Genomic DNA, 69,413 nt, shown 5'->3' on the forward strand with positions numbered 1-69,413 from the left:
GCACAAGAGGCAGCATTGTCGAGATTAGCCAAAGGAACTAATCCAAAAGCCACATCAATCCCTGCAAAATGCATAGAAATACTACTGTGCTTCCCATGTTCTGGAGCAAGCATGCACAAACCGATTGCTCATCCATCCCAAGGCACAACAGCTAGCTGCTTAAAAAGAACCAAACTGGGAAACATTCATGCATCGGTAGATCCCAAACATGCAACAAAACATATAAAAAGCACCAAGAAACGCCCAACCTTGCATAAGCCAAAGCCAGAGAGAAGCTTCCCCCATGCATGAATACAAAAGAAAATTTATCCAAGCAAGGCACATTGTGATCTACGTGGTACTAGCTACTTATATATATAGTAGTATTAGTACTCAAGGGATTAACTTAATCAACTAAATAACACTAGTAATCACATGCTGCATGTCAAAGGGGGTAAATAATTGAGGAAAATTCAACTCTCATCATTTGAGGAAGCTGCTACACTTAAATTATCTTCTCTTTGCATTGCATTAAGGTGGCTAATTAATCAACTCGAAAGGTTCATCGACAAATTAAAGTAGCACTACTAGCTCTAGCTAACAACATTATGCTCGATCGATCGCGCATTAGTGTTCATCGATCAACGACTGAAATGGGTAGTAATAATCGAAACTCTTCTCTTCTTCTTGTCTTGGTTTTGTTTGCTGATCACGACGACGACTTAGCTCATGCTCATAATCTTAATTTGGCAGGAAATGAAACCATGAAGGAATTAAGCTAGGATAGGAATTCAAGAAGCTAGCTAGCTAGGTTCTAGGGTTATGAGGGAAGAACTGGGTGCCTGCGGCGAAGGCGCCGATCGGCGTCGGGTAGGGGTCCATCAGCACCGCCGCGGACGTCGCTGCCGTGGCTGCCGCCTCGCTGCTCCCGGCCGGCGACGACCCTTCCCTCCCCTGCGTCAGCTGGTGGTACTCCGCCGAGGACGGCGGCAGCTGGCCCACAGCCGCGTCGTCGGCCGGGCCGTGGTCACGCAGGATGCCCTTGAACGTGTGCCCGCCGATGCTCACCGCCGTCTGGTACGCGAGCTCCGCGTCCGGCTCGTCCACCGCTCCGATCCTCACGCACCGGAACACCGCCTCCACGCTCAGCTCCGGCGGGAACCTCCCGCCGCTGCAGTCGCCTAGAACCACATCATCATCATTTGGTAAGATCGATCGGCGCGCCATGCCATGTGCGGGAGCGCGCGCAATAGCGTGACCGTGGTGTAATGGAGTTATGGAGTGCGTAGCACAAGTAAGGAGTGAGGAGTGACGTACCTGAGGAGGTGGTGGTGGCGAGCATGGCGGAGGTGGCAGATGGCAAGCGGCCGAGGGAGCGGACGAGCTCGCGTGGCCGCTTGCTGGCGGCCGCAGCGGCAGCGGCGGCGCTGGCGCTGTTGTTGTTGGCCGCGCCGCGGAAGAGCGCGGCGAGCTGCTGCTGGCGCTCGCGGCGCTTGGCGGCGGGGACCCAGGTGCTCTTCACGTGGGTGGGGCAGCTGAACCCGCGGCTGCGGCAGCAGGTGCGGCACCGCATGTGGGTGCAGTCCTTCTTGGCGTTGTTGCCGCAGTCCTGACAGCTCGTCCCCGCCCTGCCGCCGCCGGCGCCCCCGCCGCCGGGGCCACCTATCCCGCCGCCTCCATCATGGGACGAGAACCCCAGCACGACGCCCGTGGCCACGCCGGAGGAGAAGAACTGCGATGTGTGCGGCACGGCCGCCGCCGCCTGCTGGTGTGGGTGCCATAGCTGGAACCCTATCCCCCCGCCCCCGCCGCCGCTGCCTGCCGTTTCGGCGGCCGCGGCGGCTGCCCCGCGAGCGTACAGGAACAGGCTGTCGGCACCGATCTGGTGGTCGCCGCCTCTCCCTCCTCCTCCGCCTCCGCCTCCGCCTCTCAGAGAGAACCCAGCCATGCCAGGCAGCAACCACCACCCATCAAGATGAGCGAGTGCAACACAAAGAAGCCTTCTCAGCCCCTCCTCTCTCCTAGCTCCTGCAGCAAAGAACAAGTAGAGATCTTGGGATTAAAAAAAAGCTGCAGATTCAACAGCAACAGAACAAGGCAACAAAGCATGGAGTTGTGTGCATGTAGGTTAGATGAGCTGCATACATAGGTTGACATAGCTCACTAGTGGATAGATAGATCATAGATCTGTAGTGAGAAGCACATAGACATAGAGAGAGATTTGTGTAACCATACATAGGAGAGGATAGGCATATGCATGTTGTAGGAGTAGTGAGAGAAACTTGTGTGACTCCACTCTACTAGCTCCTCCTCATCACTCATGCATCAATACTACCACTACTAGTACTACTCACCTTGCCTTTGCTGAAAATAGGTAGCCTGCCTCTAATCCTCCTCTTCTTGGTTAATTCCTTTCCTCTCTTGGCCTCTTGGGTCTAATTAGGCTCTCTTTCTTTCTCTCACTAGAAGGAGGAGGAGCTTAGCAGCTGAGGTAGAGATAGAGAACAAGCAAGATGCTTTTTGAGGTGGTGAGGAGGCGAAGTGTGAGGCTATATAAAGAAGAGGAAGAAGAATAGAAGGGAGGAGAGAGATGCGAGAGAGGAGTGAGTGCAGGGGAGAAATTCGAGGGCGCCTGCAAACGCCGCCATGGATGCGGCTCGGACCTTAATTTCTATTTATTGCTCACACACCTCACCACCCCCCTATCTCTCTCTTCGTTCCCTTGCGTGCTCCCTTTTCTGTCTACCCAACCAGATGAGAGAACTAGGGGTGCAAGAGAGGAAAAAAGAAGAAATAGAGAGAGAGGGGGATGAGAGAGAATGTTCTTTTCTTTCTTTCTTTTGGACAGTTTGTTTTGCTTTGCTTTTGCCTTGCTTTTACATTTTGTACCTTGCCTTGTTGCATTATTACCAGAGCTAGCTGCGCCTGCCTTGTCAATAACAGCATGACTCCATGGCGACAGAGGACAGGGAGGAATTTTTACTGACAGGAGAATACCTTTGCAGTGCGGTCGTCGTCTTCCCCCGACTCGCATGCACTGCACTTGGTAGTTGGTAAAATAATTTCTTTCTGTTATCTCTGTGTATTATTCTATTATTTGATGTCGGTGTCCAATGGATAAATACAAACCATGCACGGCAATTGTTCTAGAAAATATTAGAATAATTTTATTAAATATATAAAGAGAAAATAGACGTTGTTTATGATTATTGTGAAGAACAGAACATGCATGTCTTTTTTATTTGAAAAAAAAATATAATTGTAAATTATATGTTAGCTACCGGAAGTACAAGAACAACACTACATATATAGGTAGCTCCACTTAGCTAGGCATGGTCAAAAGTAACGTACTATGCATGCATGGAGCCTACCAGCTGCAACAATATAATTCGTGCATAAACTTAAATCTTGCTTAATAATAGAGCATTAAGTAGCTAATATTGTGTCCATAGATATTGTTATACTGAATGTGTTAGTCAGAAACAACAGTTTTACTAAATGTATAGATGCATACAAGAGAAAGTAATGTTGTAGATGCAAAGAAGTGTTAATTAAGAAACTAGTTCTTTCTATTTTTATTGCGAGGAGAGTTTTATCTTTTTCAGTATATGTTAATATAGAAATTGATTAATAATATATACTTAAAGTCAAAAAAATGTAGCTTTATTATGGTAATTGTGAGTACCAGCAAACAGTATAATATTCAGAAAGATATTCCTACATCTCTACTAGCAATGTGAACAAAATCTTTTGGGACAAACATTGCATGCTGGTACAGTAGTACCTTGGAGACAAGATATGTTGCACGCACTCTAAAAACCTGTTGGGAGTTCATCCCGCCGGTGCCATCACCAGAAAGCTGAATTTGCAGGTGAGCAGTGAAAAAGGGAAACGGGACGGCCGGGAACAGCTACTCTTGCCAGTGCCCGTAGCTGAGCGAGTTTAAAACCCCGAGGGAAAGCGTAGGGTGGGACCATCCTGGCCGTCTAGGCGCGAGCGGACGGCGCATGCCTCGCCACGTGGCGGGAATCCAGGACGTGTGTCGGGCTCCGTGAAAGCCGCCGTTGCCCTGTGGGGCCCGCCGTCTCTCTTCAACCCGTTCTCGAACGCCATCAGGGAGGCAGTGTACATTAAAAACATACAAACTAAGAGCATCTCCAACCGAGCTCTTTTCTCACCCCTATCCTATATTTGAGGAAAAAACGATGAAAAACAGTCTTCAACCGACCCCCTATTCGACCCCCTTTATTTGAGGAACCCTCAAATCTCATCCCTCACCCTCTACATCTAGGGACTCCTCATCCAACCCCTCATTTGGGAGAGAGGGGAGAGAGAGAGGGAGAGAGGGGAGAGAGAGAGAGGGAGAGAGGGGAGAGAGTTACCAAATATTAATAAAATAGAGGTGATTCGAATATAGGGGGTCAAATATGAGGGGTCGGTTGGAACGTGTTGAGAAATAGGGGATGAAATCTGGATGAGGAGTCCCTAAATAAGAGGAATAGGGGGTCAAATATGAGTAGTCGGTTGGAGATGCTCTAATACTCTCTCTGATTTTAAATATAGATTATTTTAGACTTATGCATAAAGATTAAAAAAGTAGATTGAATGATCTTGTTGCTCCTTATTTATTCTGTATTGGAAAAAATAACACATTTATTTATGAGAGTGATACTATTTATTAAACAAAGGTAAGAAGGGAACAAAATAGAAAAAAGTGCATAAAAGTTTGAGAATGACTTATATTTAGAGAATAGTTGAGAAAGCTAAAACGATCTATATTTGCAATCAGAGGGAGTACAATTTAACGACGGATCATATATTAATCTATCACTTCTCATATCGGTAACGAGTTTACTTGTGATCAGATCATAAATAACGGATCTCTTTGTACTAGTCATAAGTAATAGGTTATGCTATGATCCATCAATTATGATCTATCATATGTGATAAGTCTTCCTGCATCAATTATAAGTAACAGGTCAAAAGACTACTCGTTATTTATGACTTAGATCTGTTATAAGATCTGGTCAACTACTGTGCGCAGCCAATGGTAATCAATAATACTGCGTGCACAGTTCTGATGATTTTCTGGCAATTTTCTCCGATTTTGCTAAAGATTCTATAATATTTTATTCATTTGAAGTTCGAATTGGTGCTAAGTCTTTGAAGATTTACATTTCTCTCTTTTCTACTCCTCTAACTCCTGTTTGGTAGATTTGTCGTGCTTTGAGTTATAATCGGTCATTTTATATTTTTATCTAAAATCTTAGTACAAGTGAGTTGTATTTATGTTAGATTTAATACTAGGTTTTGCCGATCTATCACGAGATGTAACTGATCCAGTATAATTGTATGAAATTTTTAATCGCATGCTTAATAAATGTTTTTACATTGTCGATGATGGACAGAAGTTGGATGTATCCTAAGACCCAGACTTATCTAAAGTACCTGAGCGGGGTGAAATATTTTATGAGTTCTGCTTTGGTGGATAAGAAAGATCATGATGAAACATCAATGTATTGTCCATCAAGTTTTCAAAACCAGACATTGTCCATACACACTTGATCATATGTGGATTTAAAGAGAAGTATACATGTTGTAACAAACATGGCGAGGAATGCATTAACGAGTGAGAGAGAATTTACACATGCTAATATGGATCATGATCTCAGGGACGAGAACATTTTAGGTTTCAATGATAATGATCTTAAAGATTTTGTGGAGAATGTGGATCAGATGGTGCGGGATGTCGAGCGGCGATGAGTATAACAATGGTGAGTTTGCTAAATTTTAGGAATTTATGTGGGACTGACAAGAGTTTTGAAGTATTGCTGGATCTGCTAAGGGACATGCTACCAGTGGGGAACTTGGTTTCCGAGGGCGTCTACAACGCGAAGAAGATAATTGGTCTTTTAGGGCTGGAAATAGAAAAAAAATACATGTATGTAAGCAGTATTGTATTTTATTTTATGGAGAGTATGCAATGTTGGATCAATGCCCCGTTTGTGGAACCCATCGATATAAACATAGAAATGATGGTGCTGACAGAGATGTAGGCAAGAAAAGTAAAGGGTCTCCTAAGAAGATGGTGCGGTATTTTCCTGTAATTCTCCATCTGAAACGTTTGTTTGCCAGCAGTAAGGAGGCCCAATTGGTATGTTGGCATAAAGAGGGCCGTAAGAATGATACAATGATACGGTACCCGGTGGATTCCACTTAGTGACGAATCATTGATTCCACATTTGGTTAGTTAGCTGAAGAATTGAGAAATATAAGGTTTGCTATCCACAGATGACATGAATTCATTCGGTAACATGAGTACCTCTCATAGTACCTAGTCTATTGTATTGTCGATTTATAACTTTCCACCCTAACTTTGTAACAAGCGAAAATACATTATATTGTCGATCTTGATATTAGGACCGAAACAACTTAGCAACGATATCAATGTGTACCTCAGGCCTTTAGTCAACGATCTTAAGAAAATCTGGTCAGAAGGCGTCGAGATTTAGGATCAGTACAATCAAGAGTATTTTACCTTGCACACTATATTGTTTGTCACCATCAATAATCTGCCAGCACATCGTAACTTGTTAGATCAGAGCAAAAGAAAAGGTGAAGCTTGCCCCTATAGCTTAGATGACACATGCAGTTTGAGTTTGACCAACTCAAAGAAAATAGTGCACATACGGCATCGATGTTTCCTTCCCAACAAGCACTCGTACTGAAACATGGACAAATAGTTCGATGGCACAAGATAAAAAGCGTTACCTCTAAGGTATTTCAGTGGGGAAGATGTTCACAATCAGATTAAGAATATCAATATTGTTCTTAGCAATAAAAAATGATCCTCCAAGAATGATGAACAATTAGGAATGTGCAACAAGAAATCAGTACTATTCGAGCTAGAGTATTAGGAAAAATTAGATGTTTGCCACTCTATCGACAACATGTATGTAAAGAAGAATATCTGCGAGAATCTGATCAATACATTGCTCCAAATGAAGGGAAGAAGAAAGAATGCATGAGCTGACCTTCAAGAAATGGGCTTAAGGTTGGAGCTCCATGCATATGGTACAGACAAAGAAAAACATCTACCCTAGCAGTTATCATTCTATCCAAGAAGGAGAAAAAAGAATTCTACGAGTTCTTGCATAGTGTGAAAGTTTCCTCCGATTACTCGTCTAACATCGTAGGACTTGTTTCGACGCATGAGCTGAAAATGAATTTCGCTATGATGAAGTCCCACGATTGCCATGTGATGATGACGTCACTGCTTGTGGTAGCTATTAGAAATATCATCCTAATTAAGGTTCGCAAGGCTATCCTAAGCTAGTGCTTTTTCTTCAATGAAATTAAACAAAAGGTGCTCGATCCGACTCGCTGTAGGAGCTAGAAAAAAGGTACTTTGAGACTATTTAATCTTGAGGTGTATTTTCCACCCTCACTTTTCAATATCATGGTACATCTCACTGCTCACCTTGTGAAGGAGATACACCACCTTGGCCCCGTGTTCCCGCATCACATGTTTCCATACGAGATATATATGAGAGTTCTCAAATCGTATGAAAGGAACCGAGCCTTTCCTGAGGGATGCATCATGCGGGGTTATGCGGTAGAGGAGACATTGGAGTGGTCCGTTGACTACATTGACCCAAATAAACCAATTGACATGCTTAAGTCTCGCCATGAGAGGAGGCTCGCGGGTGTAGGGGTTCTGGAGAAGATGGCTACAACTCAGGATCCCAAGGCATATGACCAAGCTCATTTCTTTGTGCTGCAACAAATGAGCGAAGTGTACCCATATGTCGATAAACACAAGCAGATGCTACATGAAGAGAATCCTGGACAAACCGAAGCTTGGGTTTCGAGGCAACATTTGCGAAGGTTCACAACTTGGTTCCGAGATCGAATCAGACAATCGAGTACTCTTACAAGTGCTCTAATAAAAAAAACTGCATCGGGCCCTATATATATATTAAATTTGTAATATTAATGATGAATTTGTAATATTAATATCAAATTTAAATTTTAGGTTTCAAGTTATTTGAATTTGTAATATTAATGTCAAATTTATGAATTTAAATTAAGTGTAGAATTCTACATAACAATTTATGAATTTAAATCTGGAAGATTTATATCAAAATGATAGGTGACGGGTGGTAATATTCACTCGTCATTTATTACACGTGATATGTGATGGGTGATACTGTTCACCCGTCACCTATGACTTTTTTCACCGGTCACTGATTATAGATCATAGGTGACAGGTGATACCTATGACTTATTATAAGTGACGGATGGTGATAATAGGTGACAGGTTATAGTATTCATCTATTACCTATGACCTTATAGTATATATTGGTTGAGTCCCCGCCCTCCTCCGTGTCGTTTTATCTAAGTCCTAAGTCCTAGCCCTAATTTTCCTGACCCGCCTTCAAGCCCAGGAGTTCGCCTCCGTCGTCACTGTCTCATCAGACCAGGAGCCTGTCGATGTCCCAGAGGAGGAGGAGGTCTCTCGTGCTGATGTCGGCCCCGTCGATGAACAAGCCACCGTCTCGTCGGACCAGGAGCCCGGCGCCGTCGCTTTCCTACGTGTGCGCCGCAGTCGACCTCGCCGCCGAGCCGAGCCGTTTGTCACAGTGATTCTTCTTCGCTGTGTGATGCCTAGCCTAGCTGTTGTAGCCTATGCTCCGATCGAGCCGTAATATGTTCTTCTCAGTGTGATGCCCGAATGATCCATTGTAGCCGATGCTCTGGCCGAGCCATGGTCTATTCTTCTCTATGTTTGTAGATGTTCTTCTATGTGTTTGTAGCTAGTTCTCCATCACAAATTGGTAGTGCTCCCACAGATGTGTTGTAGCGAAAATGACCCTATTAGGTTATGATTATAATTTTGGTGATTAATGACAACATATTCAATGAGACTAATATATTTGTCAAGAATATATGTTAGTAGGTTTTATGGATGCAATACATGAATAAGCCACCACAATCGGGATAAAGTTTGGTTAAATTGGAGCAGTCCTAGGAGATTTGTTCTCACCTGATGGTCCAATATGCTGAAGGCTATAAAAACTGGAGTATTCTCAGCATAGGAGAAAGAAGACACCATATAGTCCAGTGTTATGACCCGTGTACTCACCGGAGTGTTTCTGCTCATAAGGCAAATTGGAACAACCCACCGTATGGTGCAGTGATCAACGGAAGATATATACTGGAGCAATTCTTGCAGAGAGGGTTGCAAGTGCTAAAGAGCGATGATTAGTTGATCGGATGGTATGGTGTTTAGCTTGTGCACACCTGATGATCTCACTAGAGCATTCCTACCAGAGAGGATGCAACTGTTGAAGAAGAAGGATGAAATCACCGGATAGTCTGGTGATCATAGAGATAGTTGCACCGGAGTATTTTCAAGTAAAAGAAGAGAATGTTTAAATCACTGGATGGTTCGGTGTGAATGGAATGTACACCAGATGAATGCATAGAAGCATTTTACATATCGAGGTTGCAAAGGAGCATTTTAATAGCTTAAGCATGACGGCGAAATGACCCAGTCCTTAAACGGCTAGGGCATGTATCTTCTAGTAATGAATACCACAGAGGTAACTCAAACCCCCAAGAGCATCCTTATCTAGAGTACTACTCCACATACCCTAACCAAAATAGTACAGTTTTCCCCCATTTTTAAATATTTCCCATCATATCCCACATGACATCAAAGATTTCATAACTATCACAGAACTCACAACTATCAAGGATTCATAGTATATGAGTTAACATTGATAACAATAAATCGTCATCTCCGAAAAGATGCATTTCAAAGTGACGTCTCCGAGGTGACGTATTCCACCCTAAGCATGCTAGATATTAAGGCGTTGTCCATCGTTAATATATATAACAATAGGTAATGCTATGGTGAAATGTATTCTGGATGATATATTTAAGGCATGACAAGTGTTTGATAGGATTAACTATTACTAGCAGTTTGTAAAAGTGCATTATATAGTACATGCGATAATAAGTCTAGTTTTAGTTGATCATGTAGATTATTTGAAAACATAGGTTCAATATGATCAAGAAAAATAGGACTTGCCTTCTTTGAAGTTCTTTTCTAAACCTTGGTCATAATTAGGATCTTTCTCGCTCCCGATGCTTCCTGCGCAGTGCTCGCAAAACTTAGGTGGCTCTGCAATTGCGACTACGATCATAAAAGAGCTATACTAGAGAAGAATCAATAACACCAAATGTAAAGGCAAATGAGTGCTAATAGATAGCACACTGCGATAGATGGGTAGATCTCGAATTTAGCTGAATTTCGGTGAAAGAATGAAAAAATCAGAGCCAAAACGGAGAAGTTATGACTCCCGAAAGATTTAATGTAAAACTAAATCAGAAAAAATATGAAATGACATTATTTATTAGTGGGACCCACATGAACAGTACCGGGTCTGCATGAATGGCTCGAATTGGTGGTCCGGGCTTGGATTGCATAGTATTGGGCTCGCTCGGGTTGGGCTGTTTGGTTTGTGGGTTGTTGAAGCTGCACTGACCCACTAGGGCGAGGCCCATGGTGGTCGGGCTGGCCTGGCAGACCAGCGATGCGCGCGCCGAGCAGTGGCCTGCGACCGGTCTATGCATGCGCAGGCGCGTGGATGCGCTGGGTGCCAAATGGGTGTATGGTGGAGCTGCACCGGCGAGCTCATCAGAACCGCGCTCCCACCGGAATCCCACGATGAGAAGCTAGGGTTGGTTATCTATGCGCGATGGGGAACTCGGCTAGGGGCTCATCGACGGTGGGCCAGGACTGGGGCAGCACCAGACAGCAGCCGGAGGAGATGCCAGTGGCACAAGAAAATTGGGCAGCACCTTCCCTGCACTAGGAGGGAACAACCTGCAAGGAAAACAGGGCCTTGCGCCCCTGGGCTTCACGGCATGATGGCCGGACCCACATAGAGGAACAAGCATGCCAGCGGTGAGCCTTTTCACGACGGCAGAGCAAAACCCACGAGCTATACGCAGCCACGTGAAAGGAAGGCACTAGGGCAGCTGCATGCTACCTAGGAGGTGGCCCTAGGGGACTGGGGTGCTCACCACGCTCGAAAACGATAAGGACCTAGACAGCGGTCGATGGAGCGACGGTGTAGTGGTGGTGGAATAGCTCAGCTTTGGCGCGGGCGGCCTCCCGTTGGGCTCCTGGTGGACGGGTGGCGACACAGGGACATTGGCAGACTCCTTGTGCTCCTCAGCAGCACGTGGGGCAGGTCGGTAACGACAGAGCTACAACGTAGACGAATGGAGCGGTGGCGGTGAAATAGGGAAAAAGGGGGAATGAGAGAGGATGACTACCATATTTGTAGCCTTACTGCTTGGCTTGAGGTGGTGCTAGACTCGTGTCATCCTGCGGTCATTGGCGAGCAGCATGACAATGAGGTGGCGAGGTGGAGCCCACCTTAATTTATGCGGCATGGCTGCACTACGCCAAGGAAGTCACACAACGTCAGGCTCTCGGGTTGCGAGAGAGAGAGAGAGAGAGAGAGAGAGAGAGAGAGAGAGAGAGAGAGAGAGAGAGAGAGAGAGAGAGCGGAGAGAGGGAGAAATAGCGGGAGAGTGCGGTTGGATGGGCGAGAGAGGGCAAGTGGCTCGCGCCGGCCGTTGCGGTGGCAAGGGACAGCGTGGCGCGGTGTCGTGATGGAGGGGGAGGAAGGCGACGCGGGCGAGCAGGGTTGTGCACGTGGGTAGGCTGGGCTGGTGATGCGCGCGAGCTAGCTGAGCACGAAAGAAGGAGGGGGAAGAAGGCTGGGCTGGCTGGGCCACACGAGGGAGAAGGAGAGGGGAAGAAGGCTGGGCTGGCTGGGCCACACGAGGGAGAAGGAGAGGGGAAGAAGGCTAGACTGATTGTGCCGCGCGAGGGAGAAGGAGAGGGGAATTTGGCCCAATGAGAAGAAAAGGGAAAAGAAAAAAGAAAAGGAGAAAAGTTTTGGGATGAATATAAAAGAGAGTTTTTGAATTTGGATTTGAGTTAGGTTTTGTGCACAAATTCAAATGGGGACATTTGAATTGTGATTTGGATTTGGATCTTGAGATTTTGAATATGATTTGAATCAAAAGACTTGAATTCAATTTGGACTTGAACTGAATAAAATCTAAGAATAGTTTTGAAATTGAGAGACATTCCGTTTCAAAACTCCACTCAAAGAACCATAAAATCAATAAACCAATGCATATGCACCAATTCAATAGAGGGATTATTTTGGAAATAATTAGCGCATTTTGGAATACCTAGCCAATTCAATATATTTGAATATGTACTTTTCATTGATTTTAGTTGGTTTAATTAATAAAAAAATTAATTTGAAGTGAATTTTGCTATAAATTAGTATGCAAAACTCAAGATGTTACACTTTTTACGCGTCACTTATGTCTTAACATAAGTGACGAGTAACTAGGTTACCCATCACTTATGTATTCTCTCTAGCACATTGGTTGCAGATATAAGTGACGGGTTAGTACATAGGAGACACTTATTGATGATGGGCCACGATTACGATCTATGACCTATAACCTTATTGGCAATGGGTTCTTACCCGTCATTTATAAATAGTCATTAATAACATTTTTTAGTAATGGATGCGGGACTAGTCTCTCATGATGGTTACCGCCGTCATCCATGGCCTTTTTTCATGTAGTTGTAGCAGCAGTAGGGTGAGGAATAAACAACAGCTTAATGACGGGTATTTAACTATTTACTATTTTTATCAGGTGAGTGACAACAGATTTATCACTATAGCCTAATGTAAGTGACTCAAGTGGTCTCATATATTAGTAAGAGATTGAATTAGTACACAATAAAAATGAAAAAATAGTTAAATAATTTGATTCCCTTGTGTTGTGTTATGGCCATGGCGTTTGAAATTGGTGTCTTGTCGTCGCCATATGCTCTTGGCTTTCTGAAGCTCTGCAGCAGCAGCTGCTGCTGCATGGCATTGACACCACTTGGTCTAGAACCTGTCAGTGCCTCGATCATGAATTCATGATCTCCTTTGCCTTAAAAAGATTGCTGATCATCATGTAAAGCGCACACCAGGCCCTGGAGTGCAGGGATCCTCTGCACCAGGGAAGAGGAAGATCAACTATATGCTCGTATAATTAAGTGTCCCTGCTCTTGATACATGGTCTAAATTCTGTTTAAATTTATGATCAGAGGCATCTCTCGTAGCGGAGATCCTTTAATAGAAGCGATCGCGGTAAATGTAGAGAATTATTTGTGAGTGCCAACCAAGTGTTTAATTTGTCCTAAGTTGGGAGGCTAAATAATGCATATACATATACATATACATATACATATATACATATATATATAAATTATGTATTGTTTTACTAAGTACAATTAACGTGAATTCGACAACAGAGAGATGATTGAAATTGAGTACATATTAGAGGCATGTACGACACATGAGGCCCCAAAATGCTCAAAAGGAGATATAAATAAAAAAGGCGATCTCTGTAAGTAAAAATGATCAAATCAAAGTATGTTACGGGACACGGGTGTGGGAGTCAGAGTCTAAATCAGGTGCGGATGTTCGACTCGGCAAATTCGAGAATATATGATTCAATGATTCTTCTAATATATTATTATTAATAATAAATATATGTATGACACAAAGATCTGCCTCTATTTTAATACACTGGAAAGAGATAAAATCGTAGATTCATAGTTCTGATTTAATTCACAAGATTTATTAAGGCTAAAAAGAGAAAAAAAATAGAAAAGAATAAATGTTGAAATGGACTGCCAGTTGTTGGCCCCTTTCTTCTCCGGCCCAGCTTTATCTCCATTACTCTAACTCCTCCACTCCCCCCCCCCCCCCCCGTTCGCCGCCTCCTGTTCTCTCCTGTCGTTGTCTCCTCCTCCTCCTCTCCCCCGTGGCTCAAATATCTGATATGAACGGTGGCCGGCGAAATGGGATAGGAGGCGTGCGGCGGCCCACTGCTACACGCCGACATGATTTCTTTGATGCTACAAGTCCGTCTCCTCCTCCTCTTCCAATCTTGGACACGACCGCACGTGTCACACCGCATTCGACATAGCGATATGCGTCGACATGGCAAAAAAAATTGAACATGCGTGTCCATGAAACACTGACACCTTGAACTACACATCCTATATATTGTTGTTTCGCGTGGAAGTAACTAAGTAGTCATTGAGACTGACAACACGACTACTATATACTGTATATGTACTTTCTTGAATTGAGGTTCACAACTATATTATTTCTAAATGTGTTCGTAATACATTTACATTCTGTGACAAGACAACAAGCCATATGACAATGATAGCTAGCAAAAACATGCATGGGCCTCCACTCCGGATGTTCCAGCTGCTCCGTGCACTTCTCCTACTCCATCGGATCCTACATGTATATATCCATGCACGACCATTCGTAGCCACCTTTGTTGGTTAAGCTACCTAGAGGAACATAGTCTGATTAGCTTAGGTCTTTGGTCTTTACCTAGTGGGTCCCTATCATCTGTTGCTCGATCCATGTAGACAGTGTGTTTCATGATGCACCATGGACCATGGATTGTGATAACCAGCTCAACTCAAGTACTTCCAATAATCGACGAGCTAGCTCTAGTACTTACTGTTCTGGAAGCCAACAGCCAGCAGTGACTAAATTGAGTCTGTGTAATTGTGGATGATGTTGCTCTGCAAAAGGAGTGGGGTAGCAAACTAGCTTAGATGCATGCAACTCGATCGAGATCGATCGATAGCTACGGAGATTGCTGGTTTGATCTATCGACTCAAGTGTCCATATCAACTGATCGACATTTGTATTGTTGCAAATAACACCAATGAGCCCGTTTCGGTCTGATGACAATAACAGGTAGACCAACCAACCGGCCGTGGGTTATATGGATGATCTATGATTCGGTGTAAAAAGAAAAGAAAAAAAAAAGAATTTGTGCGGTTGCATGTGTGGACAAGGTATCGAGTCGAAGGGAGTTGATTCAAACAGTGGCAAAGTTCAGAAAGTCCAAATAACGTAGCTAGTGGCATGTACCGAAAGATCAATCCTACATGTAGGATTTGACACCACGAACAAGTGATCACTAGAGAAGCGCAGTCTGGGTGACATACTAAGACTTAATTAGGGATGACCAGGCTAGTAAATTTACTGATTGATCGAGTTTGATCTAGATTAAAAGCTGGGTAAATCTCAATAATATTCAATTAAAAGATTACCTGAAATGAATGGATGAGATCAAGTGAATTCCACTTACTCCACAAAGAACTAAAAAAAACAACAGGCAGCTTCCATTCTCTCCAGGTCCCATTTTCTCTCCTGTTCAACACTGGAGCGGTTTGTCCGAACCAGGCCAGAATAGAATATCAATGCATATATTCTCTTCCTGCCATTGAGTGAATCATATCATTGCGCTGCAGGTACATGTGTGGGTCCAACTTGACACTAAATTATTTGGGTGAAATTTATCCACATACATATATAGGTTGCATATTTTTATACATCGAGTAAGTTTTAAGCGTGTTACATTTGGTTTGTAGAGTTATCCTTTATATGCATGACCTCCATGTTAAATAATATCACCTAATTAATAAGAATGGCTTCCAAGTAACAATATCATGTATCATAATATGCAATATATAGAGCACGTAAATCTTTACTTGGTAATGTAAAACTACAAGAACTAAAAGGTCTTCATGTGTGTTATTAAAAATTGCATCAGCACTTCGGTTTTGATCAACAAAAATGGAATGATGTTTTCCAACATATTAATTGGAAAGTGACTAATTGGTCGTGCAACTGCTCCTTGCTTAAAACTAGGTCAAAATAAAGAGAACCAACTTTCTTAATACATATGGTTAATCATGATTTAATCATTATTTTGATTAATTGTATCATGTTCTTTTTTATACAAACTTTAATATTTTTTGTTTGCTCATGAGAGAACCATGCATGATCACAGTATAATGATAGTATTTTGTGCATAAGAAAACCATGAAATTTGCAATTAAGCAAACCCCTATATGAAGATCTGTGCCGGCCATTGACCCTTGTAATTTGGAGCATAACATAAATTCTTTTGTGCTAGCTGCATACAAGATATACTCAGTCAAAGTCATAAACTCTTACCTTTTTGGTTATTCATTCAATATAGTGACGCGTGTGATTTTCTAAATCCTTGCATTTGACTGAAAAGTATAACTGCATTTGGAGTACCTTTTATTTTTAGATTCACTTTGTATTGGGTCAAAGAATAATTCAGTTTTCCACAAGAGAGCACCAATTAAAGGCCCCTGTGATAAGAAACTTGCCTAACTTTTTGCCTTAGTGCACATATGAACAGTGTGCTCTACATGCAACAAACAGGCGTTGTGGGTCATTCAGCCAAGGCAAAAGGAGAAGAGAATATATGTGCCAACTGATATGTGTGTTACTTTTTGTGATGGTAATTGCAAATGCGCAGTCTATTTTCCTCCTGCTTATACGATGAGCTATTTTCATGTGATATTATTCGTCGGACTTTCACCTGTATATGCAGCTAGTTGGCCACTTCAATGTGGACTTCCTGTCTAATTCCTTTTTTCTAAAAAATAGTATTATTCATTCTCCATCCAAGAATGCATATTCAAATATACCAATTGCCTTTTCTTGTTGTACAGTTTTTAAAGGAAATTAAAACACACAGCCCCGTGACGCGAACTACTACTTCATTATATTGCCCTAAAAGAAAAAGAAAAAAGTGTAATAAATGTGCCGACCGAGATGATGAAAACTCCCACACAAAAGAGTGAAAGAATGACCTGCACATAGAAGATCCTACCTCTGAAGAAAGAAAGTACTGAGCCGATTTCTCTCTTTTTATTTTGGATATTCTCCATTGGCGTTGTTTGGGAGAAGGGATTAAAAGGGGCCTAAAATTTGACGTTGACAGTGATGTGGGGTGAGGAGCCCCTCCCAATAATTGAGTAGCCTGGTTGCTGGGCTTTGCTCTCGAGCCCTGTGCAATACACGAGTTGACCCTTCTTTTACTCCCTTTCACTCATTTCAGTCCCTTTCTGTCCCCATCCACAACACCACACGAATGTGCGTTGTATGTATGCGTATGTATGTGCAAAGACATGCATGGCTATGCATTGCATACATGCACCCCCAGTGAGGGGAGAGAAAGAGAAAGAGAAAGGAAAGGCAGAGAGAGAGAGAGAGAGAGAGAGAGAATGCGATGACATAATGCCCAAATCCCTATGCTTAACTAACTCATTCGCTTTGGAGTTTCGGGGTCGTCGTCGCAAACCTGCAGAGGAGGCCGGGGGTGCTGCATGCCTAGAGAGGTGTGCCATTAGGTTTCTGAATGACACACCCCGGCCGGCTTCCTCTGGATTGGATGCTGCAGGTCCCAAAAATCGACACCAGTTCTTGTTCCTGACCAAATAAATGCCAGGGACAATATATATAATTGTGAAATGTTACACAACTAACAAAAATAAAAATGGAAGTAGCATTTGTTTCAACATATACAGTTGAATTGATGCCTAACGCCATCACCTCCATGAATATCCTAGGTACTAGAAATTAAAGCTGCTCATTGATCTGGTGATGTATAAAGCTGCTAATTTGCGCTAACTGTAACTAACACTGGAAAAGCTGCTCTCTCTGGAGCAGTCTGGGCTCAAAGGATGGCCACGTACGAGATGATGATCTGAATTACTACCAACATATCGCGTCACGTGCGAGTGAAGCTGACAACACTTGTGCCAGTGAATCTGCATCTGCAAAAGAGAATTCTGCAAAAAAAAAAAAAGTAAGATAAGAGAAGAAATTAAACAAAACCAACGAGAAAACCTCTGTTGCATGGCATGCAATTATAGACATGCTTAATATTCCTCCATCATGCAGTATAAGTGAGGTGATGGCCCCCACCCCTTGTTCTCTAGCTAGCTTCTTCAACTGTAGCGGTTGCATGCAGGGAATTCTTCACTGACTAGAAGCTTATCTACAAGCAGTAATTGTGTTAATGTACCGTTAAGACCAAAGTTTAATTCCCAGCTGCGACAAATTCATATCTAGTATATAGCCTCTACTACTATCTTAATCCATCAGAATTTTCTAGTACATATATAGATATTCATTTTTTTATCGTTTATTTTTTGAATGGTGAACTTGTACCTTCTGATTCCATAAATTGTCTATTGTAGGATAAGTTCAAATTTAACCTTAATTTTTTAAAGAAAACTTCCTATATATACTCCATGAGTTAGCTATACATGCCCATTGCAAGTTAAACTCCTGGCCACCCCCAGGGGGAGAGGAGAAATCATATATACACTCCATGAGTTAGCTATACATGCCCACTGCAAGTTAAACTCCTGGACACCCCCAGGAGGAGAGGAGAAATTGAGAGAGAGAGAGAGAGAGAGAGAGAGAGAGAGAGAGAGAGAGAGAGAGAGAGAAGCAAAAGGCCATGCCGGCTTTTGTTCCAGCTAGCGCTGGGTCGCTCGCGTGTCCAGGTGAGCGTGGTATGTGGCATCGTACGGGTTGCACTATATCCTAGCAGTACCTTTTTTTTTCATTTCTGTTTCCCCAGACCGGCCGGCAGCTGCAGCTGAGGAGCGGCGAGGGGCGGAGCCGATGGGTACGGCAGCAGGTAGCAGCTGAGCTGTAAGCAAACGCCCCGCAACTTGTCGCAGCAGCTTGACAAGAAAGCGCAATAGAAGGCCGAGTTGATGGCCGCTGGGCCAACCATCACATGCATGCTCGCTTGCTTGCTTGCATGCTGCTGCCCCGCCCCCTCCATCTCTCTCTAGTCTCTCGCGTCGATCACCTCGACACTCGCTTCACCTCTCAACTCACACAGCTGCATGCATGAGCACCTCCCTAGCTACTTCCCTCTCCTGCTTTTACTCGTATCTCTCTCTAGCTACGAGTGCGCGCATACGCCGAATAATGCTAAAAAATTTCGTCGTCGTAAATAAGTACTCTTCCTTCAAGAAATTGTCACGAAATGCATAATAACTAGAGAATAGATTTTATTTTCTATACAAGATCTGAGGTGTACATACAAGCACATCAGTGGCAGATGCAAAGAGCCAGATAGAGAGGGCTTCTCTCCCTCTTCTTCTTTCTCTTCCTCTCTTCATCCCTAGCGAAAAAAATGTTGGGGGTTCAGGGGAGCTTCCACTGACTGCGAATCAGTAGGAGAGGGCTGGAGCCCCCCCCCCCCCCTGCCCTGATGCACATCAGACCCTATCGATAATAAGAGTATGAGTATGGTTCTTCCACATGTACATGCGAGCTACACGGCCAGACCAACACCTTCCATTGTGCATGGAGATTAATGCAAACTTCCGAAATTCAAAGCAACCAACCGATATGTTCATTGTAATGTACTACTCCTACATCATATGTGTAGTGTACGATAGAATATTTTAATTCTGCATCTAAATATAATCTAGTGGAGCATACTGTATTTTCCAAGCAGGGCAAACAAAAGAAACAAAAACTTGTTTGTTCAGCTGCCCCTTTTGATTTGCAGCAAGCTTACCTCCAATGGTCCTGCAGATGAACAGGGTAGCCTCCGTAGCTTCTTGTGATCACTGAAAGATATGCTCCAGAAACGTATAAAATATTTGGTGGCCGCTCATCCGTAGGTTGCAGTGCATCATCATCCGCCCCCTACTCATCTATTCTATTCTACAAATCAAAACAAAAAAAATCAAAAAGAAATTGTGGGTGTGTTTGCAGCAGCACCAGCAGCGCATTCACCCTTTAGTGAAGCAATAGTAGCATCCGCACATGTCTCAAGATCACTAGGCAGTATATTTATATATCAGCCTCCTCCCAGTAGTAGTACAGGCCACTAGAGACACAAACACCTGCTGTGCTGGCCTAAAAAGGGTCGTTAGGGGTCCCTTTCCAAATGGTGGTGATCATGTGATGTTTAGTGTAGTAGTAGTGCTTAGAATATGCCCTAATTGCACGTCTCCATGCTTGCTGCTCCTGAGGAAAGCATTACCTTAGTTGCCATCATCTTGCCACCCCCTTGCTTGTTTGCTTGCTTCTTGGATGAACGAATTCCATGCTTATATGACAGCAGAGAGCTTCACTTGTTTATTTGGTGAACCTATCAGAAGCTTCAGGTACAGCACAGGAAGATGTCTATGCTCTGTGCGAGAAATGTAGCCGCAGCACAAGCATATCCATAAAGCTGGAGCCCGGGCCCCTTCGGTGTTGGCATTCAAATCGTCTGACTAAACATACTGTTGCAAGACATTTTGACCAAATTATCAGTGCTGGCAGAAGCAAGATAACACTACTGTTACAACAAGCTCAAGAACTCTGCATCCATCAGACTTGAACACCAGGTACGCAGCATAATAAGGGTGATCCAAGATTCAGAATAAGTTAAGCGAGTACCGCAACACTGTAGCGGCAGCGGTTGAGAGAGGAGACCTCGAAGCCTCGTCCTCACTGACGGAGCAAACAACTCCTGATGAACAGTGCGACGCGAGCTGCACATCCCATGCGGGCATGTGCCGTGTTCGCCCGGCCGCACAGTCCGGGCCATCCATGTGTCGACTCCACGAACACCGAGTCAATCAACAGGTACAACACGCATGAATGCGTGATGCAGCCCCAGGGGGACAAGATCATGCGCACGTGCACACGCCGAGAGGCGCCCTGTAGCTGCTGCCCCCGGGACAGCCGGGCCCTGCAGGTCCTTCATCCAGTCCATGCTCATGGTCTCAGCTTTGAATCATACAGTTACAGTTTCTGAATTATTTCAGGGAGGAAGTTCTCCATTCGACCATTCCCAATTATTTGCGGCGTATCGGAGTCGTTTTCATCTGCAAGGAAGCAACATCCAGTGGGAATATTGAAGATGATTAGATGTCTTAGCAGCAGAAAGGTTTAGGGGTAAAAACAGAACGTGGGGATGGCTCCATAATTCTGACGATAAGGGAACTTGGTGATCAGCACATATGAACCATCTCACTTACAGTTTTTCGCATTGGAAACAAGGTCCACTTGTTGTGTTGACGTTGTTAAACAACTCTATGAGTTACAGAGTTCCAACTGTGGAATGTAGCCGCTAAATCTATATCCAACCACTAATTGTACCATGTTTGGTTCTCTCTAAGGAAGGAAACCAGGGGGGAGCGATCCCTTCTATATGACGAAACTATAGCCCATGAGCATTTAGCGAGATTACTGTGAAGCGAGAAAATATTCAAAAGGAAATGACCAACCGAAAGTTGATAAAGGATTAGACACCCAAAATATTGTGCAACCCAAAAGTAGTACATGGTAATACAGAGAGAACAATAGCATCTATCAATTAATTGCAATATGTACATAGCTAAAAGAGATAAGATTTATAATGAAGCACAAGACACTGCAACATAATTGCAACAAGGACGATGGCACCATAAATCCGTAATGTTTACCACATGTTCTTAATAAGAAGTATTGTGAATGTCCATGTCGCGTACCTAATGGAAATACTGCAGAACAATAACAGGGTCGGCTTACCATTTCTGGAGTTTCCATGTCTTGCTCCACCTCCTGGATGGAAAAGTAGGCTGTTATTCAGTGAACAAGGCAACCAGCAAAATCAATATATAAGTAGTTCATGAAGGAAACTTACCGGCAGGAGCGTAAAACAGATCCTGGAGTATTGTTTGTGCCTCTAACCAACCAGTGTATAGATCAGTCTTGAAAATGTCCTAAACAATTCTTTTGATGAAGAAGGTCAACGGAAGTGCCAAATCACAAAATACACACGGCAGTTATTAGTCGCACTGTCTCTCAGATAGAACAACGAGACATGCTGAAAGACTGCCATATCACACTTAGATTTAACTAGAAAAGAACATGAACAGGTTCATGGCTTCATGCAACTAGGTCTCTGTTTTTTTTCATGGAATAAATCAAGGAACCTGTTCCCAGACCCATCAGAAACCTACCTCCAAAAGATTGAGGATATTAGCCTCTAGTAAAGTTATAGCTTTCCGAGGGAATCCAATAGACACACCAGCATACAAAAAACCGCCAAAAAGAGGGTAAGAAACCTGGACAGACCCCTGAAAGAGAGGTTGCAATTAGACAGATAAGTGACAATAAAACCAAGAGATGGCGCTTTCATTTTCTTGGCAGATTCTGATGTTGATTTGTGCACTGATTACACGTTGGACTGCTGTAATGTTTGAGGGCAAAATAAAATCATGCTTTTGGGTTCATAACGGTACCTACTACCCAGCTTTGCCCTACTAAACTTAGTGCACATCTTCACCAAATCATGGATCTAGCCAAAAAAAAATTCGGGAATACAGATCTAGCCACTTATCATTGAGGTCTGCCATATATTATCTCAAACTTTCCGTGTTGATTACTTTGATGCATCTTGTCAGTTAAATTCTTACCTGCTCAACCAAACCATCGCCTTCAGGCACATTATTTGCAAGACCGTGACACTGCATTCACACCCAAGTGAACACACTGGGCAAAAGCTAAGACGTGAATGTGGTGGTTAATTTGGACCCATTTTCTTAGAAAGTAGTGGTATACAGTATACACAGTTTACCTAGCTTGTTAAATTGAGGAGATTAAACTAGGAAAACAAACAAAAAAAAGGGAATGGCTTGTGTGGAACACTTATGCAGCACGTACTTTCCTACATATATGCTGTCAAGTACTAGTAAGAAATGTATAAGATCTTGACATGAAAACAGTCAATGACTATCAATCTACTCCCTCCGGTCCAAATAAGTGTCGTATTGGACATCGACACGGTCCCCAAAATACATTTTTGGCTACTACTTTTTGTTGTAATATATTGATAAAACATAGCAAAAATATACTATTATAAAAGTACTTTTTGAAACAAATCTAGCCGTGTCATTTTCAAGTATTCAAACTCAATATATAAAAAGTATTTTGTAGCCAAAGTTTGAAACAATTGACTGCGCAACCCAAAACGACACTTATTTTGGACTGGAGGGAGTAGTATATGAATAAATTAGCATCATCTAAAGAGATCAATTACGTAATAATTCTGGCTGAAAGTCTTGAATACTTGATCAATTTGCAGATCTTTTGGGCATATCTTGATTCTTGAAGCACACCTTCCATTTACAAGCGAGCAAACCTCTTATCAGGAGTTAGTTTGTAGTGCTCATGGCAAACATGAATATCTTACTATTTGACACATAAGCTTCTCCGGTGGTTATCATTCGAAAAATATCTACTGGTTCAAAAATCATATGGATAGATGTGTCGAAGATTAGTTCCCGATAATATGTCCGTAAATTGATTGGATACCTTCGAGTGCAGGGATTAATCACGAGACGAGACACACGATATATACAGGTTCGGGTCTCCAATTTGAGTAATACCCTACGTCCTGGGGGGTGTTGCTGTTGTATATTGATGATCTCAAGTACAAGTAATATGGCTAAGACTATTATAAGGAGTAGATCGGATCTAATCTAACCTAGAGCTGAAGTTGCTGAATAGCTCCTCTGTTGTGGTCTTGATGCTTCTCTCTCTCCCCCCTCACCTTTCCGCCTTATATAAGGGTGAGATACTGACTACTATCTAGTCGTAGTCGATAGGGAGTTGTCTTTCTTGACGTCCAAGTAGATATATCTGTTTTGAATACTGATCGTTCTGAATTGGGTAATCAATCTAAACCTTCCTAGTATGTACTTTCTTGATTCCGGGTGTATCAGATACCGCTGATTCGATTCCGTGATATCTGGAGCTGTGTTGTACATATTCTGTCTGTGTATGATATACTCCTTATGCTCATATACCTCGTAGTTAGATATTCAACAGTAGCCCCTAACTCTACCTAGGAGGAGAGGTTTCCATAAGCGCTCATTCGAGTACCACCAAGTTTAAGATTGATCGAGTAACGTGGATCAGACTTATAGTCGAAAGAATTGAGTATGGACGGATCCTTCCTCGAGTATCGAGTGAAAGCTCAGTCGGGTCAAGCGCCCTGTGGCTAACCGCACTCGAGACTTGAAGAAAAAGATTAAAGAACTCAACTGATCGACACCCGACTCTGAGTAGAGTTAAAAAACCTTTCGAGCAGAGATTTGCACGTTGTCATCTTTCCTCTTTTCGCGCCGGTCGAAGCGTTGTAAAAATGGGAGTGATCGAAGAGACGGTAATTTTTGGTTATTTACCCGTATGACTCGGACTTATAGCAGTCATTCCTCGTCATTGCCACCAGTCTTCCTGCACAAGCCCCTCGGCTTTCTCCGCCCCAGTACGCACCACTGCAAAAAGAAGTTTAGATCCATGGATCCCAGTTCTTCTTCGAAGATCCTGACTTCCTCCTCGTCGGAGAAGCAATCAGACGCAGCAGCCACTGGCGCCTCGCCCGATCAGTACGATGAAGCGCGGTTCATGATCGAGGCTTGGACACCCTCGGCGATGTAAGAGTCTCGGCTGGCGGAACTTGAAGCGGAAGGAGTGGTGCCGCCACGCAACCTGGTTGAATGGAGGACGACATCTGGTGAGAGATTCCCTTCCTGCAAGATCGAGCACAAGATTGTAGTTTTCGAGTCTTTCTTCCGTTACGGATTTAACATCCCTCCTTCCAAATTTCTTCTCAATATGCTCGATCGATATCAAATTGAACTTCACCATCTGAACCCCAACTCCGTCACCATGCTGAGTGTTTTTGTCCATCTTTGTGATGCTTTCCTTGGCATCGAGCCGAGTTTAAATCTTTTTCAGTACTTTTATAAACTGAAGAGGATTACAGAGAATAAATGTGTCGAAGGGTGTGGTTTCCAATTGAGGAGTGGAATGAAAAATCCCTATATGTTGGTTCCGCTAACCTCCTCTTGGTCGAATGGTTGAAAAAAACTTTGATTTTACGTCTCTAATCCCGACCCAAATAGTTTTTTTTTAGTGTATAGAGATCTTTTCCCTATCCAAAATCTATCTTGGACACATGAGCATCGAGAATCCAAACACACCACCTACTACACCAACAGAATTGTCATGCTGAGGCAATTTGGCCTAATTGGGTGGCATGTGGCTAGATATTTTATTAGCAAGAGATTGAGTCTCTTGAAGGCGCGAACAGTGGGGATGAGGATGCCTCTAAGGACGCGACCGGATGTAAGGCTTAATTAGCACTTCGCCCCTTTTCTTTTTGCTATGACCTTCGAGCTTTGTCGAATAACCTTTCTTCTCTTTTTTAGACCTGCCTGCACAGGGTATCACTGCCCGGTTGAACAAGCTCTTCTCTTTCGAGGCATCGGAATGTGGCATTCTGCCTTATTCCTTAGCGAATCCTCGACCAGATGTAAGGATTTTCTTAATGGAAAAGTAGGATCGGTTATTGCCGAGTAGCTCCTCTGTTAGGTCTAGATGCTTGCTTCTCTCTCCTCCCTCACCTTTCTGCCTTATATAGGGGTGAGGTACCGACTCATATCCAACCGTAGTCAATAGGGAGTTATCTTCCTTGACGTCTAGATAGATAGATCTATTTTGAATACTGATCGTTCTGAGTTGGATAACCAATCTAAACCTTACTAGTATATACTTCCTTGATTCTGGGTGTATCAAGTACCGCTGATTCGGTTTCTTAATATCTGGAGTTATGTTGTACATACTCTGTCTGTGTATGATATACTCCTTATACGTATATACCTCTAGTTAGATATTCGACAAGATGCAATCCTTGGTTGTAATATGCAATCAATCATATCTCCATTTATTACTATTGGCAACAAAAATCTGCAAGAGCGAAGCTGAAAATTGGACCTTTCTAATATCATGCCTACTTCAAATCTCAAACAGAGGTATAAACTTTTCGATAAAGCTTCATGGCTGCATGCATAACATAGCAACAGTATCATCAATATTTCCCACAAGAACGAGCACAAGATAACAACACAAAAACTGAAGATAGATTTATCGTGGCAGCAAATTGTACTATTCAACTAGCCAAAAAGATTCCCAACAAGAAAAAGGCTGATGACCTAATACAACGTTAATGACAACGCACCATTCATGAATTCATCTGGCCAGCAGAATGCAAGTGTTAAGCAGAATCTTCAGTCCTCACCGTAGACTAATTCATCATCTGATGACTTGTCAGGCATCAGTGAAAACCATTAACTTGTGCACTTGCACACGGTTGAACGAACCCACACACGGTATTGTTGCTCTATAACCTATATTCTCCAATAATCGATTCACAGCGTAGCGCACAGCAGCACAAGACAATTCAAAAGCCTATCCAGATCAATACCAGCAATATAACCCCGTGTTACCACACTAACGAGCAGGGCGAGGCAGGAGCTGGCGGAGGGCATATATACCTCGGCGGCTGCTGCCGCGACGGCTGGAGCTGGGACGCCCTTCCTTCCTCTACGGAGACCCATTTGGACTCTCCGGCAAATCCGGGCTGCAAGGAGCCCGTGCGGCCGCGCCGGCGGTTCGGAGTTGGGGACGAGGGTGGCAAATTGCAGGGAGGCACCTCCCGGATCGTGTAATTGAGCTGCAGGCGGCAGAGGAGTGGACGACGGTGAAATGGACTGGGCTGAAATTGGGTGGGTTGGGCCGTGGACTTGATATGCCTTCAAAATGGGCTGGACCGTGATCACAATTAACTCTTCCAGCCTAAAATTTTGGGGCACAGCACACACGATCTTTTTTTTATTTTAACTAGTTAAATGTCTGTGCTGATAACCCAAACATATTTAAAATAATATAACGATGATGCAGATAACCAAAACATATTTAAAATAATATAACGATATTCTTTTTCTTTTATCTGAATTCACATAAGTATAAAAATAAGTTTGATAGTTAAATGTCCGTGCATTGCAATAAGAATCGAAAATTTTCACGAGATAATACAGATGACTGAAATATATTCTAAAACAACATAATATATCCTTGTACACAAATATGTTGATAGTTAAATACCCATTCATTGCAACAGGAATCGAAAATTTTCACGAGATAATACAGATGACTATGCTTTTGTTCTTTTTATCATGAATTCACATGAGTACAAAAGTCTGTATGAGATTTTAATGCTGCTTTCCTTTTTGAATGTATGGTCAATTTGTTGCTGTTATGTTACTAAAGCAACACAAAAACATCTAGCAACCCCTCAAACAAACCTATCTCAAAACTGAATAGCACTCGAATATGAGGTTTTCACAACTTGGTGCATATTATAAATATATTAGCAGCAAACTACGTCTCCACTACATATTTCAGCGAGTTATTTTTGAATTCACTAACTGACTTCTATTGTAACAACAGATGAGCATCAATTGGCGTTCTCTCTACACCCACCTAAAATCAAGCAGCATGTCTAATTCATTGCAGTATTCCTCATTTCAGTTAAACACAATCCCCTATCCACAATGCAATCAATCATTGATCATGAGCTAAAATGCAATCACTTCTCCCATGTAGAAACTAGCAAAGGGATGGCAGTACCCGAGATCACCTTGGCTGACGCATCCTCAAACCGGAACACAGAGGCCCAGAGCGTGTCCATGCAGGATGCCAAGATTGCCTCCTAGGCGCACGCCTCGAGCAGTCATAGCCCGACGGTGGCCATCAGCGGCACCTCTGTCTCCGCAGTGGCGCCCCCGACCCTCTCCCTCCTGAACTCCATCAGCGGCCGCAAAGACTCCCCTGCGCACGCCGACTCGATAGCGAAGGATGAGAGCTCTGAGGAGACACACATCACGGCCGAGCGTGCCAGATCCGGGCGCCCATCGGGCCCGCAGCAAAGACGTGAGCCCAGGTGCCGGTGTTGCTACCGTCTATGATGATGGAGAAATGCGCAACGGAGGTTAGGGGTGATGTGGCGTCAGGGAGACGAGGTGGACGAGCGCGGAGACGACGAGGACGGCGATCACGGTGTCGAGGCAGAGGTCGCAGAGGTTGTGGCGGCGGCGGCAGTGTGAGGAAGGGTGTGAGGAACCGTTCAAACAATATTCTAATTAACCATTAAGTCGATCATTTACTTAATCACAAATTTAACCATTAACCAGAATACTATTCCGGTAATCCCAGCACGTGTTTTGTGCCCAAGATCAAAACACATACCTTACCAACATAAGCAATCACAACCAAACTTAATAAAGAGCGAGTAATTAAATCATATTACAAATTCTTAAGCAATTACAAATTTAATAATTTACAACAAAAGAGATCTAAGAGGATACTAAAACTGATCAACTCTTAGCCAAAAGAGAAACTACACAGTAGAAACAAAAGCTATAGACCACAAAAGGTGGGTGAAATCATATACCCTCAGGCTTCACCTTAAAAGCGCGACCACCGAGTAGTTGCCTACTCATGCCTGTCACCCTCGGCAGGTATGAAGTAGCCAAAGACCAACTTCTCCTCAAAGGTACTCGCAACCCTTAATCCATAATAGACACTTATAAATAGCCTGACTCCAAAGATCATGCATTTAGATATTAGCAAGAAAAGACCATATGGTTAAGTAAATTTCATACGCGAAAGCAAATTTAATATAAATATGTGTGAGCATCAATATTAGACCAAAGTAACAAACTAGCTCATAAATATCAACTGAACATAATATAAAGGAATCATAGGAATAAAATCTTTAAAGCACCATCTCAACCCATCAATCCACATTCGTAACTATATGACTACTGCAAATAGACAGAAGCATGCTCATGATCGAAAGCTTGGCATTTCAAAATGTGTTTACACCTTCCAAGGGGTACTCCTTTACCTACACGACTTGAGGCCCATACGGCTTGCATGACCACACATGTCCATACAAGGGGGTACTCATGTCAACTTTTTCCAATAAGCCCTGACCGTTTGATCATGTACCGATAGGTGCGGGGGTCATCCAGAACTATTCCCGAAGCAAACTGGATACTCCAACCTACCTCATACCCCACACCATTGACCCGCACGCCAAAAAACCACAGCTACAAAAGTAATCGGCTTATCGTTCCCATATACGACATGTAGTAATCACGGAGAGTGCTAAAGTCAACTGCAATAACGATCGATATTTAAACGATGCAAGTGGTCTACGGTTTCCGGGTTCCTCTCCTGACCTACCCAGGGGAACTCCACATCCGAGCAGGAGAAACACCCCTAACACCGTCCACATCTCGACTCATCCTCACCACTCATCCAACAAAAACCATCAACCCATCATTGTGATCACAGTGTAAGTAATTAGGTCTATGCTCGCGAACGATGAAACATTTCATCGCTCGACTTCTACCGAAGAACCTAAGTATAGCTAAGCAATTCGATTAGCCTTTGAATTAGACATCATCAAGTTAAAGCCCGGCTAAGGATATGGAATTCCAATACTCAAGACGGGGAAAGTAATGCATCAATATAGGTTCTACTCATACCAAACCTAACAACAACTTGAACTTATGCATAACATACATAAAAGCATATTTATCAATTCATATCATACGAGATCCAAATTATTGGGATAAGTATGCTTAGATGATTGCCTTTCTACTCAGGTGACCGCCTAATATTACCTGCGCAAAACTCGCAGAATTGCAGTAGATCGACGTCACCTTAAACCACGGTCGCGACAGGCTTCGGTCTTCGTTCACTAAAGAAAAATATGTGCAATGATGAGCATGAATGAAATGCACAATGTATGCTACAACATGCATAACAACAAACTAAAGGTGTAAGACATACGGAGGAATAACGAAACTTGCGATCTAAACAACGTCGGAAAAGTAATAGGAGGCCGGAGACTTCGGGTTGAACTCGGAGACCCCGGGTTCTGAAACCTTCAGGCTATCCACCGGATTGGGGTCTCGGTTAGCCATTTTTAGATTAACCCGGAACCTCCGGGTGAGTCCGGATACTGCAGGTCAGGCCAAACATTCTAGGTGAGGCTCTAAGTGGGGCTCTCTGCTAACTCCAAAACGAATCTATCTGGACTCTCCTGGTTTAACCTGGACTCTCCGAGTTCTACCCGAGTTGAGTTCTAAAGTGTTTTTACTCGGTTGATTCCACTCGCATGTTAAATCTATGACACAAACATGTATATGCACTACACAAAGGGTTCTAGACTTCAATTACACACTAACTCCGCATGAATTTTGAATACAATTTGATGGGGTTTTCACTGGGCTACCCGGAGTATCTGGGTTGATCCGTTGTAGCCGGGTTGTCCGGAGAGGTTTCTTCGAGTGGGAAAACTTGATCGATTTGATTTGCGAACCTCTCCAAGCCAAAGAAAAATATGTTTGAGATAGTTCATAGAGTCTAGAACTCACTTACCAACCTAGCAACACGATTCCTAACTCAAATCTCACCCAAATCCTTATTTTAGCTCCAAAGCTCAAGAATTAGAAAACTCACAACTTTAGCTCCAAACTCAAAATCGACTAACCAAATCATGCATTCTTACCATGGGAAGCCTAAGGGACTTACCCACGGTGCTTGTGGAGGTTGGTGACCGTCGGGGGATGGAGGAAACGCTCGAAAAGAGGAAGAAAGCCGATGATCCTCATTCTTCAACCAAGAACACTAAAACGAGTCAAAATCGGCTCGAATCTTCCAAAAAAATGAAAATTAATTGGATGGATGGGTAGCTTATGAGCTCATGATCGCGTGAGTACCACATGCATACCTCAAATCCTTCTCTTGAGGTTGGATTTTGGGGAGAGGGAGAGAGTGCTTGAGAAAGGGAGGGAGAGAGGAAGCTCTTAGCTCCTTGGACCGGTTGGGAGCACGTGAGTGAGAGAGAGAGGGGGTGGGTGGGGCAACTGCTGCCCATGAGGGAGAGAGATGGGTGGTTGGCCCACTCCAGTGGGGCTCACGTGTTAGAGAAATAAGATATTTCCAATACGATTTCTATTTTTCTCTCTCGAATTACCTTCTCACATCCGATTGAGTTTAAACGAATTGCACTCGTGTTCCAAGTAAATTGCTCCAAAATTAATCATAACCCTAATGACGTATAATTAGACTCAATTACGTGATTACGGTTTCAGATCTGGCAGGGGGGGTTTTTCAGGACCCTGATCTCGAGTTCCCCTGTGCCTCCTGTATCAGTTCCTAGATCATGTAGTTGATGTAAGGAACCATCTAAATAGTATTTTAGTTAATCATTAAATTGATTATTAACTTACTCGTGGTCTAACCGCCAGATGTGCAGCCACGTCGGCCTACCACGTGAACTTACCATGGTCTGACTGGGAGTATTGGCAGTCTGACCGTCAGAGCACAGAGGCTCGACTTAAGTGAATCGATCACTCTCTCTTGCTCTCTCTCTCACACTCACTCCCTCACTTTCTTCCCCACTACACCTGAGAGAGAGAAGGAGAGCTCCACCTCGATGTCCACGACGATCGAAGATCGATGGTGGAAACCTCCCCAAGCTTATGAAGGACTTTCCTGAGCTCCTCCCCTCTTCTCCCTCGCCAGAGGCACGCTCATCCAGCCTCAAGCCCGCACGCCACCGTGGAGTCTAATCTCCAAACCGGAGCTTCTCCGAAGTGGATTGATCTGCTAGGAATCTATCATACACTAAGGTGAGGCTTCTCCTACTGTTTTCCCGTTGTTTCTGTGCTTGATTCGACCTGCATGTCATTTAGACCCAAGTTCAACCTAGCCTAGATCCAATTCATGGGGTATTTTGAGTTTAGCTCGGTGAATGTTGCCCAAATCACTTTAGAAGCACTTCACTAGTCCCATAAAGCTCTTTGTTGTCCTTTGTCACTAAAGGTCTCACCAGAATCCTCACCGATGACCCCGCAAAGTTGTTGTCGGTAAGGTCTGACGGTCTGACAGCTGTTGGGCCAGTCTGACCACCAGTTAGGGCCGAATTATCCGATTGGAAAACCCTATACAAGGATCAGATCACCACTAGGGCTGGTCTGACCGTTGATCAGCGATTTGACTACCAGCACAACATCGATCTGATCGCCAGAGGCTAAAACCTTTTGCATGCCGGTGGTCTGACCGCCACTTCAATGTCGGTCTGGCCGCCAGCCACTGAAAGATTCAAGCACTTAGTTTAGCTTGTCCGGAGTTTCAAACTTCGAAACCCTAAGCCTTTAGCGATCTTTTACAAATATTTTCAAAATACGAAGCTCTATTATTATTCAAACAAGCATCATGTGCACCCTTTTTCCATTGTTGGTTAGTTATGTATTACATCCATGTTTCTTTTAGAGAACGTTGAGCCGACAACCCAAGCGAGTGAAGCCGATGCCAATCTCCCTGAGTTCTGCGAGTTTTGCGCGGGTAGCATTAGACGGTCACCTGAGCAGTAAGGCAAGCATCTAAACATACTCTACCTATTACTTTGGATCTCATCTGATATAATTTGATAAATTATGCAGTATGTATGTTTGCGTAATTAGAGTTCTCGAGTCGAGTGTTATGGGTAGAACCTATATTGTTTTGCATTGCTCTTGCCTTAAATTATTGTTGATTCATATCCTTGTAGCCTGGGTTAACCTAATGTTGTTTAACTTAAAAGTTGATTTGTCATGCTTAGTAATGAAATAGGTTATCGGTAGAAGTTGAGCGGTGAAATATTTTATCGTTTGCGAGCATATGCTTTAATTACTATTACAATGATAATTATGTTGGTTAATGTTGTTAGTTGGATGAGTGATGAGGATGAGACTAGATGTGGACGGTGCTAGGGTATCTTCTGCCTCGGGGGAGTTTTTTGGGGTAGTTCGGGAAAGGAGCCTAGACACCATAGACCGTTTTGCATTGTTTAAGCACCGCCCGTCGATACCATTGGTTTTAGTACTTTCTGTACTCGCCACATGCTGATCTAATGGTAAGGTAAGTCTAGTATCATAGGCCATGCTAACGCTCATCTTACGGCCCTATGACGCGTATGAAAAAAAGAATGAGGAGGAGTAATGTGGCGGGGAGCCGGAGGTGTCCGAGATACGCTCGTGGTAACCCCGGTGCCATAAGGGCGTTGCGAGTGGGTAGTTATGGGTACGAGAAATGTTGTCTCGGGGGCTAAGAGGATGGACTTGGGGCGTATGGGTAAAGGAATATCCTATGTAGACTGTATAATCAATTCAAATTACCAAGCTCTCAGTTATGAGCATACTTTTATTCATCTGTATCGGTTGTAGAGTTATGAATGTGGGATGTTGGTAGTGGTTGAGTTGGTTCTACTCGTATATTTTATTGTTATGGTTTCAGATACACTTATGTGCAGATTGATGGTTATGGTTTAGTTTGTATGTTGGTTGAAGTATAGATGCTCATATGTGTATGTTATTTTTTGCTTTCGTATATGAATTTTACTTAACCATATGGACATCTCTCGCTAACATCTAAATGCATAATCATTATATTCGAGCTATCTATAAATGCTCATTATAGATTAAATCTTGCGAGTACCTTCGTACTCATATTGTTTTTTTCAGGTTCTGCTGATGAGAAAGAGTTGGTGTTTAGCTACTTCACGTCTGTCGACGCTGTCGAGGGGCATGAGTAGTGCATACTACTCTGTTGACATAGCTTTTGGGGTGGTGCCTAAGAGCATCTGCCCTCTCTTTTGTTGCTGATAGTTTCTTTCATCTGCTGTTTAGTTTTTCTCTTTTGTGTGATTTAATGCAAATGGTTGGATGCTTAAGAACTTGTAATATAACTTTATTTATTTTTTTAAGCTTTGTTGTGATGTGTATGTTAGAAAAGCATGTATTTTGTTCTTAAGCACAAAACACGTGTCGGAACTATTGGAATGGTATTCTGATTAATCGTTGAAGTAGTGACTGTGTAAATGATTGACTTAATGATTAATTAGAATACTATCTGGATTGGACGATTCCTCGCACATGAGCGAATGCAAGAGCTGAGATATTGATTAGTTACTCGTATGAAGATGATTTTATGATACTGATAAGTAGAATCGTTTGTATGAGTGGATGCAACAGCCTGCATCCACACAAGCATGCTGTGGTATTCGAGCTTCCATCCTGAGACAAGTTACGAGAATACATTTACAACTGTCGAGCTAGACTAAAATAATATACATAAATAACTAAATATATTTTTCTATAAAATTACACGTATCTGTAAAACCAAAATCCATTCCTGTATCCAATTAATCACCCCCAAATACCTTTTGTTCCTTCCCTGCCAAGAAAGTAAGGATCGATTCCTACGAACTACTGTACGAAGAAGTCAGGCATATGGCAAGTCACTGTCATTTCCATCCGTTTCAGATAGATTTTTTACTTGCGTCTTGCTTTTTCTTCTGTTCTTGCCATGTGGACTGCAGCGCGCTTTGGTTTTCATGACCACTTCTAGGCTGCGGCGACTTCTTTGTCAAATAGCTTATTGTGAGCTGTAGTAACTCTCAAGCCTGTACAACGAGGGTTTAGAGGACGTGCTTATAAAAAAAATTATTTTTTCTACTATACTGCTGTGTTTAAACAGAGAGTAAATGCTTATTTAAATATCATTATTTATATTAGTATTAATATGATAATTAATTATATTTAAGTATATGTAGTTTTTATTTGTATTGAATATTAAATTTTATATAGGTGTTTAACCTTCTCTTTAAACATCTAATCATAAGTAACTAGTATTGTTTATGCTCTCAAAGGCTAACTGAGATCTGGAGTGCTCATCGACGGAACGGATCATGTGCAGTCGTTTACTTGCGGTCCTCATAACCATTGCACTAAAGTGATACAAAGCCTCTGGTACTCTAAATTTAGAGATCCTCTCTTCTTTTCATCACTATTTATAAAGAATGATAATAAGTCCGAAGGAAGAAAAAAATAATTAAAGTTAGAAATAAGATAACTATTGAAAATAAAGAAAATAAATAATATTATAATAGTATTATAGAATATTATAATAATGTTATAAGTAACTAATTTTTAAGTATATGCAGCTAGAGATAGTCTTAGATAGATTTACTGTAGGATTTCCAATATTTGATCACGCGTATCATGCGCAGCCTGTATTCATAAGGGAAAAACTATATTTGCAGTAGTTAAGTTTGCTTGTTGCCCGTTGCTGCCAGTTGTAGTAAGGTATCGAAGAGCACTACCATCTTCTCGAATATGCCATCATTGCTAATCAAGCCAAACTTAGGCCCCTAATCGCAAAATCCCCAAGAAACTATACAGCTAGGCAAAACGCTAAGGCCATCTCCAGCAGAGGCAGAGGAGGTATTTTTTCAGATTCCGTTGCTACAGTGATTTGCGGGGCTGTTCATGTACTGTAGCATCCGTTGTTACAGTAATCTACAATGTTGCTACAGTACTGTGGAAAGAGAGAAAATTGCCCTGCAGATCTGCGGGGGCACCGTAGCACCGTAACACTGCAGTAGTACTGTAGCAACACTGCTCACAGAGATTGCCCGTGGGCAGGGAGCAAAATCTGTACTGTATCAGTACTGCAGTAATACTGTTTATAGAGGCTGGCAGCGAATCCGGAGAGAGAAAAAGAGAAGTAGAAGGTAGGAAATGAGGTAGCTGCTGGAGATGAAAAAATAAGGGATGCTGTAATAGTGATAGTGGATACTGTAATAGTGTTTTTGAGGATGAAAATTTGAGGTAGCTGTTGGAGATGGCCTAAAGGCCGGTTGTCTTCCTTCCCCTGCCGACTAGCGACGACGATATTTTTTGTGTGGTGTTTTTCCTGGAAGCGTCGCTTAGCAAGATCCTATATCGGATATTGATGACCGGTGGCTTTGTTGTAACGAGTTTCTCCTTCAGCGATTGTTGTCGACTACACCGAGTTTCTTTGACTAGCTTGTTTGTGAGATCTTTATTGTTGAGGCTACGTCTTATGTTTATTGGCAAATTTTATTAGAGTCGAAGTTGCTGTGTCAGGACGTCCGATGAATTTGATAACAATGACATGTGGCGGCTCTATGTAGCGACATAGGTTCACCATGGTAGAGGCTGAGGTCCATTTTTTGGAAGTTGAAGTTGCTGGTCTTTTCAACAAGCTCGACTTCGATGACTTGATAGCGGACTTCGCGTGTGTTTGTTTCTAGTGGTTGGTAGTATGTTGCTTCGTTGCCTTAGCACTTAAGTTGTTAGGTCTTTCGTCAGTTGGTCCTAAATTAACTGTGCAGTTGTTAAGATTTTCGAACTCGATTTCTCTCATAAACTAGTTCAATTATCTCCTTTCATAATAAAGTCGGCATCCACTAGTGCTGTCGTTTCGGAAAAAAAAAAGGCTAAAGACCCAATTACCTCTAAGCTAAGGCACCAAATTGAGAAAAAAAAATAAGCTCACCGATGCAGTAATAGAGGACTAATCATCTGCAAATTACTTGAGATTTTTTTACCAATACACCCTCCCTCACCTCACCTTCTTCTCCCACCCAACCCCAACGGCAAGCTTGTGCCGGCCACACTTAGGTCCGCTTGGAAGTATGATGTGAGTAAGAGAAAACATTTGAATAAAAAAGTATGTAATAAAATTAGACTGATTAGATACATACCTGCCTCACGATCAGAGAAAACTAATTATAGGGTTTCTCTCTGAGACCTGAGGATTAGTCGGAGATGCTAGTCGTGTGATCGCTAGATAGATGCTCAGGAATCATGCTCATGTCCAATTATAATAAGTAGAAAAAGCTAATATTTGATCATCGTTGATCCCCTATTAAAGATCATATTATTCCTTACACCGAGAAGACTCGATTACCTCTAAGCTAAGGCAACAAATCTAGAGAAAAATAAGCTCACCGATGCAAATAATGGAGGACTAATCATCTACAATTTACTTGTGATTAATTTTTTACCAATACACCCTCCCTGACCTCACCTTCTTCTCCCACCCAACCCAACGACCGTCTTCTATTCTATTCCCCTCCTCTCCTCATTTCGGCCGTCCTCCCTCCCCTTCTCTAATCCGCTCCGCGACAGTGCACGCCTCCTCCCGCGGCGGCGCCCTAGGGTTAGCGTTCCGGCGACTCGCTCCCCTCCTGCCGGCGATCGTGGGGGAGATCCATGTCGTGCGACCCGCCGCCGGTGGCCCCGCCCGGCGCGGCGGGGGTGGATCCCCAGCCCGCGCCGGACGCCGAGCCGTCCGAGGTGATGCACCGGACGAGAGCCGTCGACTTCCTCGGCCGCCGCACGCCCATCGTCTACCAGAACGACAACGGCCCGTGCCCGCTACTCGCCATCTGTGAGCTCACGCGACGCCCTCTCCCGTTCGATTCGGGCCCTCGCGAGGGTTACCACGCGCGCGTGTGGCGTAGTGGTTGCCCACGATTCTCATTTCACCTGGGTGCGTGTTTGTGTGCAGGTAACGTGCTGCTGCTGAAGAATGTGATCAGCCTGAACCCGGACGCCGGCGAGGTGTCGCAGCAGAAGTTGCTCTCGCTCGTCGCCGAGCGCCTCATCGACTCCAACAGCAGTGTGCAGGTTCGATTAGCTCTCGCGAAATTAAGGCGTTGGTTGTGGCATAGATCAATGTGTGAATGGTTTTGGGGTGCGATTCACAGGGCAAGGACGAGGAGTACGTTCGTAACCGGGAGCAGAACGTCGCGGACGCGATCGACCTTCTGCCACGCCTCACGACCGGCATCGACGTGAATGTGATGTTCAGGGAGTACGTTCGGGGTTTCCGGTTTGCTGAACGGCGGTTTGTGCTTGGGTTTGTGGTATTTTGTGTGTTCTGATGTTGACTGGTGTTTGGACATTGCAGGATATATGACTTTGAGTTCACCCGAGAACGTGCCATATTTGATCTTCTGGATATTCCACTATACCATGGATGGATAATGGATCCTCAGGTGTGCTGTCTTACCACTTAGCAAAATGCTATAACTCTTTGCTCTCGTGATATTGCTGATTTGAACCAGATTTATGTATGCCTTTTTTTTCGTAACTTTGCACTCACTGCAGCATTCTAGTCTACAGTCTAAACCACTGTTGTAGTTATGAGCTATTTCTGCTGAGATTATACTTTCAACTGACATGACTGATTCTCTTACTCCTGCAAAAGCCTATATTTCCATGCTTAAATTATTTCAAAGGCTTGGTGGATCAGCGGTTTTCATATTGACCAAAACTTATTAATCTAGGATTTATTGTCTTATGCAAAGCGATATGTTAATCTAGGATGTGCACCCAACAGTCTCTGACTGCCTATGTCTCTGGAGTGTTGATGTGCTTCTTGTTCAACACTGATATCCGCTTAAACATGTAAAGTTTATAGAATAGATGCAAAATTACCCTGTATTAGTTACAGTTGCAAGCCATCTACTTGCCAATGCTGATTCATATTTTTTTTAGGATACTGAAACTGCTACTGCTATTGGATCGAAGTCCTACAATGTTCTTGCTGCTGGGCTTGCTGAATTTAAGTCAGGGAAACCAATAGAAGAGAGTAAACATGTGGAGGAAGAAACTGTTGATTTTGCTATTGCAACAGCTGCGGCATTAAAGATTCCTTCACCCAGTGTTTCTCGAGGGAGATCATTTGATGAACATACACTCTCAGACCCAGCTGAACTGCAAAAAAGGCGAGGTGACCGTGAGGAAGAAGAGGAACTGATGAGAGTCCTTAATCTATCCAAAACTGATACTGTAGATGATGTTGATGGATCTGTTTCCTTTGACACATCGCATAATCATCCATCCTCCAACGTGGAGGAAACACCACATAGTGAGAGCTTCCGATCAGAGGCAACAGAGAGGGTGGGAGCAACAAATAAAGAGGAACATGGTAACCATGCTGTGAGTGATGATGCTTCTATGCTACAGGACTCAAATGATGTTGCTAATGGCAGTCAAGTTGTGCCCGAAGCTTTGACATCTAAAGAACCAGAGGGCAATGGAATAAAGAAGTTTCCAGAGGACCTTGATATATCTGTTCAATCCTCAGAATCTGCTCCTGCTTGTTCGTCTCATGAATCTTTTATTCCTAGTGACCAACTTGCTGCTTCTACTCTTGATGAATCTGGTAAAGAAACTTGCAGTGAACATTCTGATGTGCAAATTCATGGCCAGTCTACTGATACTGAGGTCACTTGTGTCTCATCAGTTGCAGCTTGTGAAGCTGCTCCAAGTCATGCTACAACAGAGCTGGATGGGAAATGTGAGTCTTTAGATAATTCTGAGACCCTCTCTTTAAGCATTCAGGAAAATGAACCAATTTACCAAGGAGAAGAGCACATACTTGGCACCAGAAATATGGTATCTGAAAATCAAGAGCCAGTATATGAGGGTGAGCTGGTTCTCGCTGAGCAGGCTGACAAGATTGGGGAAAGTAGTCATTGCTTGGAAGACAAAACTGCTGAGCATCAATGTGAGATTTTCGTTTTTCTGATTCTCGACTATCTGAACATGTGTAGATTTATTTTTATTCCTGAATGCTTTATTCAATATATTTGGATTCACACTCTAAATTGATTTATTTGCAGGGGTGCTTATTGACAATTTTTTGCGGAACACTGCTAACCAGCTAACTGTCTATGGGTATTTCTCTATTCTATAGGTTTGCAAATACATATTTTTCTCAGTTGTCTTATTATTTATCACATGGTCAAATTTCAATGCTGCAGTCTCTTCTGTTTACAAGAGGGACTTAACGAGAGAGAGCTTTGCGTCTTCTTCCGTAATAACCACTTCAACACAATGTTCAAGGTATGCTAATTTTATTAAGTAATCTAAGTGAGCTGCTTTTTTATTTCTTTTGTATATTTTCTGCAGTATAATGGAAGTCTATATCTCCTAGCAACCGATCAGGGTTTTATAAGCCAAACTGATTTGGTATGGCAAAAGTTGGATGAGGTACGTTGAACTCTTTCTGTCATTGTTTTATTCTTGCTTGAAATTCAAATCCTTACTTTTTTTTTGGTATACTCAATCGGCAATCATTAGGTGAATGGAGATGGGGTTTTTCTGACTAGCAACTTCACGCCATTCAATGCTGAAATTCCGAGAAATGATTCATGGAATGAACAGCAGGCTATGACGAGCACTGCTGTATGTATAACATCAATAAATTGCTGTTGTTTTCAAGTTTTCATTGGGTACAATAATGTTAACTAGTTTAACTTGTATTCTGTCCACAGGACTATCTTGCTCAATTTGATAACTCAACTTTACCACATTCATCTGAAAAGTATGTCCTTCGTTCCTACCTGTCTTTTTTTTACAGTGCTTTATCATTCATGGAGTGTACAATGTTTTGAGTTTCAACCTCTGCAACCATGTGAAAATACCTTTATGAAATTGTAATGTACAACAAGTGAGGGGGCAAGGTCCCTCTCCCCCTTCTGTTCCTTGTGTGTCCATCTATTCAGCTATAGTGTGATGCTAGTTTAAGCCAGTGCCTTTTTTTTTTTGCTCTACTGTTCTTTCCTGCCTTTTTCATGTCTCGTGGCTTGTTCCTGCTTGCTTTAACTCTAGATTTTGGTTTGTTGCACATTATTCTGCTGCAAACCAAGTGCTGTGGCGTTCGCCAATCATTAGTTGCTTGCCTAGTTGATGAGTTGACTGGGATCTTAGGATTTGTATTGGACTATTAGTTTAACATATGCTTGAATGATCAATATTTAGTATGGTTTTTAGAGATCATGGGTCTATTTATTGTGTTGTATCATCATAAGATGTGGATTTGGCATACTCATTACTTATCGCTGAGCATCAGTTTAATTAACTACTTTTGTCATGCATGTTTTTAGCTTATCATATAAATTCTGATGTACAGTGATGGTTGCAGCACCTCATGTGATCTAGGGAAGCCCATTTAGCAAGTTTGCATGACATTAGTTTGTTTGACAATGTGCATGACACAGGAAGAATTACACAATGCACAGTGGCGCAAGTTGAATACTGAAATAAACATGATCGTTACACCAGCTATTCTTTGCTTGTGTGATGTTATTGTTTTATTTCTATTTGCACATGTATCACTTAAGTTCTAACCCTTCCATTTGGGTTTTCCCCTGTGCTGGCAGCTCTGATCTAGAGCTAGCTATAGCGCTTCAACAGCAGGAGTTTGAGCGGCAACCTCAAAGATACCAGCCTCCACCACCACCACAGCAGCAACAGCAAAATCAGACGCAGCAACCACCGAATCAATCTGGCCGACCAGGACTTGTCGTTGGTCCAAGGGTATGTTTCCTTTGTTTTGAAGGATTTTGCTACCCCCTGGTTCTCATTATCACATAGACATAGCATCTGTTGTGGCTGGTAGGTTTATTGGATTTGATTTATGATATATGGCATCCCATATTTCAGACACCATCGATGGGCTTTGGTAGTTTGTAAGGTCCAAGTCCGGGATTCACCAGCCTGGTATTGCATCTTGCAATAAATATGTCAAATTTGCATTTAGGATTGCCTTTTATTTTAGAGCCAAATAGAACCGCAACCCGTTGTCTTGAAATCACCGTGGTTTCTCTGCTTCTGAATCCCATACTAACTAGTATATTCAGATCAGTACTTATTCTGAATCCCGTGGTCTTTTAAGATTCACTTGCAACCCAGCATTCTGCTATAATAGCACAAAATCATCCGGTTTCCCAGTGTACGCGTGAACAAATCAACTTCTAAGCTCAGTTGTGGGAACTAAGTAGCGATAGTGTGATCTGGCTCTTGCATGCGAAGAGCTTAGTTACAGGTGTTAGCTAGTTATGAGATACAAGCAAAATACGTGTTAGGGTTCAAGCAACTGTTTAGATAGAAGATGCCTGTTTATGGGGTGCTTTTGTTCCTTTCTCTTTACCTCCTATTGATTGTTGAGACAATTGCAAAGAAACTAATACTCTTGGTGTTATTGCAAGCTTACCACTAGAAAATTGCAAAAATGTCATTAAAACTGTCATTCGAGTGACATCCTTAAAAAAAATAATAAACCAAGGAGGTATATGCAAATGCCCCTTGATTGTTTCATGACGACGACTGCCTGCATTTTATGTGGCTACTTGACTGATGGTTCTCAATATTTGTGACCATCCTTGTGCAGAGGTCCAACGCCCCACCCCCACCAAGAAGTGAGTCGAAGAAAGAGAAGTGCATTGTCATGTAAAAATATCTGCAACAGAAGGAAAAGAAAAAAAGAGATAAGACGCATTATACTGTAAAGAATTAGTTTATTTTGCCGAGGCAGTGTCTGTTTTTAGCCACTTCGAGCCATTTCCCATTCGACCTCGTTCGTTTTCTTTGTTTTCTGTTGTGCATGTAAATAACCTCAATGAATAAAGTGTAGAAACAGATGCTGTCGAAATGATAGCCCCGTGCAATGTGATTGATTCATCGCCCATCTTATCCTGTTCAGTCACCGTCCTTTGTCTAAGAGTGGTATATTATTCATGTACTCGACTCTGGTGTAATGTTTGGTGAGCTCAAGGCGCAGACGTACACGAGCCAGCGAAGGATCAACTCATCCTTAGGTTACGAACTGTCATTATTTGTCCAAATATGTTTGTTGCAGGAGTGAAGATTACAAATATGTTGTAACAAAAACACAAATATTGAATACAATAATATTAAATATAAATTCAAAGGTACAGAGACATAAATTCAAAGGTATAGAGATTGGACATGGGAAGTGTTACGAATAATATCATAATTTCATTAAAAGAGACTATCCGTTAATTTTGCTTTTAATTTTTTTATTTATTTTTATTAATAAAACGGATCTTATATCCGTAGTATGAGAGTATGATAAGAGAAGATGTGAAAATCAACTCGTATTTGATATGGTAGAGATTTCTATGTGCACTCAATCCAATCGATGTTGTACCATATGCATAACCCAGCGCGTATCTCGCAACAGATTTCCGTAGTGATAACTTCATCGAAGAAACGAAACAAAACAAAACTGTCGCACTATACTGGTTAGCCACTCTGTGCAGCCCATGCATGCATAAGGTGGTTTCTGGTTGGTGTCTCAAAACGGACGGTGGAGGGGATCCCTATGGATAAACGGAGGAGTCCCTGCGTCTTTCAGCACCAGCCTTTACTCTTACACGGCTCTGAACTGCATCAGAATTCAGACTATCTCGATGTACACTTCCCCGTTGATCGGGCCAGCGAAGAGCGCGATCATAAAGGGCAATCTCTGGAGGCACGTGACGAAGTCATCCTTGCCGATCTTATCGTCATCGTCGACGTCGAACGTCTTGAACAGCTTTAGCATCTGCAAGAGGGTGCAGGGTAAGATGACTTTGACACCGTGGGGCAATAGCGTTATGGGTAGCAGCACAGCAGACCGGTAGCGGCAGCTTACCCCGTCGTCAGAAGGCATCAGCATGCTTAACCGTAGGACGTCAGCTAGCTGCGCCCTGGAGATGTCGGATGTTTCCGGATCCCTGCACTTCTCAAAGGCAGTCTCGCAGGCACCCTCGAACAACGGCTGCTTCCTGAGGTGCGCACACCCAACCAAGAACTGCATAGCATGATATGGCGATAGCAGTTAGCACCAATGAAATACACAACTCTGACATTGCAAAGAAACTGTGGCATTGTGAAACTGCAAGGCAGCTGTAAAACTTGATCGCAATGAACTCAATACCTGACGGAATGTTATGGATTCCTTTTTGTCGAAATCGAAGTAGTGAAATATCTGGAAAAAGAGAGAGCAGAAATTCAGCAGAGGGATATAGTTCAGTAAAGCTTGGTATTAGTTACAAGTGAACTTCGTCATACCTTTTTGCACAGAGGACTGCAATCTAGACCAAAAGGAGCCCAAAAGTCTTGTGCTTTCACACGTCCACTGCCAAGGTTTAACTAGCGTCATTCATGATTAATGGAATAATGGAATTGCATAGACATGACTCTTTACAACAAAAAAAAATTGAAATGCTGCTGCATTTTAAACATTATTTTTGACATTTTTAAACCGAGCTATAGATAAAGCAAGACAGCTGTCCATTAGGGGATGAGGAGTCTTACTCGCTATCTGGATTCATAGCTAGGAAGTGTTCCAAGAGTTCCATTGCTTCTGCTGTGCTTACACCATAAATCTGAAAGACATTAAATCAGATACCATAAGTATGCATCATGCTTTTACACAAGGGGCAACAAGCAAGAGATACAATGCTTCATTTCATAATTGGTTGATACAAAGGTACTGGCATACCACGTACAAGGACAAACAGAATTATTTAATCTTGTTGGAAATAATTATGCATTAATCCATTTCGCACAACACATTTTTCACTTGTAATTAAGTACGCTAGTTTTCCTTTTACTGCTTGACTGATTGACATCAACTACAGCACTGGCATACCGCATACACATGTAGAAAGTGCAATTTAGGAAAAACTTACCTCTTTTACCCAGGCCATTTCTACCATATAATTTGAGCAATTCGCCTGCAAATAGAAAAATGAGCTTATTAGAGATAAGTTCCTTTTAGAGAGATGACATATACTTTTTGATTTAACGCAAAGTGTATAGAATTTTGAAGGATTCTAGTTGGCAGTGGGTCTCGCAAACAGAGGTCAGAGTAAGTGTGCAGGAATTCTGAGTGAAGATCATACTATACACTATGCATAGCCTTTTACCTTTCCAGCTTCTGCTGCTCGTGCAATAATCATTGAATCACCATATGAATAAGAAGTCGGCAAAACATTAAGGGCATGTGCCATAGCATAGCTGGTCTGCAAGAATGTAAAGGTGCAAGAAGGAAATTATTATTATCATGCTGCTAGCGAATGCACAGGATGCTTAACGGGGAATTATTTTGAGTTGAACATATTTACATTGTCTGCGAAATGAAGGGCATTCTCTTGCTTGATCTCAGGAGGGTAGACAATAGGGAGGTACTCAACCTGTATATTAGATGATTCATACAATGAGCTAATTTGCAAGACACAGGTGCCAAAAAAGACACAATAAATGAAAGTTCAGACATTTGCTAGGCCAAATTCAGCAAGCCATGCATACCTCCATGAAATTGTGAAACTGGGTGAACATCTTAAACATGAGTTTTACTAACGATATATTTCCCCTGAACACAAAATAAAAAATGCTGAGGTGACAAACAAATAATGTCTTTCAAAAAGAAGGATGTAGTTTTTTTTTATAAAGAAAGCTCACCATGATTGATCAAAGTGCACATGTGGATAACGAACAACAACTGGTTGAACAGGGTAGCCCGGTATGAATGCGCCATGTTGGAATGAAATCAGGAATCTCCCATTTGTTGTGGTGCCTTCAGGGAATAACAGGACCCGTGGAAAGCTATTGCAAGCGGCCTTTCTCTGAAAGCACATCCTAGAGAGTATGTACCATATGAACAAATAACTAATAGACAATCATGTTATTTGAATTATATTCTATGACAAGTTGGCTGGTATTGATTTTTAGAAACAATTATGTTGTCCATTGGAAATGGCATTAAAAGAATCTGTAAAGCACTAAATTGTTGTCTGCTTGTTACTATGTCTACATCATAAGCTAATGCAAAGTAATGAGAACAGCTTGCAAGTTATAAAGAACCAACGGGGTGACTACATGTGACCGAATACAACATGTCTATCACCAAGCAAGAAATTTCATTGATTAAAAGCGTGAGGAGAAACTATGGGGATGAGAGGAACCGTTTTTACCTTTATTTCATTTACAGCAGCCTTCCTTGAAGCTGGTGAGAATCTATCGACATATATAACCTGGAAAAAGGTAAACAACTTACGAGTTGCGAACTGAAATGCTATTAGAGGAAGATGGAAATACGTTTACCTGCATTGCTCGAATAATTGTTCCAACTAACGGTAGGGAATCATGAGACTCCGATGAAACAATGGTTGGAAACAGTTCGTAGAAGTAGAATATAGGTTCTATGTACGAGACATGATTGGAAACAACTATAGGTGCGAGTTCTCTGGGGGCAGGCCTTCCTTTCCTCTTGATCCAATGATACCTGACCCAAAAAAACAAGTGGCTGACAAAGATCAGACAGAATACTCTACATTGCAAGAAGAGAAACTACGGCAAAAGGTATGCATTCAAAACCAAATATTTCTCAGCTCAGCATAAATAAGCAGCAAAAATACTTGCTCGGAAGAAATTTAGTGACCAGAAGAAAACTATGGTTCACAACATAAACGTGTAACGAAAGAAGAATGAGAGCATTGTTCACACTCTATAGTCTAAATCAAACGCTTGCTATTGTTGTCTAATTTTGTAAGCTGATACACAAATGACAACATTCTGACAGTTGGATTTTCATTTTATCACAAGGCAAGCTCTTCTGGTAATGTTGATAATCATGGTACTTGTGAGATCCTCACCAGTGACCAACTGTCATTGGCAATTTACCCCTTCTTCTCAGAGCATTGCAAAGGACCACCTGTGAATTCCCACTTCCCAGTGTTTATGGTACATCCCACAATTATTATTCAGGGTCAGCATGCGCAGTATTCCAGTTTGAACTGTCTATCACATTATTCAAGTAATCCAGCCACAGCATTCAATTTTGAACAGACTATCACATTAATCCAGCCACTGCATTCCAATTTGAACTGTTTATGCCCCCCAAAAAATTGAAATATCTGTCACATAATTCAAGCCACAGCATTCCAGTTTCAACTGTCTATAGCATATCCACATTTTCCCAGGCAACCACACACAGACACACACTACGGACCACCTGATTCGTGCCTCCACTTAACTGGAAAAGAACAGAGATTATTTCGTTACCCTCTTTTTCTCCTGAGACATTGCTGCCTTCTGACTCTTACGAAGCTCTTCCTAACCAATTAATCAAATTTAGCTTTGTGGGCATCACCCGCATGTTTTCATCTATAGTTCCAAAGGTACGCAGTTACTTGAACGCACCGCACATGCAGTCCAACAGCGGTTTGTAGCCCGTTCGTGCTACCCACACCCTTCCCTTCCTGTCGGTCAACTCCCAAGCCGCAATTGGTGCGGCACGCAACAAACGACATCTCGCGCACGGACCTTCACCTTCCGTGCAGCGTCGTCCCACCAACCAAATAATTGCCACGCCTGACCACACGTGCCGCAAATCACCACCCCCAAATCCAACAAACCAACCCGCATCTCGCAATCGCGTCATCCACCCACAGCTCTCGAAGACCTCACCTCACCGCCCAACTCTAATCATCTATATTCAAAATTCGATTAACCAGAAATCAACGCATCAGGTGCTCAGATTGGACAAAAACGAGTCGCGTAATTGAGTTTACCGATCCATGCCCAATTCAAACAGCTAACCGCGATCTGGAAACGAGTTGCTCACCCGAAGGCGAAGAGGATGCAGCGCGCGGAGATCCGCGTGACCCACATGAGCCGTCGCCGCCACGCCGGCATGGGCCCGGCGCCCTCCCGCGGAAGCCCCTGCGTGTCGACCCACCCGCGCAGCGCCACCCGCGTGGCCGCGTACCCGACCGCGATGGCCAGCCCGAACAGCACCAGCCGCACGGCCGCGACCGGCGCGCACAGCAGCGCCCTCGCCCACCCGTACAAGCCGCCGCCCCACGCCGGCGTCCCGTTGCGGAACGGGTCGGCCGGGGACGGGCCTCGGTCCCGCGGGGGACGATCCTCCGAGAGGAACGCGAACGGGTCGCCGCCGCCATCGCACACGGAGGCGGCGGCGTGGCCGTGGTGATGGTTGCCGTGGTCGTTGACAGCGCGGGTCGGCGCGACGGAGTCAGAGAGGAGGGGCGTGGAGAGGGAGTTGGGGCTAGGGCTAGGGTTTGGAGACGCCATGGATGAGGCGGTGGTCGGAGACGGCGGTGGGAGAGGAAGGCGAATGGAGGAGAGGAGTTAGGGCTTTTATCAAAGAGGATTTTCGCCAATAACCCCAATAGCATGGCGTGGAAGGAAGGAGACGTTCTTTTTGTTTGTGGTCGTGGTTTCGCTTTTGCGTACTGGTCCTCAAGGTAAGGGGTATTTAATTACAAGTCATAAATATTTAATTCAAATAGAAACTAGATCCCTAAAACTCTCAATCCAAAACAGGGCTTGAAAGTTTCAGAGGCGACATTATGGTTGGAGTTTGGACGGTTCATTTTGTGCTAGTCTTCCTTGTCCATTTACTTTTGCATTCATGCTATCTTCACATTCTTTCCCTTTCCACGTGTTGTTTACTCCCTTCGATTGAGTAGCGGATGCAAAGGATCCAGATAGGCGGCTCATCCACATATTTCTCTCGTATTCCTCTTTCTCCTCTTCATTTTCTTCTCCCTCTATCTTTTCTTCTTTCTCTCTCTCATCAATGAAAAAAATTTATTAGAGGCTCGAGAGGGTTTCTATTGAATGTGAAGCAACCCTTGGATCCGCCCCTGCTTCGATCCCAAATATGAGGTCATATATAATTATCTAAAATACAACAAATATAAGTCTATCATAACTTCAATGCATATTTTTTTCTTTTATTCTTCCATTTCTATTCCTACTTAAATATGTCCTAATCAATACAGTAAACTTGCCATCCAACCTAACTATAGCAATAATCGTTGGGCAATATGGTTTTTTAACCCTCAACCTTAAATATGCGCTAGTTAAAATGGACTTATATAGGAGATCAAATGGAGTAGTTAGGCCAACTCTAGCGACAACAATATCGAGTGCTACAATACTTGATATAGCCTGCTGCATCCCGCAAAAGCCCTCCGGTAGAGATAATTTCAATGCTACAGTAGCACTACAATGTTGTGGAGAGAGAAAAGAGTACTCCAAATTTGAGGATTCTCTCGTGTACGTATCACTGTTTACCAAGGATGATTGTGGGTCTGTAAAAAGAATGAGAGTAATAAAAGATAGAAAATAAGATAGTTGCTAAAGATAAAAAATAATAAATACTGTAATAATATTAGAGAATGATGTAATAGTATTATATGAGATGAATTTTTAGATTATCTATTGAAGATGATCTTATCACCCGGGATTGATTGCCAGCAGGATCGATACATAACAGCTTTAACACGAAGTCTATTTTGCTTAGTGTATGTAGGCAATTAGTCTGATCAAGCATCTCCAAGTTGAGATCTATTTGGTATTTTAAATATTTTTTGCATAGAAAAAGTCAAGCAACGCCAATTTAGGTTTGTGTTCTTCCTGCAAAAGCAGAGCGCTTACTTAGAGGCTATATGATTCAGTAATATTCCAGGGCTGCAAATTGTAAAACGTGGCAACACACAGCCGGTCCGAGCGGGGTGCTCTCCCAGCCCCACTGACATGTGTCCCCGCTCTGCCTCAGCCCGACAGGGGCAGCCAACCATACCGGGTAACGTTAGGGCCGGCGTGAGAAGTGATTATTAAAGCATGTTCGGCGTAGCTCGTTACAGTTTTAGCTTTAAAATCTATACAAAATTTAAAGTTTATAGCATAAAATAAAATGATTTAAATATATATTTTTAAATTAAAATAAAAACAAGATGTCTTAACCAAACATTTTTAATCTCTCTATAGTTTCAACTCTAAAAATTTCTAAGCTGAGATGACTAGCTTAAAAAAAATTCTTAAAATTGGAGCTCTACCAAACATGTTTTTTAGCTACATAAATTCGTAAAGCTAGAGTTGATAATACACTGGGATATTTGAGTGAGTCATTTTATTTATATTCTAAAATAATTATTTAAACTATTTTATATTAATCTTTAAACACTAAATTTGAAATAAAGCTTGAGTAGAAATTCTGCTAAACCAGATCTAAGAAGAAGTAAGCAAATTTTATAGAACTATATCGTATGAAGACTCTCTCATCTACGATAATACATGTCTACTCTCTTATTTTAGTCTAATTATTTAATCACAAGATAAATAATGTAGATAGAATTTTACGAGAATTTTTAAGTCATATAAAATTTGCTTCTTAACCGGAAAGGGCGCACGGGCTCTCGTGATTGGTTGCGGCGGTGGCGGGGGCAGGCAAGTGGCCTCGTGTCTCGCGAGCACTCTTCAGCTTTTGTGTAGTAGCCTGTCGAATGTGCAGTCGTCGTCGTACGTAATGGACCTGTAAATTGTAGTGCTCGTATTGAACTATGAAACTACTCCGTATATATCAACTGAATCAACATCATCGGCATGTTATTTACAAGTGCATGTCACTGTAAACAAGTTTGGCAGCATGTGCGAAAATTCTGCTCTAAATTAGCCGTACGGACTAAATGTTACGGGCAGAAGTACATGCAGACCAAATGTTCCTTTCGGTTGCTTATCACCTCTCACCGCCTCACAAGCGTAGCCTAGCTCTTCTTTTGGAACAATAATCGTCGTCACATCATACAATGCTGTTATTGTAGTGGAGATTAGATGCAGTTTTAGAGTATGACTCCTGCACGCCGCAGCTGATCTTCGTGAGATTAATAGCTTGGATCCATCCATCTCTAACTGATATAGTATTAGTTTAACGAAACAAAGGTGACCCGCACCCTTGGAGTCGTCCCCGACGTCGGGCGCACGGGTGATGACGTCGGCGTCGATGCCGCTATGCGAAGCGAGGAGGCAGCCAGTTGCCGTGGTGATGACGCCAACGTCGGTGCCGCGATGCTGGATACGGATCTCTGCCCTGACGCAGGAGCTGCCGCCCAATCGACGCACATCCGCATGCCCCAATCGGCCGATCGCCGTTGCCACCGACGTGCGCGTCCACCGCCCTCCCCGTTCTACGCCTTGCACCACCGCCCCGCCACGATCTGTCCTGACGCAGGCGCCGCCGCCCAGTCGACGTACCTCCGCTTGCCCCAGTCGGCCGATCGCCGCCGCCATCGCACGGGTATAGGAGAGAAGAACAAGGAAATGAATACCTCTCCCAGAGAAACAAAAGGTATCGATCTAAAAATAATAAACAATGTATTATCTATAAATTTTTGCCCTACTAGATGCATAAAATTACTTACATGACATTACTTTCTTTCCAATAATATTCTCGTACTGCTTATCCTAGTCAAAAATACAAGTTGTACTACTAGTGAGAGTTTCAATAGTATTAAGTACATCTGAACCATTGAATGGGAGCAAATGGATGGCTCACGTTTATTTATAAACATATATATATATGCCTCAACATTTTAATGTCAAAATTGATCCGGTGTTAAAACTTGCCACAGTTCGAACCCCAACTGAGAACTTTATTTTTTAGGGGAATTAGGGGAAAATGGCAAATTAAAAGTTGCAGATACCCTCTACCTCATCTTGGTCTTTGCGTGATTCATCAATGTATACTTGTTCTCTTGCAAGAATGATCTGCTGTATGGCTGCAGCTAATCGAGTCGTGGAGGTTGATGGTATGTGGCGTGCCAGGGAGAAGGAACTGGAGCTGGAGACGAAGTTGAAAAGCAGAACTAATGGTCACACAGACTCTAGATGCGAAAAGCGCAAGATCAACTCAAAAAGCCTACGTCTTGTCCCAAAGATTGAGCAAGATAGCAGACCTTGTGCTACCTCTTCTTCAGCGAGGTATTCACTAGCATCTGTTACTCAGACAGAGGATGGACTAGGAGATGATGAAGGTCAGCTACCATATCCGTACTGCCATTTTTCTGTCAAAATGATGTCCTCTATTTCCTCTACGAATCATTTGGATTGACGGATTAACTAATCACCAAACAGTTCAATGATTTTATGAATCAAGTTCTAAATAGCCAAAGTAGGGGAAACATAGTTCTGTATTGATGGACAAAAGAATGCGTACAGAATAGGTTCTCCCTTTCGGTTAACTGATGCTCTGTTCCTCATTTGACTGAAACTTGTATATCATTCCAAAGACTTGACAGCATGCAATAAAAAGAAGCACTGTTGTCTCATTCAGTTTCTCGGTTATAGTTGTGGGCTTGCATTTTTTATTGCAACATTACAATTAGTCTGCGTTCTTGAATAAAACGTTGAAACATGTTTTTCTTTGTGTCGCCTCTGCTAAACATGTCTTTTATTTTGCACAGAACAACATTGGTATTACAGGATATGCAAAACGAAGCAATAACCAGATGATGATAGGTACATTATTGGGATAGTACAAAATTACAACTCTGAATCCACCAAAGAATATTCTGCCGATATCCGAGGCAAATGCGAAGCAGCAGCTTGGTAACTCCTACTATGCCATGATCGTCCACCAGATGAAACTGAAGCCTACCAAGGACGATGCGCCGGTCAAGCTCAGGCGATGCGTGGTGCCTCCTCCGCTGGCTGATGGTTTGGTCACTGCAACGACAACGCAAAATGCTCAGTTACAACTTACAACTGAGAATCACCAAAACTTAGTTAAGTTTGGAGGGTCCTCTCTCTCTCTCTCTCTCTCTCTCTCTCTCTGAAAGAGATGTTTGGAGTAACAAGTAGAACTGTAGAGAAACTGAAATCTACTGGTAATATTATTTGAATCAAGCAATGAACGTCTCTCAGTTAGTACTGATCACAAGTGGTGACAAAACAAGCACACAAGGCAGTGAAGTGACAGTATACCTGTAGAAGCAGAGCTGCCAGTGGAAGCTGAAGAGGCGGCAGTACTGCCGGCAGTGGCTGCACCTGCTGGAAGAAATGAGATCACCATTCTAGTATCAGTTGAGACCTAATCAGAACATCGATGGCACAGATCTAGCCAATTCGCACGATAAATTATGATTCACCTACCACTACCAAAAGTTCGATGCGATCCAAATGAGGTGGTGCACTCAAATCTATCCACATTGAGTAGTTGCATAACTAACAAGATTATTTTGCCTTGCGTGATATGTATGTTAACTGATGTGCATTGACTGTTAAAGAGATTAGAAATAAAGGAAACAGCTTGCAGATCCATCATATCATACGACAAAGTTTCGAGTAAGGAATTGTTCATCTGACTAGGATTTAGCAACTTTTTGGTGATAAACAAAGCATTAGTTTCCTTGGACGTGTGTACTGCACTAGAAACGAACAAGCACAGCAATCAGTCACGCCTGCCTGCGTCCATGCGGTTGGCAGATGAGATGAGCGGGCTTACCTGCACCGGCGCCGGTGGCGGCGTACTTGGCGCAGGCGGAGGCGTCGGTGGTGACGCCGCAGCGCTTGGCGAGGTGCATCCCCTGCTCGGGCGCCACGCCGAACGCCTGCAGCGCGGCCTTGTTGACGAGGATGGCGCACATGCACGCCGTCTCGTTGGCCGCCGCCTCCTTGAGCGGGCCGCAGCACGACGCCGGCGGCGTGGACGTGGAGTTGAGGTATCCCCCGCACGGCACCAGCTTCGCCGCGCACGACGGCACCGCGGTGCCGTCGGTCCCCTGCGCCTGCACGGAGGAAGGCGCGGCCGCCGCCACGAAGGCGACGGCGACGGCCAGAAGGCGCGCGCGGCGGCCGAGGCTATGCATCGTGCCGGTGACAGTAGTGTGACAGTGTGAGCGAGTGATCGATGCTGCTGGTGTTATGGAGGTGGCCGTGGGCGCGGTTGGTGGCGAAAGCCAGGCTGGGTGGCTGGTTGGCGGCACGTACGTGGGCCGGAATCTTGCGCTGTGCAGCTGCATGGCCATGGCTGACGCGCGCGGTAACACCGGCGTAGGTAGCTAGCTTGATCAATGATCACCGTGGCCAAATGATAGCGTGGATGCGTGTACGAGCATTGAGTAGCTGGTCTGATCGGAGAGTGATTGGAATAGACGCGTTGATCTCCAGCGGGAAGCTTGTTGGCCTGTTGGGTACGCACGGCGACAGCAACAGAGAAGGGCCAATCTTTCTGCTCCAGAGGAATCCAATGAAGCGAAGCCATGCATGATCACCTCGCGTCCGGACAGCTTATGGCGCCGTGGCATTATTCCCCATCATCTCATCTCCATCCCACCATATACATACATGCATGCACGTGGTCGACCGTTGTTCATACATGGCTTGAGCACTGTTGCACATGACATCGCAGATTAGATACATACCACTGTTGCAAATCCACTTGGCCTTTTTCAGTTGATGCACGTACCAGCCTTTCAAGCGTCGACATCTTCTGCTCATCTATCTTGGAGGGTGTAGCTAGTTGCTGCTTTCTTTGGTGCCTGCTTTTCCAGCAATCGGCAGTTGGGAGTGCTGAATCACTCGACTCTTCAATCTAACACGGAAAGAGTTAGGCGTCCTACTACTTAGTAATCCATTTCTCCATTCATAGCATCGATCGACCGATCGGTAGATATACAGGCATGTGTATCCATCCATGCCCCCATCAAGACCGGTCAGAGACTGCTTGTAGGGAGGCGGCCTACCCAAATCTGGCAAAAAGAAGCACTGGAATGGAATCTGTTTTATTTAGGCAGCAATACATATAATGCAGCTGTTGAAGACAACTAACTGGTGGTAGGGTACGTAGCTAGTACTAGTTAACGTCAAGTGGAGTGATACCGTAACCTGTCTGCATCTGCCAATGACAGACCCCATTGAGAGAATCAGAGCACAGGTTCCTGTAGCCAACGAGACTAAGCATCCAATGGAAGTGAAGTGGAGTGAAGTGAGCACTGAGCACTTCGATCCATTACTGAGGAAGCAGAGCCGGCCAGCCGGGTGCGCGCGGGTGGTCTCTGCATCTTCACTGTTCCTGTGCATGCATAGGACAAATCGGGGTGCTGAGCACAACTCTGATTCCCGGCAAACTCTGAAAGACTGAAACTGTCCATCCACCACCTCACGCGATTGGCTCCGGCAAACTCTGAAAGACCCAGAGCCAGCGCTTCGGATCCTGTGCTGAAACCTGTTCATGGATCGCGTGCAGGTCTGAAAACGATGGATGCTTCTTGCTTGCATTGCTGGCGCTGGACAGCCGCTAGCCAACAAGGAATTGACGGCCATGGAGATGGCCGTCCTCGTTGCCGGTTTGGCGCCGGAAACCGTGCGAGTGGAGTACGCCGGAAGCGCATCAGATGAAGCCATGACTAGCTACGCAGCAGCAGCAGCAGCTCCGTTCCTTGCGGAGGTTAAGGTATAGACTTCTTGATTCCCGGCGCCGTTCGTCAAAGATGGCAGATAAGACAAGGGTCCTTCGATCCACTACATTGTTGGTGTTGGCAGGTCAAGAAAAGTCGTCCAAGTTTCTAACGCTGCAGGAAGTATTTGACTTTGGTATTAATCGACTAACTCATTCAGACTAAAAGGGAAGAATCCGAGTTAAAAGAGCGTTGAAATTCATCATCGGGCCCTTACGCGCAGCCGGCCAAACCCAGAATGGTGTAGTGCAGGGGCTAGCGTGTGTCGACCGAACGTTAGGCCAGAGCCAACGATGCACGATTCAAGCAACTGTGCAGGCACTGCAATGTTTCTGAAGATTTTCAAAAGTTCATTTTTTTTCCTGTCATAGTACTGCATTGATGCCACTCTTTTTCTCTCTGTCGGCCTGCCTCTTCAGTTTTCACAATTCTTGGATGAACTAACCACTTGACTTGCTTCCCCTGATCCAACACTACAAGTGTTGTGATGGTAGAAATTGGGATCACAAGATAGTGAATGACTATATAGTGGAACTGGAATTTATTGTCCTATTACACTAGAGGGATTGAGTATTTATGGCTATATTTCTAACTAGTTTAGTCTACATTACAGAGTACTCCTGTTTGTTAGGATATTCTCATAATATCCTCAAACTATAATAGTCATTGTACTCTGTACATGTCGTACAAATATGAGATTTTACATTTATGTCTCCTGTAGTTATCTTCGATATATGGTACCTTCAATACTTTGGGCCTTCGTCCCGTGTCGCAGCTACCCTTAGAACTCCGGTAGCTGAATCTTCGACTCATCATCATCTTTCATTATCACAGGCTCTGATGCACGCTTCGTTCCTTCTGGCTCCTTGCTTCGCACCAACCGAACCTTCAAGTCTGGTTCGCTCCTCCGGTGGTCTTTGATCCCTTAGAGGTTTGGCCTTTGGGCTCCTCGCTCAAGGAAAATGGTAGTGTCACGAATCATTTTCCGTCTATCTAGTTGGTTGAAGCCGTCTCAAGTCAAAGGGGTCAATGTGGTACCGGTCCCCCAACAACAAATTTTTTTAGGCAACATTACAAGTTTACAACATAGAAGTTGTACTAAAAAAATATTACTCAAAATTTAGCTGCACAAAAGACGAGCTTTGCAAAGCATGGGTGCAGTCAGCAAAAAAGCCATGGTCAGCATTTAGTGAAAGATACATTTTCATAGGGGTGTGAATACACGGGTTATCTCGTCCGTTCATTTCTTCTATTGATATTCATTTATCTATTGATTTTCTCATATATTTTATAGTTTTTATCTATACTTCTAATACAAATCTATTACAAATAATTTGTCATAATTTCGCTAGTGGATTTTCCCCTACCTCACCATTCATGATCCACATCGATCCTGCGAAGGCTGGCCGACAGGCGAACACTAGTCCCCTCCTTACTGGTCCATTCATGATTCACACCTAATATTTATTCCTCATGGAGAGAATATTTCTTTTCCCAGCCTCAAGATTGTAGCATTTTAGATTTTTACTAAGCAAATAACGATGGCAAAGCTTGGTGGTTGGAACGTTTAATTCCCACCAAAGAAGAGGACCGTTCTAGAAATATCTCCACTCATGTCAAATTACCATTGTCCTTGTCCATGCAAGGTCGTCAAGCTCAAAAGCTAAAGAAAAGAAAAGAAAATATATCTAAATTTTACACAATTTTTCACATCTCCCTATATAATGACACTCATCTTTGTGACTGATTACCAAAGCCAATCATTCAAGTAACCAGCCAAGAGCTTCCAACACACTCCACTTCACACCAGCTCAACAACAATGCCTCGCTCCTTTGCTCCCCTCCTCGCCGCCGTGCTCCTGGCACTCGCGGCCGCGGCCGCCGCGTCGCCGGCGCACAACAACGCCGCCACCGACTTCATCCGGAAGTCGTGCCGCGCGACGCAGTACCCGTCGGTGTGCGTGAAGAGCCTGTCCTCGTACGGCGAGTCGTCGCCGCCGCCGCGGAGCCCGCGGGAGCTGGCGCGCGCGGCGCTGGCCGTGAGCGCGGACCGCGCGCTCGCGGCGTCGGCGTACGTGGGGCGGCTGTGCGGCGGGGCGCCGGGGGCCCACGGCGGAGCGAAGCGCGCGGCGGAGCCCGTGCGCGACTGCCTGGAGGACCTGGCGGACGGCGTGGGCCACCTCCGCGACGCTGCGGAGGAGATGGGCGGCGGCATGGGCCGCGAGGGCTCGCCGGCGTTCAAGTGGCACCTGAGCAACGTGCAGACTTGGTGCAGCGCGGCGCTCACCGACGAGAGCACCTGCCTCGACGGGCTCTCCCGCGGCGTCGACGCCGCCACGCGCGCCGCCATCCGCGGCAAGGTCGTCGAGGTCGCCCAGGTCACCAGCAACGCGCTCGTCCTCGTCAACCGGGTTGGGCCAGGATACTAGCCCGGACTAGGACCAGATGGTTCCCTAGCAACATACTCGTATACTTGTAATTGTAAGATATAGTTAATGATGTTAAACTTAGCGGTGACAAGTACGCTAAGCAGTACGTACTCCCTCCGATCACAAATAAATGTAATGTTTTACATTGAGATGGTTTTCAAAATACAAGTTTGATTACCGATTATAGTTCATTGTAAGTGACACTAGTTTTTTTTTTCCAGGAGGAGTGAGTATTCTGGATGTTTGAACAATGGTTTTGTTAATTCTTGATGTTCCAAACGGTTTACTTGCTAGTTTTTTTGCATATACTGTTGAGCAGTAATGCTTCGTTGCAAAGTTGCTGCATGCGTTTAGCAGTCTAATGAGCTTAATTATGTTTACTGCAAGAGGCTGTGTGCAAGTGACTGTATATGACGAACAGGCAACGCGAGCACATGGTGATGAACTGATGGCGTTAGGAGTTGGGAAATGGGAACTGGGAAGACGCCGGCCGGTTCTTCACTTGAGGATTCAGACTTTGTGTTAATTTTTTCTGGTTCGACTAGTGAAGGGGTTCCATCATGCAAGTACATGAAATATGAGCATGCCCTACCGAGATAGTAGCGGACACAGCGAAGTCATAGAAAATTAGTCTTCTTCCTCCTCCTACGATCTCATCTCCATTTTCTTCACTTCTCTTGCAAAAAATGGAACACAAGATCCGCCGCTGCCTACAGAGTATGGGCTCACAACAGTGGTCAAAGCTAGTATCAACTACCTGCAAGAGTGAGTGGTGATCAGCATTATTGGGAGACTGCGCAACGTTGCTAAGCTACAGATTAGTTTAGATTCTGTACGAGAGGCAGTTGTATTATTTGCGCCCTTGGCAGTGACTTTCCTGTCGTCCAATAGGATGGATGCTCCATAAAGATGATGTGTTTTAGTGGATTCATTAAGCTGGCTTGCATATATATAAAGATCTGGTGCTCGAAGATGAATTTGTGTACAGGTGAGCATGTAGACAGAGACGTCGTGCACTTATTGAAGGGCCAGAGTTGCCAACTGAATTTGTGTACTACCACACGACCTGTCAGTCAGTCTTAGGTGGCCATGTGGTTTTGGACTCGCACGCATGGGGCATGGGCACTTGGGCTGGTTAAAACACGTTTATGCACTGCAGTGCACGGCCGACATGTATAGTTTCTAGCTGTTTTGCCATGTTTGTTTTTAGCATATATAGAGCGAGAGGACTTGTATGACTCTTATTTCGTGACACCTAGAGATAAAAACGATAAGTAGTTTCTAGCTGTTCGAGTTGAATTCGCAATCTAGAATCTTAGAATCTTAGCAAACCACAAGTTGATTTAATCTAGAATCTTAGCAAACCACAAGTTGAATTCGCAAGAGAAGATATGGAAGGGAGGGAGGGACGCGATCACTCTATGCATCCTGCAAGGGGAGACGTCACGTGCCCGGCCCTGATGATTGCCAACGCAGGCTTAAAGGTGGCCAAGTGGATCAGACCAAATAGGCTGACACGAGACATGGTCATTTCGATCCGATCTAGATATGATACGGCATGACAACTAACGGATCAAATTGGCATGGCACAACGACTTGAATCGTACCTACACCGGAGCCGCGATACGAACTTGCCTTCATCATCAGCCCAGAAGAGTTGGGGTTTTATCTTTGCAACCCAGGCCAGAAAGAGTTTTCCACTTTTGCAAGAGTTGGAATGTGAAGCCCATCTTTCACCTTGGGCCATACAATAAGCCTACACCAAGAACACGCACCCTGGCGCAGCATATTGGATGGAGTGCACGGATCCCTGACCTTTCCGGCTGGCTATTGGCCCGCGACGCCGACTCCCTCCGATTTTTTTTAATATTAATATTTAAATAATTAAACCTTGATAGAAAGATTTACAAGAATAGACATCTACCGCTTTCGCTCTTACCGCTCCCTGAGAGGGCGGTAAGCACTCGTGCTACCGTGACAGGGCCAGTATAGCGTCACTTTTATTGTTCACAACTTTATTTTCCTCTCCTATATTCTCTATACAAAATATTGGTCTTCTATTGTTCTAAAAATTCTAAAAAAACATGAGAGAATGTTAAACATCTATTTTTACAAATATTTTCATCAAGAGTCTATTTATTTAAATATTAATGTTAGAAAATAAAAAAAAAACTCGACTCCCTCCCACGCCTTGGTTCGTTTGCCGGCTGGTGAACAATCGGTCCGGGGTTTGACTTCTGGTCTCACATCTCTTAAGGGCGTGTTTGGTTGCCTGCATGGGGTTTTGATGAGGGGAAGCAGGCTGAGAGGATCCGTATTCTATAAAAAAAAGTGTGTTGGTTGCAGCTGTGGATGCAAGATGAGCTGAGATTCTGTTTGGTTGGCTGTACCCGAGGCTGTATGGGTGGGGTGCAAAGTGCTGAGATTGTGATTGGTTGCCCGCATGAGTGAAGTATGGTGACCTTGCACCTGAGGAGTGGTGTGCTTACCCCCCTGAGGTTGAGTTTGCTCGTATTGGATTTGACTAAGTCCTAAAGCTGTTGTGTGTAGGTTGTGTAGGTCAAATTTGTGTAAATTTGAATGTGGCTTAAATTTTTAGAAATTTTGAAGTGTTGTTCAGGTAATGTACTTGAATGAGGTAAGTTTGGATGAAGTGTTATAGGTTATCTGTGCTTGAGCCGAATTTTGCCAAGTCCTCTCGATGATGAGCATATTTTGTTGTATTATCTCTTGCAGACCGCATTTAGGCATAAGGCTGATGTGCAATATAGAATAAGATACTACATATGTTCAATTCATTCGTAACAAAGACAAGAATCAAGTTGAACGAAAGCTGGCCAACTAACTTGATTTGCACAATAAACACATGTCCATATTGCACCTAAGCATGAACCCCCAACATATACACAAAATAATCACATGAGCAGCCAACAGTTTATAAGGTTTAGAGCGCTTCATCATCACAACCTATAGTGCCACCTCATGTACTAAGCTTAGCTATTAGAAGATGTCCACAGTTTCATCTTATATAAATAGTTAAGACCTTGAGGGTGGAGGAATGTTCTTCAACCACCAACTAAGTAGGAAAAAGGTTAGTGGTTAGATGACAAGCACACTAGTCAGTGAAGTAGTGCTTGGCGATCCAACGATTCATCCACTTACGACGATGCTCAGCAATCATCTGCACAAAACCAATGCTCTGTGGCTTGTGGTCATAGAGCCAATCGAGAGCGGCCAGCAATGCATCCTCGGAGAAGCCAGGGAGGTTCATGACCGCATTGTACACATCGGGATGTGCCTCAGCATGGACGGTTGCCTTGATTGCACCTGCCATATCCTTTACAGCATCGGTCATGCCGTTGAAGATGATGACCTCATCTTCTGTGATCATGGCCCTCTTCCTCTTCGAACCAGCCCCACTGGAGGAGTCCTTCCCTTTCCACCCCGCCGATCCAACAGCAACCTCCTCAGAGGCATGCGGGGGAGGGGTGTTGGTGTTGGTGTCGTCATCCGCGGACTCTCCAATAACCTCGGGAAAGATAATCCCTGCATTGGTGACAGTCAAAATCGGGTCCGCCTTGCCTTCGCTCTCCACCTCATCGGGAGGAGGTCCCAAAGGCTCATTGGAGCCCATAGCATACCTCCCAGTGGCCTGTCCAATAGAGAAGATGACAACCATCTGCTCATAGTTCTCGAGAGGAACGTTGAGGTAGTCAACATCAGCAGGGTGATCCTACAAATAGGAGATGAATTTGTCAGAAAATAGATTAAAGTGTTTGACACTGAAGTCAGTTGTGATGCATCAACCTTGATGTGGCCTTTGTAGTGCTCGTCCTCTAGTACAATGGAGTGTGTGTTGTCATCCCACAAGGCACCGCTGATGTCCCGCAGCTTGCATATCTTCACCCACCATGATCTCCACTTGCGGAGGTGGTTGTACACCTGACTCCCGCTTACTTCTACACCGCACTGCTCAGTCACTTTTCTTGCATCTGTGTTTAGGTGCGCCTCCTTGAAACCCTTATCAGTTCGCACTCCACCCTCAATCAGCGCAACCAAATGGCACAGCATCATGTTGGACATGTGGGCTGTCCACCTCAATTGATTCCTTGCCCCACCGACACCCCCATGCTCAGCCATCACCTGCAAAACTTAGCAAGTATTGCACTTAAATGAGCTTCAAATTCAGTTGATAACCGCACTAAAAACTGCACTTAAATTCAGCTGAAAACAGCACTACAAACCGCACTTAAATTCAGCTTAAAACAGCACTACAAACCGCACTTAAATTCACTGAAAATGGCACTAAAACTGCACTTAAATTCACCTGAAAACAGCACTTACATTCAGCTGAAAACAGCACTAAAACTGCACTTACATTCATCTAAAAACAGCACTAAAAACTGCATTTACATTCAGCACTAAAACTGCACTTCAATGGGCTGAAAACAGGACTACAAATTACACTTAAATGTGCTGAAAACAGTACAAACAACTGCACTTAAATTACCAATAATACATAGTCAGTTACATATGAATTTAGTCTACAAACCATTGCACAATTAAAAGTACTAATTTTTACACGATGCCATTCATACACGCATGTTACCCTTATTGTTCCACATAGCTAGTGCCCACTCATCCCTTTTTTTTGCCTAAGAGTTGTTGTCATATGCAACATCATTATGTGCTTTGGGTTTCATAGGGTTTGGAGTCCAGTTTTATTCCCCAGGGACACACTCATCGGGGCCGTGTGTTAGGATCCAGTTGTGCAAAATACAGCAAGCTAGCACTAACTTCACTTGGGTTTTGTACGGGTAAAACGGCTTGTTGTAAATAATTTTGAAACGATTCTTCAATGCACCAAAAGCCCGTTCTACTGTAACTCTAAGCAACGAGTGCCATTGATTGAATAATTCCCTATGGTCACGAGGGTTGTTCCTTCCACCATACTCCTTTAAGTGGTATCGGCAGCCACGATATGGTGAAAGAAACCCAGGGCGAACAGCATATCCTGCATCGACCAAGTAGAATTTACCTGATAAGGAGAAAATTGTATCCAAGTAAGCACATTTTTACGTTAACTTAAACTTTTGTTGTTACCTAATGACCAACACTTACCCGGGGGACCCTTAAGCCGTCATCCCTCTCTAATGCGTATGCTAGAATGATGGCATCATGAGCAGATCCCTCCCAGCCAGCTAAGACAAAGGTGAACTTAAGATCAAAATCAACAGTAGCCATAACATTTTGTGTGGTCACCCTCTTCCTACCCCGAAAGGCGGCTGCCATGCTAGCTGGGACTCTAGCTAGCACATGAGTTCCATCTATAACACCAATGCAATCCTACACAAGAGTAAGAAACAATGATAGTTAACCACTACGGCGGGCATAAATAGAACCAACAACTACGCAACCTAACACTAGTACCTTGAAATATAGGTTGAACCTGCGGCTGTTTGCAATTTTTGGGTGCACATCGTTGGACGGTGGCCGAATCATCTCTCCACGTAGCTCCCCAATAGCATACAAGACTTCTCGAAAGTAACGACTAATTGTTTCCAAACCCCTTCTAAAATTCAACTTTATCAACCTAAATCTACAATTGTGGCCAATCACTTGCAGGAACATGACAACTTATTCCTCAATGGAGCTACGAATTGTATCTTTAAGCAACCACCTTGTCCTGAGTAATGTGCATAAGTGAAAAAAGAGAGCTCTCCTCATACGAAGCTGTTCTACACAATGTCGATCATCATTGTGGAAAATGAATCTAAGGTTTTCCATTCTAATTTTATTTCTTTCAGCTAAAGGACCATAGGTGATGGGTGCTTCACGACCTGCACGTCTATACAAAAACAACGTGTACGCACACATTGTAGCAACAACTCCCGCAGCATGAGAAATTATTTTTCGCCGCTTGACAGGCAACTCATCCATCTAACCATTATAAACAAGGACAAATTGTAATTATATTTAGAAATATTCATATGACCAGAAGTAGCCTTTCAGCTTCATCTCATACAACAACATCTCAAACCACATATACAAATTACCTCGTTTCTTGACGGAGACAAGCAGCAAGATCCACTCTTGCACCTTCAGAGTTCCTTGTTGTAGATGTTACTCCACCAAGATTACCTGAAATTTACAGGCGCATTAAGAAGCTACTAGTTGTGCAGCAAAATTACAATAAAATGCATTCATTCCACAAAATAGCAGGCTACACAAATTTTGCTGGCTCTCTCGGATCCGCCTCCTCCATTTGCCGGCTACACAAATCCCCTCGCGCTCCCCCGGCCTCTCTCGGATCCGGCTTCCATTTCCCCTCCCACCCTCGGAGCAGAGCTCCCCCGGCGTCGCGCCCACCCCCGGCTCCCCGCGCTCCCCCGACGACGCCCCCCCAGGTGACGCGGCCCCCCGGCGCCGCGAGCCCCCAGAGCAGACCTCCTCCGGCGGTGTCGACCCCCCCGGCGGCGTGCCCCCCGGAGCCGCGCTCCACTGGCGACGCGGCCTGTCACGTCCCGAAATCCATAATTGTGTGTTTTAATCCTAAAACATGCAATTTCAGGTTCATGTTCCAGTTTGGGTCACTGGAGCACTTCACTTTGAGTCAATGAGGTGGGAGAAGGAAAAACTAAGAGAAATAAAGGAGCTGGAAGCAAGTCTGGACTTTCCTCTAGGTAAATGGGGCCCACTTGGGTGGAAAAATATCTCTCTATAAGTGGGCAACAGCTCTCTCTCCCCTCAAACTTGCCCATACGTACTCCTCACCCACTCCACCATATGAGGCTTTTTGAGGAAGCAAGTTGGAGTTGGCTGTCTCTCTCACTCTCTCTCTTAGGCTCCCTTTTTCCCCTTTTGGATCCCTACCTCTGGGAGCAAGATCAAGGTACGTATGTGGTACTCACGAGACCACCAGCTCAAGGACTACCCGTCCATCCAATTCATTTTCAGTTTCCCCGAAGGAATTCGAGCTGGTTCTGAACTTGTTTGGTGTTCTTTGGGTGAAGCAAGAAAGCAGCAGTTTTTCCACTCTTCTCCAAGCCATTTTCCGTCGTTTCCTCCTTCAACTGGCGGTCACCAACCTCAGCAAAGGACCTTAGGTGAGTCTGCTAGGCTCCCATGGCAAGTATGCTCATTTTTGGTTGGATAGATCTTGGATCTGGAACTAGGGTTGCAAAGTTCTTAAAGTTCTACAGTCTGGGAACAAATGAGGATTTATGTGGATTTGAGTTAGGAATCATGTTGCTAGGCGGTTGAGCAAAGTCTAGACCCTGTACACCCTTCTAGGCATTTTTACTTTTGATTTAGAGAGACTCCCAGGTTAGTTTAGCTCAGTTTTTCCCTTCGTAATGGCTGCTGTTCTGGAGCTGCGCGAGGCTGATTTTACTGTAGCGCCGAGTACTGTTCACCCGAGCACCCCGGGTACTGTTCACCGAGCACCCCCTGATACTGTTCACCGACGACCCCCGGGTACTGTTCACCCCCGAGCACTCCCGAGCACCCCGGGTACTGTTCACCCGACGACCCCCGGGTACTGTTCACCCGAGCACGAGCTCAGTCACCGCGAGCACTCCCGAGCACCCCGGGTACTGTTCACCCGACGACCCCCGGGTACTGTTCACCCGAGCACGAGCTCAGTCACCGCGAGCACTCCCGAGCACCCCGGGTACTGTTCACCCGACGACCCCGGTACTGTTCACCCGAGCACGAGCGCGGTCACCCCGAGCACTCCCGAGCACCCCGGGGTACTGTTCACCCGACGACCCCGGTACTGTTCACCCGAGCACCCCCTGGTACTGTTCACCCGAGCACGAGCGCGGTCACCCCGAGCACTCCCGACGACCCCCGGGTACTATTCACCCGACGACCCCTGGTACTGTTCACCGAGTACTGTTCACCGAGCACGAGTACAGTCACCCGAGCACTCCCGAGCCCCCGGGTACTGTTCACCCGACGACCCGAGCACCCCTATACTGTTCACCCCGAGCACCCGAGCACGGTCGATCCCGAGGACCCCCGGGTACTGTTCACCCCGGGTACCCGTGAGTACTGTTCATCCCGGGCACCCCGAGCACGGTTTATCAGGCTTTCCTGATAGCTGATAGCTTGTAAAATTCGTAGTTAATTCGTAGGAACTCCAAACTTTTGAGACCACTTGGAAAATTCTGGTTTGGACAGTACGATCTTGGAATAATGTTGTCATGTATTGTGGAGCATATTTTTCTTACATGATCGCATTTCATACATGCTCATTACATTGCACGCGTTGCTCTCTGTAGTGAACGCCGATCCGTCGATCCCGGAGGCCGTGGGCGATCGTGAGGCGTCCCATCTTTCTGATTCAGGGCAGCAAGGCAAGCATCGTTCATATTGCACCGTGTCTACTTGAAAATTTAATATGTTATCTACGCTTATGTATACATTGCATGTGTCGGGTACTGAGTTGGGTAGAACCTATGCCGATGCATTATCCCATTTCGGTCACGTGTCATGTGTTGTTCCTAGGAGCCTAGTGGTGTCATCGAGGTCTAATTTTAGTTCGCTATGCTTAGTGGTACTTAGGCTTTCCGGTAGAAGTCGACGACGGCGTCCACCGTTGTCGCGAGCCTAGGACTTATTACTTGTTCGCACTTATGGTTGTGTTGATGATGAGTCGGTTTGGTGAGTGGTGAGTTGAGACGAGGTGTGGGCGGTGTTAGGGGTGTCATCTGCTCACGAGGAGTCCTCAGGCAGTTCGGGGAGGGAACCCGGACACCGTAGACCGCTTGCACCGGTTAAGCACCGATCATCGGTGTAGTCGGCTTTAGCACATACCTTACTCACCACATGCTGATATAATGGTAGGCGAGCCGATTACCTTCGCAGACGTGGTCATGTGGGCCTCGTCATAGACGGTGTGAGTCCGGTTTGAGTCCGGGCTTTTAGCGGTATTAGTTTGCTCGGGGAGTAGTTCTAATACCGCCGTGCCGAGCTATGGTTGATCCACATGGTTGGGCCTGGTTGGGAAAGGTTGTCACGGGTACCCCCTTGTGCGCATCTTAGCGGGTGGCACAAGCCGTATGGTCCCTGTGTCGTGTGGGTCCAGGAGTATCCCCCTGCAGGGTGTATAATCAGTTCGAGCTGCCGCGCTCTCGGTTATGAGCATCGCTATCGCTTATCTCCACCGAGCGACCATATTTTGGTCGTAGAGTTTCGATGTGGGTTGTGGCGTGGTTGGATTGGGGTGGTTTGGTCGGTATGTGGTTGGTGGTTTGGTGGGAATGGTTTGCTTTTATACACTTGTTGTTATATATCTGTTTTGATCAGTTGGTTGGCAGGGTTTGAGTCGGTGGTTGGTTAAGTCAGTTGCTTACACCTAGAGTCTAGGTTGCTTACCGCTTAATGAACTTAAACATGTCTTAATCCTTGCTACAGCTTTAAATGCATGATCCTTGGAGTCGAGAATATATATACTCATACTGTGTAAGACTTGCTAGTACCTTCGTACTAAGGGTGCTGCCCTTAAGTTGTTTTCAGGTCCGCAGGTTGGCGAGGAAGAGGCGGTGTTCGGCTACTTTGTGCCTGCCGATCAGGGTGGCGGGCAGGAGTAGCACCTTCTACTCCGAACTCCGGCGCTTTTGGTATGGAGCCTAAGGGCATACGGCTCCATACTCTTTTGTTGTATAGGTTTTTCTTCCGCTGCGTAGTAGTTGTTGTTGTTCCTATTTTGTTGTAAATTGTGGAAGCAGTTGCTTGTTTAACAATGGTAATCCAGTTTAATTATTTGCTCTCTATTAAACTGTGTTGTGATATTTGAGTTGGAAGGCATGTGTTCCGATCCTGGGCACAAAACACGTGCCGGGACTACCGGAATGGTATTCTGGTTAATCGTCGAGGTTGTGATTATGAATAATGATCCTCCTGATGATTAATTAGAATACTATTTGGACGGTTCCTCACAGCTTGGTATCAGAGCCTGGTTTAATTTAGTAGCCTAAACATAATTAGTGCGTTGTTTAGTAAGTCGACAACTTCACCTAAACAACCCATAATTTATGTTTATGCCTCTTCATGTTTAATATGTATTAAACTGCTATCGTTTATGCCCCTAAGTTAAAATGCGTATTATGAGGGACGTTTATATGTCTTATACCACGTTGTTTTGCTTTCGACCCTGCATTGATTCATGTTGAGCATTGCATCTTCGGCTTTGCATCGTCGGAAGGTAAGGTACGACGCTCGGTGGCGGTTAATCACCGAGGGCTCAGCCGGATGCGAGGCAGAGGCCCGGCATGTTCCGTACGGTGATCCGTACGGGAAGTGAATACGCTAGCAATAGCGTATGAACATCCACCATGCGATGGGAGACATGGTCGTCTACTCGTGTGGCGTTTACACGAGATGTCCCGTAGGGTCTACGGGAAGTGAATACGTCGTTGTCGACGTATGGATTGTCGCTTGTACGGCATGTGGTACAAGGGCCGTTCGCGCTCTTACTCTTTCTAGCGCGAAGGGTACGTTCTGGATGTTATAAACTGCCTGTGATTTTGATGCTTGCAGGTGCGGTTCTTATTTTGAGAAAGAAGCGGTAGCTAGGTTCGAGCATGCATCATTTCATGGCATTCATGCATGCATTCATGTTTGTACATGTATTACGGGATTCTAACAATATATCCGGCGAACGCATTGTGCTGAGTCGGAATTTGACGTTTCCCCCTTTTATTTTACATTTCAAGAATGGTTGTCACTCGGCGTAGTGGAGAGGTTCCGGAGGGTTCCGGTCAGAACAACCCTCCTCCACCGCCGACCATGGCGGAGGTGCTCATGCAAATCGAGCAGAACCGCCAAGCGAATCACGCTCTCCTCCAGACGAACCAAGCGCTCTTGGAGGCTCTCGTGCGCAACGCGGCTCCTCATGGAGGAGGTGGGGCCGTGCGCCGAGACGACTTCTCGGACTTTTTGCGGACTCAGCCGCCGGTCTTCTCGCGAGCTGAGGATCCTCTGGATGCTGATCACTGGCTCCGGACGATCGAGCAGAAGCTCGCCCTTCTTCGTTGTGAGGATCACGAGAAGGCGCTCTTTGCCGCCCATCAGCTTCAGGGCCCGGCGGGTGCGTGGTGGTCCGGCTTTCTGGCCATGCACCCCGCCGATCACCGCGTGTCATGGGCGGAGTTTCGCGAGGCCTTCCGCTCGTTTCACATACCGAGTGGCCTCATGGAGGCTAAGAGGCGGGAGTTCGAGGACCTCAAGCAAGGAGGTCGGGCGGTGATGGAGTACGTGCAGGTGTTCAACCACCTTGCACAATATGCTACCGAGGAGGTCAGCACGGATGGGCGCAAGCAGCGCCGCTTTGTGAATGGCCTGAACTCGAAGATGCAGGACCGGTTGTCCGCGCATAGGTTCGCCGACTTCAACGAGTTGGTAAGCACGTCGATCACAGTGGAGCTCAAGTATAAGAGCCACCAAGAGGAGAAGAGGCGGAAGAGGGGTTCCTCGTCTTCTGTGGGTGGGAGCTCGCAGCGCACCCGCACTGAGAGTCAGCCTCCGCAGTTTCAGGTGCCGTCGGCTGGCTACCCACGACCGATGTGGTTTGTACCACGTCCTGCGTTCTCCGCCCCACAAGGGCAGGCTGCACGACCCGCCGGCTCCCAAGTGAGCGTGACCGGTGGCTCAGGCGGTCCGTGCTTCAACTGCGGCCGCGTCGGCCATTTCTCGAGGGAGTGCCCGTATCCGAGGCCGGGAGCCGCGGTGAGTGCCCCGCGACCACCGCCGGCTCAGTCAGCACCGCAGTCTTCGCAGGCGACTCACGTTCCCAAGCGTGGTCGAGCTCGCCACACTACCGCCGACGAGGTTCAGGAGGGTGACACCGTCCTAATGGGTACGTTGGATATGAGTTTCAACTCTGACATCTTTTCTGCAGTGGTTTTGTTTGATTCAGGAGCCTCTCACTCCTTTATATCTTCGGGTTATGTTTGGAAAAGTGGGTTGAGAGTCAGTGCTACCCACACACCGTACCTTATAGACGCCCCAGGGGCCAAAGTTTTAATCAACCAGTGTGTGAATAAAGCGGCGGTAATTGTCAACGGAGTTCCCTTCTTTGTCAATCTGTTAGTGATGAACTCGAAGGGAATTGATATTATTTTGGGAATGAAT

General features: G+C 44.4%; 7 protein-coding genes across 27 annotated transcripts; 3 read left to right on the plus strand and 4 right to left on the minus strand.

The window, feature by feature from the left end:
• Positions 1–441: 441 nt before the first annotated feature.
• On the minus strand, positions 442–2,770 carry LOC133930651 (protein SHORT INTERNODES 1-like). The gene is made up of 3 exons (XM_062377344.1): positions 2,334–2,770; positions 1,297–2,007; positions 442–1,160 (listed from the first exon to the last, which is right to left on the minus strand). The coding sequence occupies exons 2-3, from the start codon at positions 1,925–1,927 to the stop codon at positions 787–789; spliced, it is 1,005 nt and encodes a 334-aa protein (XP_062233328.1). The 5' UTR covers positions 1,928–2,007; positions 2,334–2,770; the 3' UTR covers positions 442–786.
• A 17,027-nt stretch (positions 2,771–19,797) lies between these two features.
• Positions 19,798–26,510, minus strand: LOC133931287 (uncharacterized). 17 transcript variants are annotated; one of them, XR_009911879.1, is made up of 6 exons: positions 26,348–26,510; positions 21,649–21,737; positions 21,534–21,566; positions 21,002–21,212; positions 20,418–20,848; positions 19,798–20,260 (listed from the first exon to the last, which is right to left on the minus strand). XR_009911879.1 is itself a non-coding variant. In XM_062378144.1 (6 exons), exons 1-5 carry the CDS (start codon positions 26,408–26,410, stop codon positions 20,766–20,768), a joined length of 372 nt encoding a protein of 123 aa, XP_062234128.1. In that variant the 5' UTR covers positions 26,411–26,510; the 3' UTR covers positions 19,798–20,260; positions 20,418–20,765. The 17 variants fall into 17 exon arrangements, 4 of the variants coding, with proteins under 4 accessions (XP_062234128.1, XP_062234127.1, XP_062234129.1 ...); XR_009911876.1 differs by lacking the exon at positions 21,002–21,212 and adding an exon at positions 21,968–22,084; XM_062378144.1 differs by lacking the exon at positions 21,002–21,212 and adding an exon at positions 21,968–22,084 and having other exon boundaries at positions 21,534–21,563; positions 21,649–21,727.
• Positions 26,511–36,806: 10,296 nt separating this feature from the next.
• Positions 36,807–42,260, plus strand: LOC133931289 (uncharacterized). 2 transcript variants are annotated; one of them, XM_062378148.1, is made up of 13 exons: positions 36,807–37,169; positions 37,290–37,408; positions 37,489–37,595; positions 37,692–37,779; positions 38,282–38,951; positions 39,033–39,296; positions 39,412–39,466; positions 39,553–39,634; positions 39,701–39,781; positions 39,872–39,976; positions 40,066–40,115; positions 40,954–41,110; positions 41,964–42,260. In XM_062378148.1, the coding sequence occupies exons 1-13, from the start codon at positions 36,992–36,994 to the stop codon at positions 42,024–42,026; spliced, it is 2,019 nt and encodes a 672-aa protein (XP_062234132.1). In that variant the 5' UTR covers positions 36,807–36,991; the 3' UTR covers positions 42,027–42,260. The 2 variants fall into 2 exon arrangements, with proteins under 2 accessions (XP_062234132.1, XP_062234130.1); XM_062378146.1 differs by having other exon boundaries at positions 36,808–37,169; positions 38,282–39,296.
• Positions 42,261–42,665: 405 nt separating this feature from the next.
• Positions 42,666–47,837, minus strand: LOC133931290 (lysophospholipid acyltransferase LPEAT2-like). Its single transcript, XM_062378149.1, has 13 exons — positions 47,208–47,837; positions 45,686–45,866; positions 45,556–45,615; positions 45,044–45,207; positions 44,891–44,954; positions 44,707–44,775; positions 44,509–44,604; positions 44,272–44,316; positions 43,895–43,965; positions 43,649–43,715; positions 43,515–43,565; positions 43,230–43,388; positions 42,666–43,139 (listed from the first exon to the last, which is right to left on the minus strand). Exons 1-13 carry the CDS (start codon positions 47,675–47,677, stop codon positions 42,993–42,995), a joined length of 1,644 nt encoding a protein of 547 aa, XP_062234133.1. The 5' UTR covers positions 47,678–47,837; the 3' UTR covers positions 42,666–42,992.
• A 2,498-nt stretch (positions 47,838–50,335) lies between these two features.
• Positions 50,336–52,298, plus strand: LOC133883720 (uncharacterized). Of its 3 annotated transcripts, none has more exons than XR_009902952.1 (3): positions 50,336–50,738; positions 51,215–51,423; positions 51,853–52,298. XR_009902952.1 is itself a non-coding variant. In XM_062323137.1 (3 exons), the coding sequence occupies exons 1-3, from the start codon at positions 50,402–50,404 to the stop codon at positions 51,891–51,893; spliced, it is 627 nt and encodes a 208-aa protein (XP_062179121.1). In that variant the 5' UTR covers positions 50,336–50,401; the 3' UTR covers positions 51,894–52,298. The 3 variants fall into 3 exon arrangements, 2 of the variants coding, with proteins under 2 accessions (XP_062179121.1, XP_062179120.1); XM_062323137.1 differs by having other exon boundaries at positions 51,175–51,423; XM_062323136.1 differs by having other exon boundaries at positions 51,175–51,423; positions 51,872–52,298.
• Positions 51,737–53,568, minus strand: LOC133883719 (non-specific lipid transfer protein GPI-anchored 9-like). 2 transcript variants are annotated; one of them, XM_062323134.1, is made up of 3 exons: positions 52,893–53,568; positions 52,373–52,438; positions 51,737–52,114 (listed from the first exon to the last, which is right to left on the minus strand). In XM_062323134.1, the coding sequence occupies exons 1-3, from the start codon at positions 53,413–53,415 to the stop codon at positions 52,008–52,010; spliced, it is 696 nt and encodes a 231-aa protein (XP_062179118.1). In that variant the 5' UTR covers positions 53,416–53,568; the 3' UTR covers positions 51,737–52,007. The 2 variants fall into 2 exon arrangements, with proteins under 2 accessions (XP_062179118.1, XP_062179119.1); XM_062323135.1 differs by having other exon boundaries at positions 52,373–52,435; positions 52,893–53,461.
• A 3,017-nt stretch (positions 53,569–56,585) lies between these two features.
• On the plus strand, positions 56,586–57,466 carry LOC133931411 (21 kDa protein-like). The gene has a single exon (XM_062378284.1). The coding sequence runs from the start codon at positions 56,667–56,669 to the stop codon at positions 57,273–57,275; it is 609 nt and encodes a 202-aa protein (XP_062234268.1). The 5' UTR covers positions 56,586–56,666; the 3' UTR covers positions 57,276–57,466.
• Positions 57,467–69,413: the final 11,947 nt, after the last annotated feature.

Source organism: Phragmites australis, chromosome 10 (assembly GCF_958298935.1).
Source record: "Phragmites australis chromosome 10, lpPhrAust1.1, whole genome shotgun sequence".
Lineage (NCBI taxonomy): Eukaryota > Viridiplantae > Streptophyta > Magnoliopsida > Poales > Poaceae > Phragmites > Phragmites australis.

Bases quoted from the DNA above. Each gene is read 5' to 3' on its own strand.
- LOC133883719 (XM_062323134.1), bottom strand. From the start codon at position 53,415: ATGGCCATGCAGCTGCACAGCGCAAGATTCCGGCCCACGTACGTGCCG. The intron at 52,439-52,892 runs GTAAGCCCGCTC...CATTTCTTCCAG, and splicing joins CGCCACCGGCGCCGGTGCAG to CAGGTGCAGCCACTGCCGGC. The intron at 52,115-52,372 runs GTATACTGTCAC...TTGTCGTTGCAG, and splicing joins TGGCAGCTCTGCTTCTACAG to TGACCAAACCATCAGCCAGC.
- LOC133931287 (XM_062378142.1), bottom strand. From the start codon at position 26,410: ATGGGTCTCCGTAGAGGAAGGAAGGGCGTCCCAGCTCCAGCCGTCGCG. The intron at 22,085-26,347 runs GTATATATGCCC...CCTCTCTTTCAG, and splicing joins TCGCGGCAGCAGCCGCCGAG to GGGTCTGTCCAGGTTTCTTA. The intron at 21,567-21,648 runs GTAAGTTTCCTT...TTTTCCATCCAG, and splicing joins TCTGTTTTACGCTCCTGCCG to GAGGTGGAGCAAGACATGGA.
- LOC133931290 (XM_062378149.1), bottom strand. From the start codon at position 47,677: ATGGCGTCTCCAAACCCTAGCCCTAGCCCCAACTCCCTCTCCACGCCC. The intron at 44,317-44,508 runs GTAAAAGGCTAT...TTCTATTTGCAG, and splicing joins GAGCAGCAGAAGCTGGAAAG to GCGAATTGCTCAAATTATAT. The intron at 43,966-44,271 runs GTAAGTTTTTCC...AATGTCTTTCAG, and splicing joins AAATGGCCTGGGTAAAAGAG to ATTTATGGTGTAAGCACAGC.
- LOC133930651 (XM_062377344.1), bottom strand. From the start codon at position 1,927: ATGGCTGGGTTCTCTCTGAGAGGCGGAGGCGGAGGCGGAGGAGGAGGG. The intron at 1,161-1,296 runs GTACGTCACTCC...ATGTGGTTCTAG, and splicing joins CGCCACCACCACCTCCTCAG to GCGACTGCAGCGGCGGGAGG.
- LOC133931289 (XM_062378146.1), top strand. From the start codon at position 36,992: ATGTCGTGCGACCCGCCGCCGGTGGCCCCGCCCGGCGCGGCGGGGGTG. The intron at 37,170-37,289 runs GTGAGCTCACGC...GTTTGTGTGCAG, and splicing joins GTGCCCGCTACTCGCCATCT to GTAACGTGCTGCTGCTGAAG. The intron at 40,116-40,953 runs GTATGTCCTTCG...CTGTGCTGGCAG, and splicing joins TTACCACATTCATCTGAAAA to CTCTGATCTAGAGCTAGCTA.
- LOC133883720 (XM_062323136.1), top strand. From the start codon at position 50,402: ATGCGAAGCGAGGAGGCAGCCAGTTGCCGTGGTGATGACGCCAACGTC. The intron at 50,739-51,174 runs GTATCGATCTAA...GTATGGCTGCAG, and splicing joins CTCTCCCAGAGAAACAAAAG to CTAATCGAGTCGTGGAGGTT. The intron at 51,424-51,871 runs GTCAGCTACCAT...TTGGTATTACAG, and splicing joins TGGACTAGGAGATGATGAAG to GATATGCAAAACGAAGCAAT.
- LOC133931411 (XM_062378284.1), top strand. From the start codon at position 56,667: ATGCCTCGCTCCTTTGCTCCCCTCCTCGCCGCCGTGCTCCTGGCACTC.